Source organism: Myxocyprinus asiaticus, chromosome 4, assembly GCF_019703515.2.
Source record: "Myxocyprinus asiaticus isolate MX2 ecotype Aquarium Trade chromosome 4, UBuf_Myxa_2, whole genome shotgun sequence".
In the NCBI taxonomy this organism is placed as follows: domain Eukaryota; kingdom Metazoa; phylum Chordata; class Actinopteri; order Cypriniformes; family Catostomidae; genus Myxocyprinus; species Myxocyprinus asiaticus.
The window spans coordinates 13,738,644-13,810,732 of record NC_059347.1 but is presented as its reverse complement, the minus strand read 5'-3'; positions in this window follow the sequence as shown (position 1 = coordinate 13,810,732).

Below are 72,089 nucleotides of genomic sequence, written 5' to 3'. Positions count from 1 at the left end.
TCCTCAACGTGAAATGAAACTTCCCTAATTCAGCACCAGGGGATGGAGGAGTCGCTGCCGGCTGCCGGCTGCCGGCTGCCGGCTGCTGGCCGCCGGGAATTGGAGGAACCGCTGCCGTCCACCAGGAAGGGGAGGAGCTGTTCCTGTCCACCAGGGGATGGAGGACTCGCTGCCGTCTGCCAGGGGAGGAGTGGCTGTCGTCCGCCAGAGGGCGGAGGAGTGGCTGAGGACCAGGCGACGGTATGTCTGGGGACCGGCGAGTGAGTTTTTCTCTCTCTCTCCTCTCTCTCTCTTTCTGTCTCTCCCCTTCGCTCTTTCCTTCTCCCCTCTCCCTCCCCTCGTCTCTCCCAGGGCTCCAGAGAGGCGAGGAAGAACTGCCGGCAGAAGGACGGCCGGAAGGGCAACACCTCCCCTCCAGTGGAGGGGAGTACGTCAAGCCAGAGGTTTTCCCAGTGGAGGAGTGTGATGAGGAGGAGGGTGTGGCCAGGCCATGAGAATGCACGACCGATGCTGAATTGTCCTAATCAGCCGGGAGTGGTATAAAGACGAGCCGGAGGCGCCAGTTAGAGAGAGAGGCACACGCAGCCGCTGTGTGTGTGTCTGTGTGTTTATGTTTGTTTAAGTTCAGTTATGTCATTAAAATTATGTTGACTGTTCTGCCAGTTCCCGCCTCCTCCTTGCCTGTCCTGTGAATCCCATTACAAACATTTTGCAAATCGAAGATTTGGATGTTTTGTTCAAACTTTTGAGAATGAAGTGGGAACAGCACTCTACTAAAACCAAAAGACATTGCAACTAAAACCAGCGCTGCTTTGAGACTTAACATCAACTCACAGATATTTATTCTTACAAGGAATTTTTCTGGTTTAATAAAAGTTAAACTCTATGTGGCATAATGTTGATTACCACAGAAAATACTTTCGACTCATCCCTCTTTTTCTAAAGAAAAAGAAAATGCAGAAAATAACATACAATAAAAGTAAACAGGCCCAATACACAAAATATAAAATACACACTATTTCAAAAGTATAGTCACAATCCTTAAACATAATACATATTCACATGACTCCAGTATGATAAAATCTCTTACTAAACTTGTCTGTGTAAAGTTATTCAGTTTTCAACCTTGTTGTCTTGACGACAGAATGCCGGTAGACCCTGTTGGCCTAAATTTAGGTAACTTTCGCACAATGTAAAGAATATCAAAAGGAGAGTTGAAATTGAATTTGAGTTGTCAGTTTTCAACAATGTCCTCTGTTTTTAAACTCCGTTGTGCTATCCTGTCCTTAATCAGATGTACGGAAAATATGTGCAGCTAAACAAACAGCTGCTTTGTTGTTTGGAGTGCGAGGAGCAGACCTGCAGCCAACAAACATGCTTGCTCCGGTTCAGACATGATGGAAGTCAGATTCGCAATAAAGAACTGGTTCATAAAAGTCCTTCACTCGGGAACTGCATTACTTTGATAGTGCTGTATGTTTCAGATTCAAGATATCCTGCTTAGTAGAGTCATTAGTCTGGGAAATGAACTACTCTGGACGCTTGTGTGTTTCATGCTGTAGATTCAGTAGAGGGGCAGTGCTGCCACTGAATGGCACTACAGGAAGCACTGTCTGAGTTTTTTAGTGTGGTGTTCCATTAGCATTGGTGATTTTTTTTTCAAGAACTGTTAACAAAACCTAAAAAGTCATGAAAATCATGCAGTTCTGGTATTATTTTAACCAGTTGCAGATAAGATCTTGCTCTTAGTTCCCAACCCTATCAATGATAAAATGTATAATTTGATCAGAGTCATATTTCTTTTGGCACAAAAACAATGAGGATTTTGAAAGGATTTACAATAAATGGACAGATAAATGTACACTAAATACAGCTAAGTAAAACAAAACAAAACTTGAATACACCGTAATTTGAAAAGTATCAAACAGCAACATTTATATAAATGTTTTGCTATAAAATGACTTTTTTACCTGAAACACAAATGAAGACAACCTGATCTCATGAGAAGTAGTCCGAATTTCTACAAAATGGTTAATTCGTATGAAATCGTACTAGTTTGTTCTGTTGTGTGTTTATGCCTTTACCCAAAGCCCATATCTAAACCTAACCATAGATTAGAGTCCCGAAGCATGATTTGAAGTGGACAAAGTATGTTATGCATGACGGAAGAAAGTATTTGTCATGTTATAGAAGGAGAGGAGGGAGAGTCACCTTGGCTGTTGTAAACTCATGCAATTTCATACGATTTAGCCCACTCCTACAAATCCAAACGATTTCTCCATGGGAATGTTTTGAATTGGAGATATTATGTTAGCCTCAGTCACCATTCATTTTCTTGCATCTTTTTCAATACAATGAAAGTTAATGGGGACTGAGGCTATCATTCTTTTGTGTTCCACTGAAGAAAGTATGCAATTTCAGGTTTGGAACAACATAAGATTGAGTAAATAACAACAGAATTTTCATTATTAACTGAACAGTTAGTAGTGTCGCTACTTTTAGTTTGTTACTCCTCGACACTGTGTGCCGCAGATATTGTGCTTCCTACACACCATCTCTGTCTGACTAGTGACAATGTGTGGTGCAGATATTGTGCTTCCTACACACCATCTCTGTCTGACTAGTGACAATGTGTGGCGCAGATATTGTGCTTCCTACACACCATCTCTGTCTGACTAGTGACACTGTGTGGCGCAGACATTGTGCTTCCTATACACTATCTTTGTCTGACTAGTGCCCTTGAAGAGGCTGCTCTTAGGTGCACTTAATGCAAAGTGCTGCTCTCGCACACCCGCCCCTGGAATCCAGACGTGCCACACTGTCTGAGGTGAGGGGCGACGGAGGGGCTGTCAGACCAAGGGTCCATTAAGCGCAGACAGGCCTTCGGTATGCTGCCGGAGGGGGGTTATCCCACTGGACATGTCACTTCTCTAAGGGTCTGTGATGGGAGAAAGGCTTAGAGAAGAGAGAACATTGATCTGATAGGTGGGATGGTGGGACAGTGGGCAACCCTCAGCAGGTGTGAGGTGCCACATGAGTGTTTCCGGGCACAGTGAAAGTGACACTGAGGTAGTGGCAAGCGATAAACAGAGTGTTGATGGGAGAAAAAGAGACAGATCTGTAGAGAGAATGTGTGAGAGAGAAGCAAAAATAATAACCTGATAACCACTGCAAATTAGTATCGTCATAATTGATTACAATGCAATAACATTTCTGTGCATAATCCCAACAGTGTTTATGTTTCCAAATGATAAAACCTTAAAGGCGAAGTTTGTAATTTCTGCACAACTAATGGGACCAAATGGAATCAACAAATAGAATTTCCAGTTGTTACAATCAAATTTTAGCTGGCCTCAAATCCATCATTAATTTTAAGAAAAGAACATCAGTGAACAAATTTGGTTACTCAATCCATATTTATTTATGCCAATAACCTGTAATACGCTTCCCTGGACTTGTTTCAAACTCATTGTTTTCTTTCTGCCATGAGATACAAAACTTATTTTCCTATTAAATCATAGTTAGGTTTAGGGTTTAGGTAAGGGGTTACATTTTATGGTGGGGTTAGATTTATAGGGTAGGGATTAAACATAAGAATTTTTTTATAACATTGTTTGTTGGTTTGTTTATTTTTCTCTATTTGAGTTAAAGTCGTAAATTTTGTTCAAGCCAACTCATACGCTTTCTTATGATTTTGTTATCTCGTACTATTATTACGACTTCTCATACGCCCGGGTTGAAAAAATTGCATCAACTATATTATTGGGATAATTTGAAGGTAAAGTGAGTAGTTTCTAACCCACTAGTGGCACCAAACGGAACTGCACATTCCAAACAAGTTACTCAAACACGCCTACCATCTGTCTTGCCCTCCGTCTTCCATTGTTTTGATGAACAGCTGGTCCTGCCTAAGACATAGGCCATTAAGCCAGTCACATAAAACCGCTCAAACACACTGAGCAATTTTTAAAGCAGTGCCACAGTTTTGCAACGTACGAATGGCTTCTTTATAGTTGTCTTTGCACATTAAAGGGGGATACGAGAAAGTATTTTAACTAGAGCTGCCAAAATTAACGCATTAACGCATGCCATTAGTTTAAAATGTTTAACGCATTCATTTTTCTCAATTAACGCATTTACCAATTTGTGGAGGATTAAAGTTTAACAGATTTAATGCGCATTGCAATGAATAAGGAACCTATGGGGACTAGTTCTATCAGTATATCAACATCCCACTTAGAATTTGGGAAATGTTTAATGTTACTTGAATTTAGTTTAGTGCATTTCTAACTTAATACTGTGGAAGGCTTTGTTTAAAAATGTGTTAATAAAGCATTAATGTTATATATTGTTTTGTTTTCTTTCATAAGAAGGAAATACATTTTGACAGAAAAATAAGTATATAGAGTAAAATATCAGCACTTTCAAAATCTGCTATTAATCATGACAAAAATTACACATTTCTCTCATTCTATGCTTTTTTTTTTTAGACAGCATACATTTGCCATATTATCCCAGTACAAACATGTCTTATCTCTGTCACCATAGCTATGGCGCAACAGATCCTGATTCCTGACCCCTGGCTGCATCTCTCTGATGATTGCTTTGATTCATACAACCGCTGGTTTCTGTTTCGCTCATCCACTTCCTTTTGCAGAAAGAGAGAGAGAGAGAGGGAGAGAGGCAGTGGACAATGCTGTATTATGTCCTCAAAGCTGCTTTATTAGAGAGACTGCTGAAAGCTTCTGCCTCTGTGCACAGTCTATTTGGAGACACTTAATAAGGAACATAATTCAAGCCCTGTATGGAAAACTGGAGTCAGTGCAAAAGAAACTGATTTAATTCTTGTACCCGGAACATTGAACACAGGTGAATGTGACAAACAGAGCTAGTGTTTATGAAAGATAACAACAGTGTTTATACTGTTTAAATTTGCATTATACCTAGAAATCCAGTCGACTGCTTTGAAGTTACATTCAAGTGGAAAAAAAGAAAAGAAAAAAAGAAGATGATAAAGAGGATCAGTCACATTGGAAAAAATAAAAGGTTTTACATGTCATAGTTTACAGGGTTATGGTGTAGTGAAATAAACAGGTTTGTTATCTCAGGGGGGCACTGTTGTTCTACCTTTCAACCTTAAATCCTTTGCCATACCACAATAAGTTACATGCTTCATTCGGTATGCATAAACCAATGCATATAATGTATACTGTACAGATCACTACACTGAAGAATAGGATTTGTCGGCTCAACAACCATAACATATGAAAATAAATAGCCTCTTCTTAGAAATGTACATATTTATAAATTTTTTAGCTTTACTTAATTTTCATTAATGCACAATACAAAATATAAAATTTTAGATGAACTACAGTGCATCCGGAAAGTATTCACAGCGCTTCAGTTTTTCCACATTTTGTTATGTTACAGCCTTATTCCAAAATGGATTAAATTCATTATTTTCCTCAAAATTCTACAAACAATACCCCGTAATGACAACGTGAAAGAAGTTTGTTTGAAATCTTTGCAAATTTATTAAAAATAAAAAAACGAAGAAAATCACATGTACACAAGTATTCACAGCCTTTGCCATGACACTCAAAATTGAGCTCAGGTGCATCCTGTTTTCACTGATCATCCTTGAGATGTTTCTACAACTTGACTGGAGTCCACCTGTGGTAAATTCAGTTGACTGGACATGATTTGGAAAGGCACACACCTGTCTATATAAGGTCCCACAGTTAACAGTGCATGTCAGAGCACAAACCAAGCCATGAAGTCCAAGGAATTGTCTGTAGACCTCCGAGACAGGATTGTATCGAGGCACAGATCTGGGGAAGGGAACAGAAACATTTCTGCAGCATTGAGGGTCCCAATGAGCACAGTGGCCTCCATCATCCGTAAATGGAAGAAGTTTGGAACCACCATGACTCTTCCTAGAGCTGGCCGCCCGGCCAAACTGAGCGATCGGGGGAGAAGGGCCTTAGTCAGGGAGGTGACCAAGAACCCGATGGTCACTCTGACAGAGCTCCAGCGTTCCTCTGTGGAGAGAGGAGAACCTTCCAGAAGAACAACCATCTCTGCAGCACTCCACCGATCAGGCCTGTATGGTAGAGTGGCTAGACGGAAGCCACTCCTCAGTAAAAGGCACATGACAGCCTGCCTGGAGTTTGCCAAAAGGCACCTGAAGGACTCTCAGACCATGAGAAACAAAGACTGAACTCTTTGGCCTGAATGGCAAGCGTCATGCCTGGAGGAAACCAGGCACCGCTCATCACCTGGCCAATACCATCCCTACAGTGAAGCATGGTGGTGGCAGCATCATGCTGTGGGGATGTTTTTCAGCGGCAGGAACTGGGAGACTAGTCAGGATCGAGGGAAAGATGAATGCAGCAATGTACAGAGACATCCTTGATGAAAACCTGCTCCAGAGCGCTCTGGACCTCAGACTGGGGCGAAGGTTCATCTTCCAACAGGACAACGATCCTAAGTACACAGCCAAGACAACAAAGGAGTGGCTCTGGGACAACTCTGTGAATGTCCTTGAGTGGCCCAGCCAGAGCCCAGACTTGAACTCGATTGAACATCTCTGGAGAGATCTGAAAATGGTTGTGCACCGATGCTCCCCATCCAACCTGATGGAGCTTGAGAGGTCCTGCAAAGAAGAATGAGAGAAACTGCCCAAAAATAGGTGTACCAAGCTTGTAGCATCATACTCAAAAAGACTTGAGGCTGTAATTGGTGCCAAAGGTGCTTCAACAAAGTATTGAGCAAAGGCTGTGAATACTTATGTACATGTGATTTTTTTTTTCCTGTTTTTTATTTTTAATAAATTTGTAAAGATTTCAAACAAACTACTTTCACGTTGTCATTATGGGGTATTGTTTGTAGAATTTTGAGGAAAATAATGAATTTAATCCATTTTGGAATAAGGCTGTAACATAACAAAATGTGGAAAAAGTGAAGCGCTGTGAATACTTTCCGGATGCACTGTAAGATTGCTACATAAATTAAACAAATGATTGTGAATTCCTTGAACTTCTTTGGCTTAAATATCCATAAAATGAAGTGTATAATTGCTACTAGCTCAAGCGATCAAGTTGTGGTTTGAGGTTGTGATTATCAGTCTCCCTTGTGATTGATTGCAGCAGTGGCCAATCACGTTTGGCTAAAGCAGCACATGGACAGTGAATCTACATCCAACAGGAATGGAGCGCCAAGGGTTCTGAAGAAGTGGCACTTGTGAAACTTCTCTTTGTAAATAAAATGACATGGTATATGTACCGGTCACTGAATGAGAGGGGCATATTCTTCATTCACTTCGTCATCAGCATGTGAGTCTACATTGTTCATCAAGGGGAGAAAAGGGCGGAAGAGCTTTTAATGCATAAAAGTGACTGATGTTTATACACATTGATGTGTTTTCACATGACTCACGCCAGCTCTGCCAAATACAGGCCTTAGCTCACCAAAGGCGACGTGATTACGAGAGGCGAATCGCCAACGAATGGCCCTTGCACATAGAAAGTGACGCGAACGACCGGCGTTAGCACATTCACGCCTTTACAATAGGCGCACTAATTGACAAGCAATTTTACTTCAGGATGGTAGGTGGCCCAACGCACCATTTAGTAGTTTGATCAGTGAGTTTTTTTTAAGGGGATGCAAGGCAGTGATGCACCATTATCATTTACATGTTGAGAGAATCCATATGAGAAAAAAAAGTTATAGTTTTTAAAGTGTTTGATGCAACATATCCTCACTGCTGGTTCAGGATTTCTTCGAGTTCCCTCAGTGTTTAATGTCGGTGGTCAAAACAGCTTTTTGTGCTTTAGTGCCACCTGTTGCGCTGGTTTTGGTAACTGCAGCAGCTCCTGACACGTGATCCAAAGCTCATTTTAGGCCCTTTCCCACTGGTGGTACTAAAGCCTGTTTTAGGTACTTTTCCCTGGGACTAGTACTATAGATCCTCGAAGCCATTTTAGAGGACATTTTTAGCTCCTACTTCGTGGTAGGTACTTCTGGGCCGTATAGGGACTGTGGAACTGTGGGAGATGCTGCAGCCTGTGTTTGGTCAAAAATATATGACGCACAAAGCATTGAGAAAGGAGAATAGTCCACAGCCGCCATAAGTAAACAAAATAGCTGATAGCCTACTACTCAGAGGATTGTGCTAATTTTACAATTCCCTTGAATGAAATAGTAAATAACGAACAAAGTATCCAAAGAGAATCACCTGTTTCACTTATGTGTGTGTGACTTCATCAGATGCTTTGAGTTTTCATCGCATCTGTACTGTTTGTAGTGTGTGACTAAGCAAAAAATTAAGTGATTTCTGGACTACTACATCGAATTTTCCCTGGGATGATGGATATAAATAATGAGATGTTTATCGAGAGTGGGTAATTGAACTTTATTATACACTAAACCGCCATTAAATCTAGTTTACATGAGGGAAATATTGTGTGCCTGTTACTGCATGGTTAACTTGCATCAAGATGTCTTTTTTAAGTCACTGAGTGTGTATTTCAGTACAGTAATTTATGTTGAGTCATAAAAGCCTTTATTGTGTTGAAAAATAGGTTTATAGTTCATTTTCTACCTTGACAACCTTGACAAAGGCTCATTGCCAAAACGTTGGTCATTAAATAAGCTTGCATTGAGAGTGTGCAGTTGTATATATATATATTTTTTATAGTGCATTTTCAACATGTTGTCCACTGAGTTCAGTGTGTGCAGCGTGGTTAAAGAGTACTTTTCGCCGCCTCGTCTCATCTTTCACTCCGGCTGAAGTACGGAGCACCACATGCACGGCTCATGCGCCCTGTTTAAACTGTAACCTGAAGTGACAATCTGTGCCCGAAAACTGGAAAATGCTGCCTTCGGAGGCTGTATAAGGATGGATGAAGGTAGTATGAAATAAGGTGCTTTTTGAACTGTTCAGAGAGTTCCATTCATCCAAAACCACTGTTGTTTAAACCATTAACAGATTAGGCAGCTGCCTGTATCTTCTGATGCAGCCAAAGTTAGTATAAAACAGCCATAACAAAAGTGTAGCTCCGATCACGGCATCCTCCGTCCCTGTTGTTGATTTTGTTGTTGTTGTTGCAATTGCACGTGCAAATAACGTCACAAGAAAAATGGTTGATACTATGTGAAATCGCTACGGGGGTTACTATGGTGAGTGCAAATGCAAGAGGGGTAAGGTGTCCTCGGGTGTCCCCTTCCTCTTAAGAGTTCTCATCTAGAAAGTTACTAAGGGAAAAGTACCAGGGGCCGGTTGCACCAGCTATATGTTAAGTTACAACTTAGCCTAGTTGTAGCGTAAATGGGCACTAAGTCACACTTATACTACTAAATATGTGAGCGTTGCACCATTAAACTTAGGTAGAACGTAAACCTACGTATAAACTAAATATTTACGGAAGCCTCAGGCAAGGAGTAACGGATGGAATTAAAAAGCAGACTCATTTAATGGCATCAATGAGCTCATGTTTTGGTTGACAGGTTTCAGTCCTTTCGACATATATGATAATAATGGCAATGACACTCGTTTACATTTACGGGAGAAAACATTATGTAAAAAACTTACTTCTTCAGCAGAAAACCGATCTAACGGTGCACTTTCCTGTGTACGCCGCCCGGTGTCAAGTTTCAACATTTACGAAATATATAATGAATAAATGTCTATTTTTTCCAGCCTGTTGTATTAGTATGTATTTATTTATTGCCCCTTATTCATTTTAGATACAGTTAATGAATATTGTTATTTACATAAGCTAAATATACCATTAATGAAATCTTGTTTTATTACGTATCACATTTCAATGGGGATATAATTTATTACAGCTGACAGTTTCGTGAACAAACAAGGTTTGAACATCAACTGTAATGAGATCTAACTGAAATTCACGGCTTTTTAACACTTCTGTGTACAAATTTGAAGGCTGCTTATTGGATCAATACAAGAAAACGTCATATTATGCGACTACACATTACTTTACGGAGAGATTACGACCTACTAGTTAAATCTTGCCTTAAGAACAGGCGGTGCATCCAAATTAAACACTGACTTAGTTACAAACTAACTAGTAGTTACTAAGCCCTTAGTGTGAACTTTATGTCTCAACTTAAGTGAGACCTTACGGACAGCTGGTGCAACCCTACCCAGGTGAGAATGGCTCATTAGTAATCCAAAATGATTCAAATGATTCAGTGTTCATAGCAGCAAGAAATTGCGGCGAAGATTCACGTTTGGTCTGCATTGCAGTCTAAGTAACGCGTCAGCGCAACCTCAGCTCCAATTTTTGACCAAAATGTTTTTCACACATATTTGTGTCTAAAAAATGATGTCTTTGAGAGTAAAAAGCAGCAAGAAATATTTCTAAACTTTCCAGATTTATGAAGAGATACTGAATGTCTCATAATTTCTTTTAATTAAATATTACCTTATCGTTTTCGAGCATCCACAGACCCCAGTTTTTGAACTACAGTTATTACATTCACCAAGAAAATGGCAAGACTTTAACATAAACTTTACTTGACTTTCTGCAATCAAAGCAATTGCCATTTTTTCTCTTCCAAATACATGTTTTCAATATTTATTTTGCACTCCTCCCGCTTTCTTGCTTGGCAAGTAAGATAAATCAGCCAGAGAAGAAAACTACTAACCTTTTGGCTAAAATAACCTTTATTGAAGTTAATTTGCCCAAATTGTTCAGTTATATGATCTACATTTTACTTATTATAATCACTTAAAAGGGGTACTTTAAGCTTAAAGGGATAGTTCACCCAGAAATTAATATTGAAGAATATTTCAGCTCTGTAGGTCCATAAAAAGCATGTGAATGGTGCTCAGACATTTGTAGCTCCAAAAATCACATAAAGGAAACATAAAAGTAATCCATGTGACTCCAGTGTTTAAATCCATGTCTTCAGAAGCGATATGATAGGTGTGGGTGATAAACAGAACAATATTAATATAAGTCCTGGTTTACCCTAAATCTCCACTTTAACTTTCACTTTCAGATGTGAAAGTGAAACTAAACAGGCACCACATGTACCATATAACCTTTTAGATGTAAGTAAATTCAACACTTTGTTTTCTTCAGCGCAAGGAAAATGCTTTTATTTTACATTATTTTCATTTCAATTAATTAATTGTTTTGAGTTTCAAGATGTCTTTGTAATTAGTATGTTCTCCCTTTTGCTTTAATGATGATTTAAGCATGTACTCGAGCTGGCATGGACAAGAGAGTTAAAATGGTTAGTGTCACAAATTTGCTTTCATTTCATTAGTGCCCAAGAAACAGTACAGAATCTAAAACATTTTCTTTGTTAAAAACTGTACAGAATCCTGTGTATGTTACACTGTTAAGTCTCTGTTGTAAATATGTAGCTTACATCAAAGTTCATCTCTTTTCATTTATTAAACCGGTCTCACTGTTGACACCTGATGTTTTGCACGAGACAGAATTCAGTTGTTGTTACTGAAAGTTTCCAAAAATTTCTCCTGACCCTTGGCTAAGTATTAATCTGTCTAAGTGGCCCAGCACCGACCGGTGAGCTGAGAGGACCTGAGTGCCGCCAGTCCAGATGCCCCATGGTGAGAGGTCTGCAGGCAGCTTGTTTTAGATAACAGCAGGGGCACCGCCTACTTCAAACGTTTCTAACCTCTGCTGTCAGGTCTGATCAGAAATAATGAGACGTGTCTGTTATCACCCCAGTTGCTTCTGAGAAATCCTATAAAGAACTTTTCCAATGAGCCTTATTTGTTTTGATCTGTGAAATTAAATATCTAAAACAAAACAATGGTGGGTGAGTTGCTTGATGAGTCATTCGAGTCTACAGTAAGTAATTGTAAAACACAATGAAATCTTGAGCAATGCTGATAGCGCTATAGTACCACAGTGTTCACACTTTTCAGGGAAATCAACCTAACAGTGGCTTACCTATAGTTGTCTCTGCACATTAAATTGGGATTGGAAAAAGTATTTAACATAAAATAAATAAATAAATAAAAAATACACACTGCATCTTTATGTAGAGAGTTTGGTGACTATGAAATGTCTTATCTGCTTGTATGAACAGAGGAGAGTATTTTGTCTGTGGCTGCATCCTTGACGGCAGCTTGTCTTAACTTGGCAGCAGATTTGCTAATTGTTGCTTTGTTGCTCATGGTTTTCATCCTTTAACCCAGCCAAAATGTCTCTTGTTTATTTGAGATGTTGCACACCAGCCTGCATGTAAACAAAACACCTCAAGAATGGCACAAACACAAGTTCATTCTCTTGAAATGCTAACGCTGCTTTGAGATCATATAGATCAAAGGTTTAAATATAATTATTCTTTGATAAATGTAAAAGGCATATACTGTAGATTGACACTGACAGATTAGAAGTGGAAAATTCCAATATCATCATATTTTTATAATAAATCTTTGAAAAACTAGTGACATATCACTACACTGGCATACAATAAAGCAAGAAATATCAGGTCGGGGAAAGTCACCTGTTTTTATTGATTAATTACAATTTAAGTTAGCCAAAACAGTAAGAAAAATTCACTGGAGTGAAAAATTTGATAACTAGCCAGTGTTTTTGTGCATTTTCTCAAAATTAAATTGAGTTGCCTCTTTCATTTCATATAATCAGTGCTTCATGCTGACATTAAGTACTTGTTTGTGAGGTACTGTTGTGTAGACCTCCCATTCTGTCTTGAGTTTCTTATGAGCTCTGTTGAATGGGAAATATTTCACTGTGCCTCTCTCTTTGTTTAAATGTTCGCATGGCCACCCGGCACTGCGCTGTTTACTGTAGCACTGCATTTCAACAGTAATTGGAAATAGGCATTCACAAAATGCCATTTCATCCCCCTTGTATCTGTGCGTTTATTCTAATGCCGTCAAGCTACAAGACTCACGTACACATATAAAATACTGTATGGTTAGAATAGGCTTCTCTCTCATATCGACAGAACACATTGTTGTTTAATAGCTCTCTCATAGACTGACAATGTCATTTTCCATGGGGGGAAGACACAAAATGGCTATTTGCGCAATAATTCAGTTGCGAGAGTCATAAATTAAGCTGTGTCGTATAGCGAATGCTGAAATTCTTTACAGCTGTGGGTTTTGATGCAGTAGTGCAGGGCAATAAACCAAGCCCTAATAGTCCAAAACAAACAGTATTTCTGCTACAATTAGCATGATGAATAGGAAATGTTGATAAATGGTTAAGTGATGTACCCTCATAGACACACTCAGTTCTCCTTGTAAAGTGAGTGACAATCTTTTTTTCTTTTAAATGCCAGGCACTTTTACCTGTCCAGACAGAGGCAGTTAATTCAAGTTGAAAGTATATTTAGTTCCTTTCTAATGCTCATCTCTGGTCAGGACTGGGCGATATGGCTACATAATTATATCTCGATATTTCTCAGCCTTTTAATGATATTCAATATATCTCAATATTGTTGAGTAGATTATTTGAAGTAGATTCAAAATGTTTAATGTAACTAAAAACCTTGTTATAAAAGATCAAGACATGTTTTCCACAGTATTTCACTAAATGAACACGATAGAGAATGATATTTAATAATATTTTATCATCTCATTTATACAGTGTAACAATACCTAATAATAAACAGCGATATTTACCTATATATATATATATATATATATATATATATATATATATATATATATATATATATATATATACTGAACTTCAAAATATGAAACAAAAATTCACACAAGGACTTCTGTGATGATGCAAACTGTTCACTAAAACAAACAGTTGGAACCGATTTAAGTCCTTTTTTACCATAAAATTTCCTTCCTGCCCAGTAGGTGGTGATATGCAAGAAGTATGTGAATTGTCAAAAACAAAAGAAGAAGAATGTTAAAGTGAAAGTGGAGAGTGATAGAAAAAAGGACTTTAATATGAATCTGTTTCTCACCCACACTTATATCCCTTCTGAAGACATGGATTTAGCCACTGGAGTCTTGTGGATTACTTTTATGCTGCCTTTATGTGCTTTTTGGAGCTTCAAAGTTTTGGTACCCTTTCGCTTTCAATGTGAGGACCTGCAGAGCTGAAATATTCTTCTAAAAATCTTCATTTGTGTTCTGCAAAAGAAAGAAAGTCATACACATCTGGGGTGTCATAAGGGTGAGTAAATTATGAATTTTAATTTTTAGGTGAACTATCCATTTAAAATCATTGCAGTTTTCACGATTCTAATCAATTTTAAATCAGCAGAAAGATCATCACGAATATATTGAAAATATCCGATATGTCACTCAGCCCAAGTTCATGTTATACTACTATAAGCATTATCCAGCAATCTTTCATATTCTCAGCCTGACGAAGCTCAAGACAGTTTTTGCTCCCCCAATAACCTGAGGCGCCGTGGCTTTAAGACAAAGATTCCTTCCGAGATAATGGGAGAGTGATAACAAGACAGCGAACTCTGAGGTCAGAGGTCAGTCTACTGTGTGTCTGAATTCTTGAGCCTAGGGATATTGAAAGGCTTTCCTACTGTCTGTATATCTATTCATTAACACATGCATGTACAAGCACACCTGAACAATGATGCTAGGGCACAGACGGATAATGACTCTCAACAAAGAAAATCAAATCACTTTCAGATCCACTTTCTTGGTCTTTGCTCAGCCAGACATCACTATTTCTAGTGCTCATATGCAGTGGTAGGGATTTGACCTTAACCTAAGTATTAAACTTGTGCTATGGATGTGAATGAAAATATGTGGGTTGTTGAGTGTGCTACTACTTTTCTTAGTGATAAGATTTTCTCCCGGTTGATGATAAATGATGAAAAGAGTGCATATACTAAATAAGGGTAGTGAGCCGTACTGTAGGGACCAGAATATCATAGAGACTTGGAGTGAGCTCTATTGACTTGGGCCAGAACCACATAGCAACCACCTAGAAATGTCCTAGCGACAACTCAGAACACCCTAGCAACTGCGTGGCAGCACACCTTAGCAAGCACATAGTAATGCCCTGTCAACCACCCATTTGCACAAAAAAAATAAAAAAAATAATAATAATTCCAAAAATATTTCAAAAATTGAGCTTGTTTTCATTTTATCCATTTTAATGATGAAAATAGGGAACTTTCCCCCATCCCAGGTCAAGATAAATCTCAGTTTCAGTACTCAGTTTCAGTCTCCAGACTGTGATATTTATCTGTTTATATCAGATTGTTTACATTCAGGGGAAATATGAGTCCTTTCTCTTTAGGAAGCTGCAATGATAAACAGACAGCTGTTTGCATTGTATGTGGAAGAACTGACACTTTCAACGGGGAGGGGGTTGCCCTAGAGACTCCTCTGAGGTAATGTGAAATCATTAGTCTCATTATTCAGCTCTTATCTCATAATGAAGTGAATGTCAGAGAGATGCCTTTGATTAGTTTCAGCACTAATAGCTATTTATTTAGTGATAAAATGACTACGAAATGACTAAGACAATTTTAAGTAACCACTTTCTAAGCAAGTAAAAGTTGTGAAATAATTAGAGCATACTTTATGGAATTACCCATCTTCTGAGACATGTCTACATCATACCTCCATACTAGACAGAGTATTAATAAATAAGCACATTTTTACATTCTACATGTTCCATTGCTGAGCATGCCTGCTGCTCCTTTTCATCAGTCACTTCATTTCAAACATTTTCAAATCAGGAGGAGGTACACCTCATGTGGCACGTCCCTGCAACAGCTATGATTTGTTCACAGCAGTGCGCAGCTCTTTTCTGAGCACACGTGAGAGTCATGATAAAGTGGTTTCGGAGCAGTTCTGTGCTCGCTTCACGAATTTTATCTCGTGCTTACAAATACAGATGTGCTGCTTTAGATTTGGTTTGGGAATGTGCGCTTAGTGTGTTATATTTACAGCACTCCAAATGCACTTTAATTGGCCGCTACAAGTTACACGATTCTGAAATAACTGACGCATGCCTACTACAGCTGCTTTGTGATACTGTTTAGTACAGTCAATGGCAGCCGCATGTGCAGACAAAGCGCATACATGCGAACTGTCCGCGAGTCTAGAAAAACTTGACTGCACACACATAGTCTGCAAGTACTGTGCTGATGACAAAATATTCATGCTGAATTTGTAGTGGCATGCTGAAAACATGTTATTAGCATCTCTCACATGAGCGCTGCATTTTTAGATGGCGTGTCAAGTTAAAAAGAACTTCAGCTTTTAAAAACGTGTCTCGAGACACCTGTGTTCTGCTCTATTCGTTGAGCTGCGCCTTGCTTTTTTAGCACGATAACTTGTTTGTTCTGACCGGAAATGCTTTAGTCAGTAGTTCCATGAATGCTACACACCTGAGAGAAAAAAAAATGCTTCTCTCAAAGTCACCATAACTGAATGGTTTGGGGTTGTTTAAAAAAAAAAAAAAAAAACATTCTCACCAGGGAGAATGCCTCAGTACCCCCTAGATACAAGGGCATACAGTACATTGGTATGGATTTCTGTGCGTACTCCCAGAAGAAATTCTGCTGGCGCCCATGTCCAAAGTATACTTTGGCCCTTTAGTGTGGACTATTGCAGAGTAGAGCAGAGTAAAATAGAATATACTACAGAAGTGTGGAGTGGATTAGAGGAGTGCAATGTCAAGCAAACCAGAGCACAGGACAGAACAGTACACAAGTGAAGCAGAGTAAATCAGTGTAGAGTAGAGTAGAGTCATCTGTAGCAGTGAAGAGTAAACTTTGGGTTGGTGGGTGGGCCTGCCTCCCTGCTGCTGTTGCTTCACCCCAGCATGCTCACACCTCCACCGGTCACAGCCTCTTTACGAGCCTCCTGCCGTTTACAACCTACTGAAGTGTTGGCTGTCATTACCAAGGAGTAATTACTGTGTGGAACACCTCAGGGCAAAATAAAAGAGCTGGATGGGCTGGGAAGCAGCTCCAGCAGAGTGCAGTAGAAGGGAGGGGGGCATCTCTGACCAGATGAGTCCCTGCTTAATTCGTCAGTAACAAACATGACCAGCCTGCTCACGTGTCAGCCTTTGATGTGGCTCAGTAAACACTAGAGAAGGAGAGCAGCAAGCATCCAAAGTGTGCCATTATCTATCCCAGAGTGCACTGGAGACCTGATAAGGACGTCTGTGGGGCGCCTTGCATCCATGGCTTATCTACGTGGCCGCCTGACTCTGCTTGTTCTTTTGCATTGACAGCTCTGGCAGCTCTGACCTCAGCTCATGTAGGTAAATAAAAGTGGCCTGGCACACGCTGTGTACCTAAACATTGCTTTAATGTTGCACCTCGGGCTAAGAGGGTCAGCTTCTGCTTTGAAATCCAGTTATTATTTGGGGGTGCGTCTGAGTCAGCTGACCCAAAACAGAACTGGTGAAGGCCACTTGTGGATCAGTTAGCACAAACCTAATACACATTACAACCCTACTTACCAGTTGTCTGTTGTTGTTCATTGAGTTGTTCAGCCAGTTTGCCTTAATGGCAAAGTGTGTAAATGTTTCAATGTGAACACACTTTCTGCTATTTCAGTTTAATTTTCAAAGACAACAAGTAAAGGCACGTCACAACTTCCTTTGCACGGCAAAATTCTGTAATGAATGATAGTGAGACAAACAGACCCAAGAGCAGAGGAACAGTTCAAAGGATTTATTAACAGTAATAATGAGCAGTCACTGGTTTGAGGAATGTAGAAAATCCTGACACTGTCTCCAGCAGCGGGAAGTGATCTCCAATGGCGTGCGCGTTGTAGATGCGCAAGGGGCAATCCGTGATGAGTGTGTTCAGAGGATGAGTGTGTGTGTTGTAGAAGTCAGGAACAGATTCGTAGAATCCTCTGTTGAAGCTTTGTGAGATGCGGAACAACGGCCAGCAGAGATGAGCAAACTTAACTTCCAACACATGGGCAGAGACGAGGTATCCTCCGTGGAAGACCAGCTGACACGCAGCAATACTGGCAGGCAACCACACACCTGGCACGCGGGCAACCAACAGATGCACGAGACAGGACCAACTGGGCAGAGAGAGTGAGGTTAGTACTCAACATCAAACAGCTATCTATAATGTAAAAACATTACAAACTACAACAAACTACATTTAACATTAAACAATCCAGCGAAAGACATGGCACATGAGGGGATTAAAATAGGCATGAACAAACAAGGAACTGGTGCTGCTCGCCAGATGAAAGTTGGCATGATCAGCGTTCCCATGGAAACAATCAGGGTTCCCATGGAAATGCTGATTCCACGTGCCAGCAGCACCTGAAACATGAGGAAGAAAATGTCAGCATGCTTGCAACATTACAAACAGAGCACGGTGAATGCCATGGTCCTTGTTGGACAAAAACCCAACCTGACAAGGTGACAGGACCGTGACATCACCGGAGAGTACACGGTGGTAACTCGCACATGGCGGTAACCAACAACCGGACCCAAGCGCTCACACAAAGAATGTACACGAAACATGAGACAGACAGTGGACGATGATGCCATGGTCCTCGTCAGACAAAACCTGACAAGGTGACAGGACCGTGACATCACTGGAGAGCACATGGCGGTAAATCGTGCATGGTGGTCACTAACAAATGGACCCAAATGCTCACACAAAGAATGTACACGAAACATGAGACAGACAGGGGATGATAATGCCACGATCCCGCCAGACAGATCCCAATGCAGCCTCAGGGCAGAGGGGACAGTGAACTGGGCAGCAGCCGCTGGACAAGGTTCAGGAGGGAGCGGCTCAGGCGGCGGAGCCGTGGACGGGTCAGGCGTGGGTGCTGGTCGTGGCTGGTGAATGGCCTCCGTGGCTGTGGATGCCAGCTACAACTGAAGAGTGGCCTCCATGGCCGTGGGCACTGACAGAGTGTGGAGAATGGCCTCTGTGGCCTTGGGCACAGGTAGTGACAAGGAAACAACTTCCGTGGCTGTGAGCACTGACAGTGACAGGGGAACAGCCTCCGTTGCTGTGAAGACCGATATGGACTGGGGAACAGCCTCCATGGCTGTGAGGACAGGCAGTGACAGGGAAGCAGCCTTCATGGCTGTGAGAACAGGCAGGGACTGGGGAACAGCTCCCTTGGCTGTGAGCACTGGCAGTGACAGGAGAAAAGCCTCTGTGGCTGTGAGCACAGGCAGTGACAGGGGAACAGCCTCCGTGGCTGTGAAGACCGACATGGACTGAGGAACAGTCTCCGTGGCTGTGAGGGCAGGCAGCAGCCAGGGAACAGCCTCCATGGCCGTGGACGCTGGCAGCGGCATGGGAACAGCTTCCATGGCTGTGGACGCTGGCAGCAGTAAGGAAATGGCCTCCATGACCGAGGACACTGGCAGCAGCAGGGGAATAGCTTCCGTGGTTGTAGACGCTGGCAGCAGCAGGAGAATGGCCTCCGTGGCCGTGGATGCTGTTAGCGACTGAGAAGCAGGCGCCTGGCTCTTCCTCCACCTCATCCGGGCGGTGATAGGTTCACCACACTGCAGCAGGGCTGGATCGAATACTCAGCAGAGCTCCATGGTGAATGCTAAGAACGACGCGCAACAAGAACGTCCATTGTCCCACATGGCGGTTTCCCTATCAGCAGTCCTTCCGGGAGGCGCAGGATGACGTAAGCCACCTTCATTCTCTCCGACGGGAAAGCAGAGGGCTGTGACGTGAAGAACAAGGAACATTGCGAAAGGAATGTGCTACAGGATTCAGCCTCACCTGCATACGGTGCTGGAGGGGGAATGCAGGCTTCAAAGTGTTCAGGAACCAGAGGAAGCACCGAAGCTGGTAAGGATGCCTCTTGAGAGGGGCCAGCATCAGGAGATAGGCGGAGCTGTTGAACAAAGGAGGTGAGCTCGGCGAGCTGCGAAGCCATCATCTCCAAAGCCCGGTTCGAGGCAGCGTTTGATCCTGCTGACGTCACAGCAAGACTCCCTACTGAGAGAGGGCAGAGCGAAGAGTGGATTCCTCTGCTGGGTCCATACTTGGCTGGGTGGTTCTGTAACGAACGATAGCGAGACAAACAGGCCCAAGAGCAGAGGAACAGTTCAAAGGATTTATTAACGGTAATAATGAGCAGTCATTGGGTTGAGGAATGTAGAAAATCCTGAAACTGGCTGGAGCAGCGAAAAGAAATAGCGTGCGCGTCGTAGTCGCACAAGGGGCAATCCATGAAGAGTGTGTTCGTAGGATGAGTGTGTGTGTTGTGGAAGTCAGGAACAGATTCATAGAATCCTCCACTGAAGTTTAGTGAGATGTGGAACAACACCCAGCAGAGATGAGCGAACTTAACTCCGGACACGTGGGCAGATACGAGGTATCCTCCGTGGAAGACCAGCTGACACGCAGCAATACTGGAAGGCAACCACACACCCGACACACGGGCAACCAACAGGTGCACGAGGCAGGACCAACTAGGCAGAGAGAGTGAGGTTAGTACTCAACATCAAACAGCTATCTATAATGTAATTACAAACTACAACAAACTACATTCAACATTAAACAATTCAGCGAAGGACTTGACACACTAGGGGATTAAAATAGGTATGAACAAACAAGGAACAGGTGCTGCTCGCCAGCTGAAAGTTGGCATGATCAGCGTTCCCATGGAAACAATCAGGGTTCCCATGGAAATTCTGATTCCACATGCCAGCGGCACCTGAAACACATGAGCAAGAAAACGTCAACATGCTTGGAACAAAACAAACAGAGCACGATGATGCTACAGTCCTCGTCAGACAAAGGTGACAGGACTGTGACAACACCGGAGAGCACACTGCGGTAACTCGTGCACGGCAGTAACTAATAACCTGATCTGTGCGCTCACACATAGAATGTACACGAAACACGAGACAGGGGACGATAATGCCACGGTCCCGCCAGACAGAAACCCTACCTTACAAGGTGACAGGACCGTGACAAATTCTGCAGGTGACGAAGGCAGGGTGTGGATGTTAACCATGCTCAAGACAGATAACCATGTTGGCGGCTCAGTCAGTGACAGGGGTCATTACATTCTAATCCTGATTTCGCAGCAGTACAGTGGAAAAAGAAACTGTAACTGTGCTGACAAGCCTGGATCGGTATGGAACAACACGGTTCTGCAATAAAAACCTATCAACCTGATGGTAGAAAAGCAGCTAAGGTTTCAATGAAAAGCTTATCATAGTCAAAATGTAACTCTTTTAAAAAAAAATATGATGGCTTTGTTTGCCATTTATGTATAACACAGTCAAGAACAGAAAGAAAGTTGATAGATACATAACAACATCATGACACTGGCTGGACTCGAATCTCCATCCTCAATGAGCCAGTAGTCGGTCTAAACCCAGCCATGTGCATATTAGTGTAATCTGTCCTGGGAAAATTACCGTACCTCATTAAGATTGGAACATTGTGGGAACCCTTGGGCATTAGTGATGATCCATTGTTTGAAGTGAACCTTATTTAAACTTTGTCAGGAGTGCTTTATTGTCCACATGCAGTGCATACCTGGAGCGTTAATCAGAGCAATCCAAGGTAATAACTTTCCAAAAATGGCACAATACAGAGGAATGCAGCAGTTAATAACCATTACCTGCAACTATAGCCTGAACAATTATCCCTTTACTCTTAGAGACAGGCCTAGATGAAAAGTTGCCATTAGGACTCAGACTTCAGTCTCCTGTTGACTGTGCCATCACCACTGAAGTGACCTGAGCTGAAAAAGCACTGCAAAAAGTGACAAGAGACGGCTCTATTTTATGGCGGGCTGTCTGAAGACCGGAACGATAATGAGAGCCCCCCTCATGTCCCTCTTCTTTGTCTGAGCTGCATGTCTGGAATATTTGGGGAGATTTTATCAGATGCGTTATATTCCTGGAGTAGGCTGTTCCGTCTCAGGGACAGTCTGAATGGAGCGTTGAGTTGTGGCTTCAGCCGCCGTGGCAGATGAGTGATTTAGCCAGCGTACTAGGCTGTCAGCACCCTCACCTTTCTGCCTCCCATCTTTGTTGAATGGACACTCAGTCTGGGTCAAGAAATAGGACTAATTACACATGCAAGTTTGGATGATATTAGATCCAGTCTGAGCATGACCCATTGTGGGGACTATATACTGTGTGTGTGTATATATATATATATATATATATATATATATATATATATATATATATATATATATATATATATATATATACATTTTTTTTTTTTTTAATTTAATATAGCGTAACAGTGCCCACCCATTTTTTTCAGCCATCTTGGTTCTGGAAGTATTTTCCCCATTAATTTTCTCCAAAGGAATTTCATAAAATCCTTCAAAAGAGTTCTAAGCCATGAAACAAACCAACCAGCAACAAGGTGAATCACAACATTATGAACCTTAATTTGAAGCAAAAAGTGTTTGAAAATCTGGCAAAAAGACAAAGGTACAAGACTGTGTACTTGACGTCTTTCATGAGGAAATGAACTGCAATCCCATGAAGCATTGCAAATGACGTATTCAATTAAAAATGATGAAAAATATAAACCTATTGATTTAAAGTTGTTTATTATACTGTAAGTATATATATATATATATATATATATATATATATATATATATATATATATTTTAAATATATATATATGTAATATTCATATATTTACAAATATGTAAGTAGTTTGAGAGTGTAGGGAGACCAACTTGATTGCATCATTCACAGTGCACCGTGGCAGTGGGCGGTCGCTGCAGAGCTCTTTTGACGCCCTTTATTGGCCACGATTCTCTGATTTGTGGATCTTTCTTTGCTGGATCATGAGTAGTGTAGTTCTTCACCAAAATTTATGCTATTAAATATTATTATTTTTAAATGAAGTTGAAATAACGCAAAATGATTGCTTATAAGTTATCGTTAAAAATCTATTTATCTTTGGAAAAAATGAATAGGATTGTTACTTCCAGAACCAGACTGTTGCACTCTATTAAAAATTTAGTTATTTACCCAACATTTGTGTATGTCTTGTATTTTTATGCTTATTTGACTATCGCAGCATTAGCTTAGCAACATAATAATGTCAAAATTTATTGAAATAACTACTGATAACTATTTAAATCAATAGTGGGTCAACCTTCACTTTTTGTCCACTTATGTTCATGGCATATATGCAACATATGGCCCGTCTGTGTGGCATTACTAAGACATCAGAAATTAAACTACTAAACCATCACTGTCATGCTAGCAACTGTTGGGCCTAATTGCCGGTTCCATAGTTTTCCCCAGTGTGTACTCTCATTCCTTAAGACTGTATTAATTACTAATGTGAGCTGGTGATATCAGAGGGCTGGAACGCTCTGTCCCATAGCCATGGTTGTGTTGTAAATCAGACCGGCTGTTCAAAGGGAAGCCGCAGGGTCCACCTGTCAGTGCGGGCAAACTTGCACTCAGTCTCTGCTTATCACTCCCCACTACAGATTACTACTCTAAATGATATACACTAAACTAGTAAGAGTACAAGGCAAGCTGTTATGCTACTGCCTTTGAGATTTTTCTAATATTATCATCGTATGGCTCATTTAGGTTGGAAATATTGTGAAATTTTCAATTTTGTGAAATGTTTTCTCTGCTTTTTTTGCTCGTGTTGCTCGTGTAATGATTTCAAATCTGTACAATGCACTGGACAGAACAAAATATGTGAAATACAGTTTTTAGAATTGGAATACAAAACTGTCTGTTGCATTTTTAGCCTTAAAAATAAACACTCCAGATGTTTAATGTGTATTTTTTAATTTTTTTTTTATATATTTGGTAACTCCTACGTCGATGAAAAGTTTGTTCCATTCAGAAACTTTACTATTAACTATTATTTAAACCAAATGTTTCACAGAAAGGCTGCTTCCTATATGTATTTAACAAAACTACATTGTTCTGTGCGAGTAATTAAGTTTTCACATCCATTAAACTTGTAATGTAAGACTATAGACTGGAGGGCAGTACATACTTACACTGAATGCCCTCAAATCTAATGAAAAGCCTCATCTCACATCCTCTGGACTGTTGGAGTGGATGCGATGGTGAAGTAATTTAAACACTATGCATCCTTGTTTGTTTTGGCATTACTTTTTAAAATAAAGCTTGACATTTGTTCTAACCCACTGCCAGAAAGGGCTGTTTGCAAGTGCTGAGTTATATAAAAATTAAAGATCGAGTTTCAGAAAGCCCTAAAACATCTGTTTTCATGCCCTGCCGTATAATTCATTAAACATGCTAAACATTTTGGCATGTCACAATCAAACACCAAGACAATGGAAAAAGTGCTACATTTAGGCTATAATGTACACGACTGTACCAGATGGGCAATATAACACTGCCTCACCAAAACAGTTTAAAATTATTATTATTTTTTTTTTTAAATGTGCAACAACAAATGAATACAAAACAACATTATGCTCTTTTATCAAACTAAAATAATAAGCTTTTTTATGTTTTTGTATTATGTTTTGTCATTTTCAGTCCACTGAGATTTTTGTGAATCATGTCATAGTTTATATTTTTATAGTTTGGTGCTTTAAAAAAAGGTTTTTTTTTTTCTTTTTCTTTTTTTTACGAGAATATTGTTTTGCTTAAAATCCCTGCTAAAGTATGAACCTAGAGAATTTTTTGTGCTGCGTTATTTCTGGCCTATACATACTTTTTAATTTTATTTTATTCAATATAATTTAATTTATAAACTAATATTTTATTTTTATATAGTTGTTGAAAAGCTTGAGCTAAATCATTTGATTTAGGAGATCCTAACATCCAGTTTGAACAGCAGTATACTGTATGCATAAGGTAGACAGAGAGAGGCGAAGTGAGAATAATCTTTTACCTGCATTGACCAAAGAGGGGTGCTGAAGCTTCATTCAACCATGAAAACACCACAGGGCTTTCTGAACTGCATTGCTTCCCTTTCTATGGCTCACAACATCGTGTGCGGCATTATGGATAAATGGAAATTTTCATTAAAGATTTCCGTATCTTCAGAACTTTTATATTTGATTTATACTACATATTTAATAATTGGATGCACATAATAACAAATTGATTCAAAACAGGTTTTTAGGTAACATCTTAAACTAATATTAGCTCAGTCCATTTGTACGCAATTCAATATACACATTCCCTACAAATCCTTATTGTGGTAAATCTCACAGCCAAATTTCACTCCTTTAAAATGTGATAAGAATGAATGCTCCACCCTTCCAGAAATAAAATAAAAGCTAATATTTGTAATCTTTCTCTGAATCCTTAACAAGAAGGTCACTTTTCCTCTGTGAACACAGTGCTTAGGCACAGAGGGAAGTGATTTCCTGGGATAAGTTGGATAAACGTAAAGATTTTCGGGAGCATATGGTTTTACAATGATCACAATTTACAAATGTAAACTTGAGCGGTCTGATATCTGACAGTGGGGCAGTTGCTGCTGAGTGGAACAGATCTAGCCATCCACAAACTCACTGGATGGAAATGGAAGGGTTCGAATTTTATTGCTCGGCATTAATGGACTCCATGTCTTTGCAGTGGGGAGACTTTCAAGCCGTGAGTTATGTAAATATAAGAAGCTCACTCGTGCCTTTTGAGGTCCTGCTTTGTATAAATTGAGCCAATTTCTTTATCTTGGAAATGTTTAAACAGCTGTTAGTCTTAGTAAGAGATGTTGCCGAGATTGTCCACTCTTCGGTCTCGCAACTTCCTCTCCGCTTTCTGCTTCTTTTCTTTCTTTTTTCCTCTCCAGGAACCATTAAAGCAGATTACAGATGCCTGTGTGACCTTCACTCCATAACTCTGTTTGTACATTTGCTAAACTTCAATGAGATACTTTGATCTTCTCCTATTTAGAATGCCATAAAATATGTTGTTTTAGAAGCTTTTTGTCACTTTCTGTTGGAGAAAAAACCTGCATGTAGGCTGATGTTTAGCTATGTCCCTTTTTGGCTATTCTTGGAGCTTGGATTCAATGTTTTGTTTATATATGCTTACGATGAGATTATTGTATTATTGATTGAAATTTCTGTCACTCGTCACCGAGCTCCCCACCTCCAGACCTCCCTCACCAAAGCTTCAGGCAAAAATCATCTGCCTATCCATAACAGACAGAAAGACAGAGCTGTCATACAATATTCCAGCTTGTGCCTTGGACCAATTCTTGTCAAATTGATTGAAAACGAGTTATAATTAGAAATATTTGTTCTTTTTTTTTTTTTTTTGGCTTACATCGGTACTCAAGAGACTTTATTGCTTCAAAATTAAGATTTTATGATGTAAAATGAATAATAAATATCCAAAATTCTGCACTATTTCTATATCATTAATGAAATAAGCAGATTTATAAAATTACACAGATTTCTTTACTTCCAATAAAACTTTCATTAAAACAAGAGAGACATACCAAACTCTAAGAAATTATCTCTCTATTTTTAAGTCAAATTTTAATTAAATGAATGTTTCCGGGTTCAATACAAGTTCAGCTCAATCGACAGCATTTGTGGCATAATATTGATATCCACACACACAGAATTTTTTTTTTATTTCGAATTGTTCCTTCTTTTCTTTAAAAAAAGCAAAAATCGAGGTTACAGTGAGGCACTTACAATGGAAGTGAATGGGGGCCAATTTTTTAATGTTAAAATACTCACTTTTTCAAAAGTACAGTCACAAGACATAAAGGATATGAATGTAAACATGATTTTAGTGTGGAAAAAATCACTTACTAACAGTTATAGCCAATTTTACAACTTCGTTACCATGACGGTGTAATGTCAACAAACCCTAAAACCCTAAAACGACTGTAAAAATAACAATATAAGCAACTTTACAGCAGTTTTAACAGAGTTTTAACTGAAGAATTAATGCAAGTGCTTTTATACAATTATAAGCTTCACATTTCTGTTTAAATCCTCCAAAAATTGGCCCCCACTCACTTCCATTGTAAGTGCCTCACTGTAACCTCCATTTTTTTTTTAAAGAAAAGGAAGGATGAGTCGAAATTGATTTTTGTGGTAATAAACATTATGCCACAAATGCTGTCAATTTAGCTAATCTTGTACTGAACCCAGAACATTACTTTTTACTAAAATTGTCATGCTGACAATTTAATTTGTAATAAAAACAAAGAAAAAAGCAAAAGAGAAGCCTATAAAGGAAAGTGTGTATCTTAGTGTTGCTAATTTTTTTTTAACCATTTTTAATTATTTTTGCCTTCATTTCATCATTTTAAATGGCCCTGTGATAAAGGAATTTTTCAAGTACAGATATTCCATATAGTCTTTCATTATTATAAAAGGCCATAAAAGCTGCATAATTAAAAAATAACGAGCAAAATGTTGTTTAAAATAGTTTTAGATGGAGTACAGCATGTCACACCGCATGACATGTCAGCATCTCAAAAGCATTTCATGTCAAAAACCTATAATCATTGAGGTCTTTTTCCATGCTTAGCAAGGATTTTGTTTCTCATGGTGAGGGTTGCATGGTACATATTTGTTTTAAACCTTAAATGCCCTTTCAATGAAATCCACATTCTAGCCTTGGATTACAGTATATACTGTATACTATAGGCTAATGTCCAATTAATGGGGATTTTAGAAACAGGCAAGCAGCTTAAAAATGAGTGCATGCAGATCAAACAATGTCGTACTGAACTGCAATCCAACACTGGGTGACCTTGGGCTGCAGTCTCCATCTTAATGAGTGAACTGTTGCTTTATTAAATTTCACATGTGGCGAAATGTACTTTAGATGTACTTGCTTTTGCTCCATCCTTTTGGATGCTGAGCTTCTTCATGACTTTAATAATCAGTGTGGTTACCACATTTGCTTTAGTTAGTTGACATTATCAGATTATGCCCTCTTGATCAGAGCCACATGCTGAGGCGCATTGATTATATCTCGGCCTGTATTTGCCATTTACTCATTCACTGAATGGGGCTTTAACTGCATTTCCTGTTTGGCTTAGTGCGTGGAGACACTGTACAAACACATCAGTGGAAAAATGCTTTCGTTTTGGACTATCCTGGTAGTAATAAAGTTAACAATAGAAGCAAAGAGAATGGGGGGCCTGGATAGCTCAGCAAGTAAAGATACTGACTACCACACCTGGAGTCACAAGTTCGAATCCAGGGTGTGCTGAGTGACTCTAGTCAGTCTTCCTTAGCAACCAACTGGCCCGGTTGTTAGGGTGGGTAGAGCCACATTGGGTTAACCTCCTTGTGGTTGCTATAATGTGGTTCTCGCTCTCTGTGGGGTGCGTGGTGAGTTGTGCGTGGATGCCGTACAGAATAGCGTGAAGCCTGCACACGTGCTAGGTCTCTGCAGTAACATGCTCAACAAGCCACGTGATAAGATGCGTGGATTGACGGTTTCAGACACGGAGGCAACTGAGATTCATCCTCCACCACCCGGATTGAGGCGAGTCACTATGCCACCACGAGGACTTACAGTGCATTGGGAATTGGGCATTCTAAATTGGGGAGAAAAGGGGAGAAAAAAGCAAAGAGGATGAGTGCCACTACTGAAAACTCAGAATCTCAGCAAATTCTGTAAAATGTACTTCAAAAGTGATATTTTTAATCTGTTTGTTAAATTGTTCTCAAATTAGAAGCATTTTAATACTTACATTTTGTCAGGAATTACTTGCTTCAAACACACAAATATGATTTATGACTGGCTCCCCCAGCTGAGCCTGGTTTTTCCCAAGGTTTTTTTTTTTTCTCCACTAACTGAGATCTTATGAAGTTTTGGGTTCCTTGCCACAGTCACCTTTGGCTTGCTCTCTGGCCTAAAGACAAATTATTTTTATGGCATGATTTTCAATGATGTTATTCAATCAAATTGCTCAGTGAAGACTTTAGGACATTTAAGAAATTACAGACATCACAGCATAATTTTCTTTAGAGCTGCTATGAAATGATGTGTATTGTGAAAAGCGCTATACAAATAAAAATTACTTCACTTGACTTGACTCTTACATTTTAGAATGATTTTGTTTTACCATACTAATCTCACAATATCTGTTATAACGAAATCTGTGTATCTTTTTAATACTTGTACTAAAAAAATCTGTGTATTTTGTCTTATTCCATTGGCAGAGTTCTTCACTTGTTTTTTTTTTAAAAAAAGAAACCTCACAAAATTAATGTTTTTTTTTTTTTTTTTTTTTTTTTTCTCATTTCCAACAGTCATTGTTTGCAATGTAGAACTTTAAATCTGTATTGTGTGTTTTGTCTCTTAGTCTTTTACATTTTTAAGGTTTCCTGGTGGCATCTTTAGGATAACCGGGACTGTGCTGCTTTTACACAGGCCAACCTGACCCCATACCGAGTCTGAACACAGATCTGGTAAGCAAACACTAGACTTAAAAGACCATAGCTGACTACTGAAGAAACAACACAGATTTTGTAAGGGACTGTTTTTCCCAAAAGCATCTGTAGTTTACAATGGGCAGTTTAATTTGTTTTCATTGCATCTGCTGGGAAAGCTTTTCTTCCACTGTCGCTTTACATGTTTCTTTTTTAATCTGGATGTAAGTAATTTAGTAATGGTAGTTTGGGGAATAAGAATTGCTGTTTTTCCCAGTGGAGAATTAGAGTTTCTGTTGAGGCAGTGGCTGAGAATTGGAACTTCTATGCTACCCAAAATGGAAACACCATGATAATATTGTAATACATACACCGATCAGCCACAACAATAAAACCACCTGCCTAATATTGTGTAGCTCCCCCTCATGCCATCAACAAGGCGTTTCCGCCCACAGAACTGCCGCTTACTGGATGTTATTTGTTTTTGGCACCATTCGGAGTAAATTCTAGAGACTGTTGTGCTTGAAAATCCCAGGAGATCAGCAGTTACAGAAATACTCAAACCAGCCCGTCTGTCATCAACAATCATGCCACGGTCCAAATCACTGAGATCACATTTTTTCCCCATTCTGATGGTTGATGTGAACATTAACTGAAGCTCCTGACCCGTATCTGAATGATTTTATGCACTGCACTACTGCCACACGATTGGCTGATTAGATAATCACATGGATGATTGTTGGTGCCAGACAGGCTGGTTTGAGTATTTCTGTAACTGCTGATCCCATGTGATTTTCACACACAACAGTTTCAAGTATTTACTCAGAATGGTGCCAAAAACAAAAACATCCAGTGAGCGGCAGTTTTGCGGATGGAAACACCTTGTTGATGAGAAAGGTCAACAGAGAGTGGCCAGACTGGTTCGAACTGACAAAGTCTACGGTAACTCTAATAACCGCTCTGTACAATTGTGGTGAGAAGAATAGCATCTCAGAATGCTATTCTGAGATTCGGGTTGGCGCTGTTTTGGCGGCACGAGAGGGACGTACCCAATATTAGGCAGGTGGTTTTAATGTTGTGACTGATTGGTGAATACATTGGCACCAAAAAGCATTTGAACAGGTAGACCACCACACTCAAAATGACTGAAGACTGAAGGCTCCATGGGGTAAAAGGCTGCATTGATTTTATTTTCTCCCAAAACACTAAATAGCAAGAAAAACTACCACAGGACTTTCCTAAACACCTGTTTGACACTATTTCCCCACAAATTTTCCTGTTCCATGAGATCTTTGCATGTAATGTCTAAAGGTTGATTTTGAGGTAATTTGATCTAATTTTTTAATATATATTTTTTTAAATGTTGCAAATTTATGTAGCTAATGAAAATCCCTGAAATTAACACATTTCTTTTGAGACAGAATACTTATTTATCTTTATCATTTTCAGTTTTGTTTAGGGACATTAAATCAAACATTTTTCAATAACTGTCCATTGAGTAAAAGGATAGTATTTGTGGTAAAAAAGCCCCCCTGTTATTGGGGGTAAAGGCCCCTATTAAACATACACACACATATATATATATATATATATATATATATATATATATATATATATATATATATATATTATTTTTTATTTTTTATAATAGATTTGTTATGAAAAATGTTCAAAGTGGGCTCACATTGACTCATCAAATAATAATAGAAATATGTTTGTTTATAGAATGCTTGAGATGTAATGAAATGCCAAATGTGTTTAAAACTTTTTTCTGAAGTGGTTATTTTGAGTATTTATCATCTTAATTTGTTGCTCAAAAAAGCATCTCACTGTTTCAACATTATTTGCATTAGTTGACAAATTTTGCACTAAACTATTGCCCCTATATCTACACAATATCACTTTAAACCCCCTAGGGGCCTTTTACCCCAAATGTGGCACCCAAGTGTGGGGTAAAAGGCTCCCTCGCCAACTTAAAAAAAAAACAACGTAATTTTATTCAAAACAACCTTCCGTTATTATTTATTTTCAAACAAATTATATTGCTCCATCAATATTCAATAAAAATAATATTCTTTTTCAACCTTGATACATTTTATGACCAGAAAAAAGCAAAATTTGCTTAAGGGGTGCCTTTAGCCCCATTGCACCCTACTTCACAGGTATACAAATAAAAATATTTGAAACTAAGTGGCACAAACTAGACATTTTCTCAGAGCTAAATTTCTTTTCTTGTAATTGCCATTTTGCAATTACTTTTAACTACAGTAGTCTTAGGTCTTTAGTGGATACACAAAGTCAGTTCCCCTCAAGTTCACACAGGTACCAATAGCACAGTGTCCACAGGTGTAGTCCATCACATTGAAGGTGAAGTGTGCCATTTCTGCGCCACTAGTGTCAACAAACGGAATTTGGTGATGATAGATTTACCAAACACTCCCCTTATCTCCCATTGGTTGGACAAGCAGAAAGTCCCACCCAAAACTCACACCACTGGTTGAGCCAATGTTGCTTTGTCAGGCTGTTTGGGATGTTAGTGCCACAGAGCCACAGTGTTTACTTTGTTCGGAGGAATCAACCAATATTTTCACTTTTAAAATAAATGCCAAATTTGTTATCTAATGCAATGAAATTCATACTGTGAAAGGGTTTGTTGGGTGGGAAAGGATGAAATGGGAAACTTGTGACTTTAACTCAAAAGGTAGGTCTTTAAGTAGACAAACTCAAATAGCTTTTCAGCATTCAATAATCACGCTTTTCAGCATACACATCTTCACAGTCTCTGCTGTATGTGGTAACTCTCTCTCTATCTCTGTTGCTGGCGTGGTTCCTCCTTATATCGGTCTCCCCGGTGCTTACTTCAATCAGAAACAGGTGTTAGACATTATATCGCTCACATATCCCCACCGCCCAACTCAGGCCGGGGAGTCATCCGGTCTGCCCACCACTCCCCCCCCCCCCATTTTTGGCAAGGAAGTCTGCGACAGCCACCTGCACCCCCGGTCTGTGGACCACCTCGAACCTAAACGGCTGAAGAGCCAGGTACCAGCGGGTGGTCCACGCTTTGGCATCTTTCATGCGGTGGAGCCATTGGAGTGGGGCGTGATCTGAAAAGCACACCCCAACAGGCAGTACCGGAGAGTGAGGACGGCTCACTTGATGGCAAGACACTCTTTTTCAATGGTGCTGTACTTAGTCTCCTTCAGTGAGAGCTTGCGGCCAATGTACAGCACCAGGCATTCCTCCCCCTCCACCACCTGCGAGAGCACCACCCCCAACCCTCTGTCTGAAGTGTCCATCTGTAAAATTAAAGGGAGAGATAAATCGGGTGAATGTAAAAGCGGTCCACCTCAAAGTGCAGCTTTCACTTGAGTAAACGCCTGTTGACACTGCTCCGTCAACTGGACCTGGTCTGGAGCTCCCTTTGAGATCAGTCAGTGGGCTGGTGACGTCTGAATAATTAGGCACAAACCTTCTATAATAGCCAGCCAGCCCCAGGAATTGTCACACCTCCTTTTTGGTCTTGGGTCTTGGGCAGGTCGCAATCGCCACAGTCTTATCAATTTGAGGATGCACCTGCCCGTGACCCAAGTGGAACCCCAGATACCATACCTACACCCGGCCAACTGCGTACTTCCTGAGGTTTGCCATGAGTCCCGACCATCGCAGCAACCTCAGAACTGCCCTCAGATGCTGCATATGCCACTGCCAATCATTACTGTATATAATGATCTCATCCAAACAGGCAGCAGTATACGCAGCGTGTTGTCTGAGGACTCAGTCCATAAGGTGCTGGAACATAGCTGGGGCCCTGAACAAACCGAACGAAAGTGTCACAAATTGGTTTAAGCCAAACGGTGCGGAGAAGGCTGTTTTTTCGCTGGACATTGGTGTTAAGGGGATCTCTGAATAACTCTTTATCAAATCCGGTGTCAAGTAAAGGTGAGCTGTGCCCAACCAATCGAGCAACTCATCAATATGAGGCACTGGGTATGCAAGAAATTTAGACACCGCATTGACTTTCCAATAGTCCACACAGAACCGTACAGACAAGTTGATCTTAGGAACTAGAACATCCGGGCTGGACCGATCGCTGTGGGATTCTTCTATTACTCCCATATTGAGCATTGCATCTAATTCTTCCTGAACTATTTTTTTTCTGTGCTCAGGCAGTTGGTAGGGATGGCTACGTACCCCTACCCCGAGCGCCATCTTGATGTGGTGCTGAATGAGGTTTGTACGACCAGGCAGATGGGAGAACTTGTCTGCAAATTCTTTCTGCAACTTGGCAACCTCCATGACTTGAGATGGTGAGAGGTGGTCTCCGTAAGTGACTGGGGTGACATGATTGGCTTTTACATTCACCTCCGTCCCGAGCTCTGCCGTCTCCGGAACTACCATTGCCAATGTCACAGGGACCGCCTCCCTCCATAATTTCAGGAGGTTGAGATGGTATATTTGACGTGTGTCACCTCTATCTGTTCATTTTACCTCATAATCGAGGTCGTGTGACCTCAAAGGGCCCTTGCCACTTGGCGAGTAATTTGGAGCTTGATGTCGGGAGTAATACGAGCAAATTGTCTCCCAGTGCAAATTCCCATAGTCAAGTGCCCCTGTCATACAGTCGGCTTTGTCGTTCTTGAGCTTGGAGCAAATTCTCCTGTGTTAGTTGACCCAAAGTGTGGAGTTTTGCTCTAAGATCAAGAACGTACTGAATTTCATTTTTCTGTTTGAAGGTCCCTCCTCCCAGGCTTCCCGTATGACATCAAGCACGCCGCGAGGCTGCCGCCCATACAGCAGCTCGAATGGGGAAAACCCTGTGGAGGCTTGTGGGACATCTTGAACTGCAAACAACAGGAGTTCGAGCCATTTATCAACAAATTTCTAGCATCCTCGTGTACGAACTTACAAATCATATTTTTCAGGGTTTTATTAAATTGTTCCACCAACCCATTTGTTTGTGGGTGGTAAACACTACCACATGGTGTGGTTCCTCCTTATATTGCTCTCCCCAGTGCTTACTGCAATCAGTAGCAGGTGTTAGACATTATAGCGCTCAGGTGTGTGCACCCTTACCGTTTTCTCTCTCTCTGGACGAACGCTCGACCACACTCCCACCTCCACACATACATTTTCCCATCGCTAAAGTGTCCAAATTACTTCAAAGAATAATATGGTATTATCATCAAGGTAGTGTTAAAAAAAATTACAATCCCTTCCATTTCTTTTAACTTGTACTGGTGCCTTCCTACCAACATTACCATCAGCTGAGTGACCAAAATATTGGGTTAAGCCTCTTTCTGGGCAAGTAGGATGCTAGATTCATTAAGATTTTTCCTTCCTCATCTCCTCCTTCAATCCATCTGAAGTACCATTATGGCTTTTCAGGCTGCTTCCTGTGGATTCCGTCCTCTCCACTCCCTTAGCCTTATAAAAGGTGCCTTCACCAATGGAAAGGTTGGGCGGGGAGTGTTTCTGACATGAAGGGTCCTCAGAAGCTGGGCTTTAGGGTTTTGTGAGTGTGTATGTGTGTGTGTACTCCTGTGATTAGAGGCAGAAATCTCAAATGGGTGCTGTGTGATTAACTACAAGGCTAGCATTGTGCAGTAATAATAAAAACCAGCGCAGTAGACTAATGATCTAAACCTTCGAAACTTCCTCTTTCTCTTGCTTTCTCTCTTTCCTTCACAAACTTATAAAACACTGCTTTCTCTCTCTCTCTCTCTCTCTCTCTCTCTCTCTCTCTCTGGGCTTTTCTTTTGTTTGTCAACCTTAACTAATTATTTTTAGTCTTCTGCTCATTCTGTTGACCTTATTAGTTTGCAGCCTGTTCAAATATTTTCTTTCTTACTGTACTATTCAAGTGCGTTGCATTTGTTTACACTGACAACTCTGCATGTTTCTTCACATGGAATAACAACTGACTTAAACAAGAAATGTTCCATCATGGTAAATAGTAGAAAATGTAGAGTAGTTCTATTTTTGTATTTGTGCTTGGTAAGGCAAACATCACTATTACTATTTCGCTTAGGTTTACGGATTTGAACAACTCCCTAACCCTAAGTATTAAACTTTGGTATTTAACCTGTCCTTCAGCACTTGTGCAATGGACAATGATACCTCAAATTGTGTGGTTTGTAGTGGATAGGTGTGTTCTACTTCTACTGTAAGTGTACTAAGAGATCGCACTTCCAATTTTCACCTGGCGGACAGTAAAATGGACAAAAATATCCCATAGACTTGCAAGCCCAATTCTGAAAAAGTTGGGACAGTATAGTAAATGCTAATAAAAACAAAAAGGAGTGATTTGTTAGTTCTATTCACCCTGTGCTATATTGAAAGCACTACAACAATTGTTTTTAATGTTTTACCTTGTGAACAGCGGGACATCATCAAACCACATACTGCCCAGATTACAAGTGCATGGCAGCGAAGGCACAGAGTGCGGGTGCTAGATTGGCCTGCCTGCAGTCCTGACCTGTCTACAATTGGGAATGTGTGGTTCATTATGTAGCACAGAATACGGCAACGAAGGCCCCGTACAAATGCACATGCTGAAGATCTTAATTAATGTATAGGGGAAGATTTTGCTTGCTAAACTTAACATACTTGTGTCTTCAGTGCCCAAACGCTTAATAAGTGTTATCAGATGAAATGGTGATGTAGCACAGTGGTAAAAACCCAACTGTCCCAAATTTGTTGGAGCGTGTTGCAATCATCTGATCTGAAATGAGTGTATATTTTTAAAGAAACAATTAAATTCACAAGGTAAAACATCAAATAATGTGTTGTTGTAGTGCTTTCAGTACAGCACAGGTTGAAAGGAAGAATTTGCAAATCACTCCTTTTTGTTTTTAAAAGCATTTTCCATACTGTCCCATCTTTTTCGGAATTGGGGTTGTACATTCAAGGATGGACCTTAACTGTATCTAGAAACATTTGTGGGGTTTTTTTGTGTGAACAATCAGCTGACAACCACCCCAAACACCCTAGCAACTGCATAGCAACCACATAGCAATATGCTACAAACCTCTTAGAGCACCATAGCAACTGTAGAGCAATGCCTTGGCAATAGCATTGTGGCGATGATTTTTGCACATGGGCAAGCACCACTTATTTTCCTAACTTCTCTTTTTACAAAATATAAAAATTCTAGTATTAGTCATCAAATACTAAAGTTTTGCTGCTATAATGATATTGATTGCATCCAATGTCCTGCATTTGCTTCCTCAGCTTCTTTATTCTGTATTCATCATGAAGTGCATGCATATCAAAATGATACATAAAACAGTTCTCCCTCCCCTGCAGCCCCAAGATTTTAAATCTTCTAAAGTTTTTCTTGAGAAAACAGTATAATTGGTTGTGACAGCCCCTTCCCTGATAATTATTCTAATGCTTTAAGTAAAATCACAATAATGAAGTGGAGTAGACAGAGGGTCTTTTGTCAGGGCCGGGCTGGATCATGTGTTATGATGCTGTTATCTCCAGCTCCTCTCACATGCATTCTCTATATGCTCATTTCACTTCAATCATGCCAATTAAGAGCTGTTAGAACGCCAGGTCCAGAAGCGTCCAGGTGTCCACACAAAACCGCAACTGTGTATGTAAAAGCCAATCATGTTTGGACTTTGATGATGTTATTTTCTGATCTGCAGATGGATTTGCAATTGTTTTGGTATGAAATAGATATCCAAAAGCATCACGAAAAGCACCCGTTTGGCTATGTACATGATTTTTATAAGCAAAAAAAGTGTTTATCTAAAATGTTTTGACAAAAATAACTAATTCACATGTCTAAAGTTGGTCTGTCCAATTGAGCTGCACCTTTAGCAAATCTTTTGTCATCATCAACCACCTATTTGACGCTCGAAACTTGTTTGAACTTTTTGAACACAAAAGGAGTTATCAAATTCAAAGCTGCTCTGTCTGCCAAGCTCAATTGCAATTTGCTTGATTTATTTCAATAAAATGTGATTAACCCATGCTTAACCCTAGCATTGAGACCCAAGCATTGATATTGATGAAAAAAAAAATATATATGTATAGCTATTCTCCTCCTATGTTTTAAGGGAGCCACTGATTATAAAAATGACTTCTATGGATATTTTGTTTTGGGAAGAATTTAGAAAAAAAAACAGCAATAATGGTAAATTCATGAACAGTTAAGAAATTTGACCATTTAAAACTAATAAGGACTATTGATGTTGAGTATATATTTGCTGGTATAATCAAAATATAAAAATACCCATTTCTATGTAAGGCAACATATTATTATACCTTGAATACCATAAAACAAAGATTTTTACAACACAGTAAACAGCTAAAAATAATTTGTGATAGTTTATTTACTGAATAGGCTCCATTGTGTAAATATAGAAAAAGATAGACCACAGCACTGCATTTTTGCTATGCTTTGAAAAATTGCCTCAAATTTATGAAAGTTTTTTTTTTTTTTTTTTTCAGGGAATTTAAACATCAGTACATCAGCAAACATGTTGGGGAATTAAGACAAAAAAATATTAAAGATCAGATACTGACAAAAGTTCTAACAAATGTGTTAACAATTGTGCCAGCTAGGCTTTTTCCTTTTTGTCTGATAGTTAATAAGCCAAAACGGCTGTTGTGATACAGTTCAGAGTGTCACCTATTATTTAATGAAAATTATATATTATTTAACAGCTTTAAGCAAACATTGCAATTTTGCTATGCTGGGTCTCTAAGGGTTAAGGAATTTCTGTATGACTAACATGTCTTACCTTAATCTAAGGAAGAAGTTATTAATATGTGTTCTTTTTCCCTTTGGTCATGTCTGAAGTCACCTATAGTACACCAAGTAAGCCAGGACTGCCCCCTCAAAAAATGGAGCATGACGCCCCTGGATAAATGATGTTGTATGGTTTAAAAGGGTGACTATTTGAGTGATGACTCCTTTTTATATATTCTTTTAATATTATTCTGCTAAAAAGGGGCCACACTATCTCTGTTCCTCATCCCCTCCTTTTTAAACCCCTGTTGTATGGTTGGCAATGTGTAGGAATGAATCTTTGAGAGAAAGCAATGTGCCAACTCTCAGGCTCCTTTCAGCTCATTGACTCTGGGAGAAAATGTTAATTGCTCAGAAATGGTTCTTTCAAAGTTCAGGAGACTGAAAAGTTTTTTCAGTTATGTTTCATTTTGATTTGAACTTTGTCTAAGATGATTCTCCTAAATTCCTTTTGAGAAATAAAAATGAACACTTGGGGCAATTGTTGACATAGTAAGAGTATAGAGCTATAAAATGAATAAGGATAGCTAAGCCCAGATAGTTTAGCTCACGTACAGGATAAGAGTTATAAAATGAATGTTGATAGTATAGCTTAGATAATTTGGGATTGGAAGAATTTGATGAGAAATGTTTGCGTTCATGTTGAAATCTCTGACTTTTTATTGTAGACCGAGAAAAGTTTGTGACATTGTTGAGATCTCTTCTGAAACTCTATTGGAGACATACTGTGTGTGAAATTACTCTTTTTCTCAGAGTAAAAATCTGAGAAGCAGGAGACTTAAGCAAAAGTCTCTATTTAATCTCATTGAAGTCCAGGAAAAACAATTAAGATGTTAAGAGAATAAAGATACATTTTTTTTTTTTTTTTCCCCTTTGGAGAGAGAGTTTATGCTTTTGTGGATGTGTGTGTTTTCTCTATCTCGTCCAGACAGTCATGGCAGTGATAACTGTGTTCTGGCTGATCTCTGCCGGTCGGATGTTTAATAATCAGAGCTCTGACATGCTTACTTCCTGCTCACACATCAGGGTCTGTGTAACATTTCCAGGAGCGATCCCCAGGCAGCAATGGAACATGCTGGAATGTGTGCACCCCGCCACCCCCAGCCTCGCCTGAGGTTACAGCGAGACCCATCAGGGCCCGGGGTCAGCACATCTGGAAGTGTACTCCAGCAGCCCTGATCACTGTCACCCCCTCCCATGTGCTCATCTCCACTGAGTTTACTTGAGCACCAAAAAAAAAAAAAAAAAAAAGCTCTAAAAATGACGAAACCCTTCTCTCTCTTCATGGTGCTGCACTCCGAAAAAGGATTTTTGCTGCTTTTTCAACTAAAGTAAATTTACTAAAGCATCACAATTTTGTCACAACTTGATTTCATTGCATTCTATCCATTTAAATTGGTAAAATGGAAGTTTACTTAATCCATTTGAGTTGGGACTACATGAATACTTATTGTGGTGCTTATGCAGTGTTGATGAAACTGGCCAGGGGATTTCCGTTTCCCAGTATGATTTGCATGAGACTAGATGGGGAGAACAAGTGTTGAAATTAAGTGTTATTTTATGTATTTTTGAACAAGATGAGAATAGGAAGAGATTTGTTAATGTTTAATGTTCTGTTGTAATGGTTTTTATAAAGAGAGTCTGTTATGCTGGAGTTTTGGGGGTTACCATTGAGGTGAACAATGGCACATGTGTTTAGGATGAGGATGGACTTTAACCTTCAAGTGTAATTTGATCTGAGAGCTGCTTATTGGAGCTCTTTAAACAGTTGCTATTAAACTGACAGTGCAGCAGTTCCACTGTCCTTGCAATTTAGTGATGGTGATTTTGATTCATTTCAGTGACTCGATTATTTTGATTATTTTTGATTGAGCAAAAAGGCTTGTTAAGATTCGTTCATTGATTCATTCATTGACCCTTCTTCAAGTTATGCCTTTGCACCTGTAGATGGTGCCAAATGACCATCATTTAAGAAATTGCATTGAACCAAATGCAGTCATTCACGACCAGAAGTCTAATTATCCTTAATTAAAATTTGCATGTCTACAATTCTACTAAGAGACTTCAGCACTGCAGTGTTTAAGCATTATAAGTGTTTAAAAGTCACATGTGAGCAAGCTGTCCCCTTATTGGTCACTATGTTTGTTCGCTGTTCCAGGATTAAGCTCATTCCATTAAAATGATATGACTGTAAAAAATGTGTCAACCATTACAAATTTCAGAGAATTTACGAGCGTCGCCAGTTAGAGGTTGTGCTCCAAATACAAATTATCTATCACTCAGATGGATATGAGGTGTAAAGATTCCGTCATGGTTATTTTTATCCGTCATTAGTTGCTTTTGCATTATTTCTCCATTGAAACCATGCCTGTTCTCACAGATCTCTTTCGCACGTACACACACGCACACACACACAAACAGCAGAGTACAGCTGCATAAAAAAATTTTTTATTTGTCAAAAAGTTGCTAACACCGTCCTACCCGTGTTCTGCCGCTATCCAAGGGAGAGAAATGATCGTACTAAAATTACCTCAGGAATTATAAAACAGCTCCTATTTTAAACGTGCAATTATATCTATTATAGTTGCCAAAAGGCTATATCCATGTTTTGATGATGAATTACAGAGAAGTGCTGATCTACAGATGTCTTCTCCAAAGATCCCTCAGTTATGTTCATAGTTTTATAGGGATATTGTTTGGCCCGTTGGGTCGGTTTGCATTCTCACCACAAGTGAACCGCTCCAGAGTTCGTTTGCAATCGGTCGGAGACCACTTCGTTCAGGCGGTCTCGGATCGATTGTTTTGGTGTGGATCCGAGTGCGATTGCCGTGTTCATGCATGCTTAAACGAACTGAGCCAAGGTAGAAAATGTGTCAGGTTCCGAAACAAACTCTCCAAATGAGCCAGGTGTGAAAACGCCCTTACACTGTGAATCAAAGCACAACATTTCCATCTGTAATTCATATTATTTTTACTGTACGTCTTCAGTCAATTTTACACATTCATAAATCGGGGATTATGTTTTGTACATACCAGTAAACTTGTCTTTGTGCATTTCACCCCTTTCTCTCCTTATTGAACGCGACTGACTCACATGCTGAATTGTATGAATGAAGCAGATCCAAATTCACGAACAAGATGACTGAGTGAGACGTTCATTTCATTTGCGAACGAGTTTAGTGGTACATTCAGTTTGTTCATGAACGACAACTCTCATCTCATTCAGACTCAAATGACAGACTAGTTCAGTGATGGGGCGTATTCATTCAGAGGGTCGAACCAATGATATGCTCCTTCACAGCCCACACTCGAATGCTATTGGCTCATGCTATAGTCAGTCTTTACAGGCATGAAAAGCACCTAGCAGTCTCGCGCTTCAAACTACAGCTCATTGGCTTCGAAAGGGAGTGTTTGGAGGTGAACAAGAACGATTCATTCACTTGAAAGATTACATTTGCTCACCTGGCATATACAAATTATTAATAAAATAAATTAAGTTGGACTAACATAAGAAAATGTATTAAATAAAACTTTGTAAATGAACTTTGATGAACCTAATGAAGTTGAGTTAAAACTGCTTGCGTACATTCATTTGACTAAATAATGTAACTCAATTATGTTGGCTCAATGAAACTGACCTATTCAGAAAGAAAGACATTCATTTATGTGTAAAACTTTATATAATTAAGTGAGTAAGGGTAATGACTTCATTTTATGAGTGTGTCAGTGTTCTTATCTGTGGCCATATGAATAATCTCTCTTTGATCCAACCAGGACCATACAGTGCATCCGGAAAGTATTCACAGCGCTTCACTTTTTCCACATTTTGTTACGTTACAGACTTATTCCAAAATGGATTAAATTCATTATTTTCCTCAAAATTCTACAAACAATACCCCATAATGACAACATGAAAGAAGTTTGTTTGAAATCTTTGCAAATTTATTAAAAATAAAAAACGAAAAAATCACATGTACATAAGTATTCACAGCCTTTGGCATGACACTCAAAATTGAGCTCAGGTGCATCCTGTTTCCACTGATCATCCTTGAGATGTTTCTACAACTTGATTGGAGTCCACCTGTGGTAAATTCAGTTGATTGGACATGATTTGGAAAGGCACACACCTGTTTATATAAGGTCCCACAGTTAACAGTGCATGTCAGAGCACAAACCAAGCCATGAAGTCCAAGGAATTGTCTGTAGACCTCCGAGACAGGATTGTATTGAGGCACAGATCTGGGGAAGGGTACAGAAAAATTTCTGCAGCATTGAAGGTCCCAATGAGCACAGTGGCCTCCATCATCCGTAAATGGAAGAAGTTTGGAACCACCAGGACTCTTCCTAGAGCTGGCCGCCTGGCCAAATTGTGCGATCAGGGGAGAAGGGCCTTAGTCAGGGAGGTGACCAAGAACCCGATGGTCACTCTGACAGAGCTCCAGCGTTCCTCTGTGGAGAGAGGAGAACCTTCCAGAAGAACAACCATCTCTGCAGCACTCCACCAATCAGGCCTATATGGAGTGGCCAGACGGAAGCCACTCCTCAGTAAAAGGCACATGACAGCCTGCCTGGAGTTTGCCAAAAGGCACCTGAAGGACTCTCAGACCATGAGAAACAAAGATTGAACTCTTTGGCCTGAATGGCAAGCGTCATGTCTGGAGGAAACCAGGCACCACTCATCACCTGGCCAATACCATCCCTACAGTGAAGCATGGTGGTGGCAGCATCATGCTGTGGGGATGTTTTTCAGCAGCTGGAACTGGGAGACTAGTCAGGATCGAGGGAAAGATGAATGCAGCAATGTACAGAGACATCCTTGATGAAAACCTGCTCCAGAGCGCTCTGGACCTCAGACTGGGGTGAAGGTTCATCTTCCAACAGGACAACGACCCTAAGCACAGAGCCAAGATTACAAAGGAGTGGCTACGGGACAACTCTGTGAATGTCCCTGAGTGGCCCAGCCAGAGCTCAGACTTGAACCCGATTGAACATCTCTGGAGAGATCTGAAAATTGTTGTGCACCGACACTCCCCATCCAACCTGATGGAGCTTGAGAGGTCCTGCAAAGAAGAATGGGAGAAACTGCCCAAAAATAGGTGTGCCAAGCTTGTAGCATCATACTCAAAAAGACTTGAGGCTATAATTGGTGCCAAAGGTGCTTCAACAAAGTATTGAGCAAAGGCTGTGAATAATTATGTACATGTGTTTTTTTTTTAATTTTTTTATAAATTTGCAAAGATTTCAAACAAACTTCTTTCATGTTGTCATTATGGGGTATTGTTTGTAGAATTTTGAGGAAAATGATGAATTTAATCCATTTTGGAATAAGGCTGTAACATAACAAAATATGGAAAAACTGAAGTGCTGTGAATACTTTCCGGATGCACTGTATATACATACATACAGCATATTCACGCATATATTCAAAATCAAGATCTTATATGGTTAAAGATTCAAATGTATATTTTTGGACTTGTTCATGTTGATTTGTCATGTAGGGTTACAAGAACTTTTCCATATGACATATATGTAAATCCATGGCTAGTCATTTGTGGAAATCCCCCTCGCCCAGTTATATAATTTTTTTATTTTGTAAGGTAACGGTAACAATTTACAGTAACGTTCTATTTGTTACCATTAAATTAGGTATCACAAGCTAACAATGAACAATATTTTATTACATTTATTAATCTGTATTTGTTAATTTATGAAAATACAATTGTTAATTGTTAGTTAGTTCATAATGCATTAATGTTAACATGTAACATGTTTGACCATTTTCATTGAAAACATTTTTACCATTATGTTAACATTAACCAAAATGAATACTGTATGTGCTCTAAAAGTATTGTTCATTGTTAGTTCACATTAACTAATGTAGTTAAATAATGTTAATTAATACAACCTTATCTTATTAAGATATTATACAATTTTTTTAAATTGTATTTCTATCCATATTAAGTTTTAATATTACTGCAGTCTATAATGAATACAGTCAAACTGCAGGAGAATTTCCACATTTTATTTAAAAAAAAATAAAAAAAATAATGAAGATCATTTGCATGGATTTTGTTTTTATTTTATCACATAAATAGAATGGAGAAAAGAAAAATTCAATGATATCTTAATATAACTTAATTTTATGTTTATAGACAAAATCTATCTATCCAGACAAATGATGACGTGCCAAAATGCAGTTTAAATAAAAGAGCACAAATACAATTTTCAAGCAAGTTTATTAGGTTTTAAATGATAACACAAGAGACATGTTATTTAAAATTAAGTGAAGTCTTTCTAGCAAGTCAGTCCACTGTTGGCCATATCTGGAATGCTCTCGGGAAGCTATTTCCAGTCATAACAGTGCAGCTCATATTATGCTAAAAAACACAATTTTCCCGGCTTGTATAGCTAATGGGCATGCACGCTCTTGAGTTGATTGACAGGAAATCTGTATCTAAAAGGTGACTGGCTCTTCTAGCTGTAAGGCGGGACTTCCTTTTTACATCCGTTGACAGTTGGGCGCTAAGAGCTCCTTGGTTTGGCGTTCCAGTTTCACTTATTCATTTTAATAGGAGTGGCCCATCTCTTCTAAAGAATCTCTGAATGAAGTCAGAAAGTTTTTGGACACTTTCTGGTCATCAGACATTGGTGGAACCTGACCATAGTTAATGTGATGAACTTCACCTGAGGTCATTCTTCCTTGAAGGGAAATTACATTTCAAAACTGTCTCAAGTTAGATCTGAGAAATGGTCTAGCATTATATTGTTTGCAGATACCTCTTGGTTTGATATTTTTTATCTAATGCAATGGCCTCAATTTTGCCCATCACCAGAGACATTGTCTGTGCACCATGTAACATAACAGCAGCGAGTAATGGCAGGAAGCCACAAGGCACAGCTAAGTACTTCTGCCTGCTGCTGTTTATTTATTCTATCACATGTAAAGCACAGAATGCAACAGTCTGTGCAGGCACGAAGCCCCACCTGAGCATATGAGTATGTGTGTGGCCTTGTGCGTATGTGTATAGGCCAGTGTTGACGATCAGATGAGCCCCTGTGAACATACAGATATTCTTACCAGATCTTTGATTTACATTGAGCTAATGTGTGTGTGTATTGGATTTATTCATGCACATAAAACTATAATTGACAAAATGCTTACATATCAGCTCAAGGATAAGCAATAGGTTGCCGTATGATAGAGACATATGAAGTAAATAAATTGTTTTCAGAGAGGCATTATGATGAGAGAGAGAGAGTGGACTAGGAGTGCTAAAAGACTGTGTTTATACTGGCAATACTTGTTTATTAGTCTATACATCTGCATCTGTAAATACATGTTGAAATAGTGAGGACACAATGCTTGTGGAAGAGGTCTGTTTATGAGTGATGTTTTGCACAGGAAAAGCTCACCCACTATTCTTCTGAAGAGGACAAGAGAGGCAAACCATAAACAGTTTACAACTCTATCACTATCTCTGACGCTCCAGGATAAATACAGGAAAAAGTAGTCACAGGGCATTTCCTCACGAGGACACATTCTCCTTCTCTTTCTTTCTCAGTGTCTCCTTCTGCCAGTCTAATGTAGACCATTTGATGGTGATTCGTCGGTTTAAGGAAGTGACATCTTTGTTCCATGAAAATTTCCTACTAGTTATTGAACTCATACAAAACAACAGCTGGAGGCGCTTCATTCATAGTGACTTTAACATGATTAACGTTACTAATGTTAACACGATTGTCATAAAATGCCATTATTAAAATGTGGACCATGTTGTTCGTTAGCTGGATGCTCCTTGGATGGCTGGAACTAATGGAAATTAAATTGTTTAGATCTCCGAAAAAGCTATGACAAATGGACGCATGAACCCCATCAGTTAAGCGAGATGGCTGGATACGTGCAGTACTAACAACTGTAGCTCTCATCTTATCTCTGGTAGGTGAACAACATTTATGCCAGCTAATTGTAAGTTAAGAGTTTAGCTGGCTAGTAAAGTCAGAGTATTTCTTTACAGGCTCTAAATGCGACTATAGTTCGCTCCCATTATAATGAATGAAGCTACGCAAGTCATTTACTATTACATTTAATCATTTAGCAGACACTTTTATCCAAATCGACTTACACAAAACGACTTACACATTAGGAACACAAAAAAAGAAATCCTTACCTTGTCCACAGGTCATGCAGACAGCTTCATTGAACAGCTTCAATATTCTCGATCTCTCCGCTGAGGAAATACTGTAATTGTGAGCATCTAAACTATGACACAATTGCATCGTCTCTCTAGCATAGATGTGCTCAGTATCAACAATGTCTGGATAAGTCACTTCAGGTAAACAACTGTTTCTTTGAGATAATACGTTAACTCATTATTTAAAGTATCAGGTAATGATACCAGAAATGCATGAGGGTCAGTAGCGTTCTAATTCCTTTGTTATTGTTTACATCCTTGAAATAGTCTATAGTCTTTTATAGCCCTCACACCAAGCAACATTTGAGGGAATTGTGGGCCGAGAAATAGATGTTTGTTTTGTTTGTTTGCTTTTTTCTAAACTTTTACAATGTCCCGCCCCAAACTCGCTCCATTGGTTGAGCCTATGTTGCTACCAACCTAAATCAAGCTAAAATGGCTTGCTTAGAGTTGACTTGAGAAAGTATTTCAACTTTAGAAAAATTAGACACTTCAGCTACTATAACCAAACTGGGAGAGTGTACTACATGTGAATGACTAAACCAAACCTGTGTATGGAAATAGTTGTTGGTTGTTTCGGACTGTTGTGAATGAGAAAGAGAGTATTAGTTCAAGGATTATGTCACTGTGGGGCCTGGGTATCTCAGAGAGCAAAGACGCAGACTGACACCCCCTGGAGTCTTAAGTTTGAATCCAGGGCATGCTGAGTGACTCCAGCCAGGTCTCCTAAGCAACCAAATTGGCCCGGTTGCTAGGGAGGATAGAGTCACATGGGGTAACCTCCTCGTGGTCGCTATAATGTGTGGATGCCGCAGAGAATAGCGTGAAGCCTCCACATGTGCTACATCTCCACGGTAATGCGCTCAACAAGCCACATGATAAGATGTGCGGATTCAGATGGGGAGGCAACTGAGATTTGTCCTCCGCCACCCAGATTGAGGCGAATCACTACGCCACCACGAGGACTTAGAGTGCATTAGGAATTGGGCATTCCAAATTTGGGAGTAAAGGGGAGAAAAAAAAAAAGGATTATGTCACTGCATACTTGACGGAAACCAAAATAACTTGGGTCAGCTGTGATTTGTCTTTTATTTTTTTGTTTATTTTTATTTTTCATTTCTGTTTCCCCCCCCTCAACAGTCTTTTAGTAGTCTCTTTAATGCTGTAAATATTTCAACACAGTCAATTTGACATTGGACAATATACTGTAGACTTCATATATAAAATAGAACATTTAAATAAGATTATTACTAGATTAATTTCATAAGCTCTGTGGTCCAAAACCAACACAGAACATATAAGAAAAACCTCTTTGACACCAGTCGGATTACCGCCGGTGCTTTTGCTGCTGTAAATAGTTTTTCACCCCTTCTGACCTGCTCTTGTATCATATTTTTCTCCCTTTGTTTATTGAAAACAGACACAGGTATTTGCAGGGAAGCATTATAGAGCTAAGTTCTATCAGTAATTTATGGATTAAATGAACTCCCTATGAACCCCTCCCCAAAAAAATAAAAGCACTGGCAATCTCACTTGGTTTCCGAAAAAGCCTCGGTCAAGCTCCAGGCGAAAAGCAGTTTTATAGCATCTCCCTGAATCTTAAGACACTTTCCTTTCTTTTTTTGGTCCTCAGCAGTCTAGCAGGGGAGTTTATTATTTAAAGATTGTTCTCCTCCACATCAGGGATACTCCAGCTCTCCTATCTGCCCTATATCTATTCCGCTTTGATTTGGGAATGTAATTTTAGGAAATTGGGGGAGAAAAAGAAGCAGCATGCTGCACTTTGTGCACCCCAAACTTCCCATGCCGAACTTTGTGTGCTTGATTAGTATCTCCAGCTGGTGTGGATAATGCTAGTGCTAATGCTTAGGCCTGTTTCACACTGCACACTGTAAAAATTAAAAAGGATCAACTTCTATTTTTAGAAACTCTATTTATAAAAGTAGTTTGAACTATCTGATTGAAATATGTAGAAAAAGTTGAGAACACAAAAAAGGTCAACTTTTAGGCCATTATTGCTGCATTCCATTCAACTCAGAAAATCGGAATTTCTAGGTTCCTACATGACAAAGTGCAATAGAATGCCACTTGAAGCCGTGGTGCGTGCACATTGTGTCGTAAATACTGTAATTACAAGATGATTATTTATATAAACTGCAGCAGCTCATTGCATCATTTCATAAACAATCTATCAGTGTATGAATCAAACTCACTCAACATTTTTTCTATGCATAATTTTTTATTATATTCATGTATGTTGTATTATATTTTTATTAGACCCATGTATGTGATATAGATTTATATAGAACAGTGAAATTGCTCACTGAAACCTTTTCTCCTCATCTTGCCAAGTGTGCAGTATCTCACAGGAGATGGATGCCATGAGATCCACTGACACAGTCTTCACTCCCATTGGTAGTTGCTACCGAAAGTCACTCCTCATTGGCATAAAGTTAACCTTTTCTCAACATTCTGAAGTCTCTAGACACGGCCACATCTAGTCACCAATGGTCATTGTCACTCGTGTCACCAGCTCTCATTGAAAATGAATGAGATCATGTTGTTTTGTTGCTGCAAGTCGTTGCACATGTGAGCGTAGCTTTAGTGATGAACATTTACTTTTATGCAAATAAAATACATCTCTGAGTCACAGTTCCTACATTATAGGGTAATAAAACCTGTTTAGCAAACGTGTGCAAAGACAGGTGTGTGCAACACAGTAAATGATCCTCTCTGTTGATAAGCATACACCTGCAGATCAAATGGCACTGGATGTTGTTTACCCTCCACAGTTTGGTAGCTAGGAGGCTTCTTTGTTGGCAATTGAAGACCTGCAAAGCTAATGGCATCGGCATATGTTTTTAGTGGATAATGTGATGTTTATTATATTACATTTGTAAAAACGTCCAAATTTAAAAACATGTGGCTCCATATTGCCGATAGAGAGTTGCCATGATCATATTTTACTCCAACTAACACTTAAATTGATTGTCATTTCAGTGAACCTGAAAACAGTCCAGCGAAAATCCGAATCTACATGGCAGCACCAAATGGTTGGTCAGGAAAACTTACCAACTAGATACAACATCTTTAGAGCATCAGGCAATGGAACTTTATAGTCAGAAATCAGATATATCATGTAGGAATATCCCACGACCCGTGTATCATTCGTTCTTTCCATATTCAATTAAGAATCCAAAATCGAAAAAAAAAAACACTTACAAACTTATTTCAAAACCAATATTGAAAAATAAATAACGATTTGTTTTTTGTATTTTCGATTTTATTCTCAAGTTAAAAATAGGAAATTGGAAAAATGGCTACGGGAACTGTTCATTTTGATCATTTGATTTTCCATCTAAAAAAAACTGTTTGACCCTGAAACGCCCCTTTCGTCTGATTGGTCAACCTGCAGCGTCGTCTGTTCCTCCTCAAGACCGTGAGACAAAATAACAGTTCACTGCTGTTATACTGTTCAGATGTATTTGTCTCAACTAATATAAAATTCTTTATTATATATTCTCCAAAATATGCCATGTTTACTGCAACTGTGCTATCTCTCTCAGCACAAAGAACACAAAGCTAACAGTAAGATGTTCACTGAATTCAGCCACTGATGAAGGGGCTTCACCTTCGTGCCAGCGTGCTCAAACATGGGACTCAGAATTGGGACAATCTTTGGCACGTGAAGCGAGTGATAATAGCGAGAGAGATTAATAAATATGCTCTACTGTATATAGGTCTATATATAAATGTTATATATTTTTATGTTTATAAATGAGTCCCTCGCTCTGTATGCCAAAGGCTTATATTCCAAATGTCTTCTTATAGTGTGGCACAACAACTGTTCTATACATTAAGGCTATAAGTGGTACCATGCAGCGCAGGTGATCAGTTCTGGGCACTGCTGGCTAGTCCATACCGCACTGGAGAATTGGCTGCAGTTGGGTATGGCCTTCGCAGTTAGGGTGGTCAGACGTCCCGGTAAAACCGCGACAGTCCTGATTTTACAAGCTGTGTACCACTTCCCGATGGACTTCCCTACTGAAGTCAGGGCACCGTTTGTCCCGATAATTAGTCTTAACTAGTTTGATTGCTTTAAATAAGCATTTTAAATTGGCATTGCCATTTCCTGCTTTTTCTTAAATAAAAAACCAGTAGAGAGTAATGAAAGAATAGCTCATTTCATTGGGATAGGCTAATTTTCTCTGATCTGCTAACGGCACTAAACTCGCCTGCGCCACCCCCACATCTGTTGCTGTCTGTCTGCCCAAGAAAAAAAATCCATTACCTGGTAGAAGCCAAAATCGAGGAGGAAATTGATCTAATGCTAATTAGTGCATAATGATATAAATAAATGTTATGTTATGCAAGTATGTGTCAGAGTTTACTGCATGATGAAGCACACAAAGTATAAGAACAAAAAAAGTATTAAAGTATAAGAACAAAAAGAACGCGCGAAAAACGTCGGGGCACCGTTTCTGCTAATTATATCCTCCCTGGCTACACTTGCATTTAATCTAAATGCAATTACGATAATTCTCAGTTATTTTAGTATAATAGCTGTTAACTGAGCTGCTTCAGTCTGGTTTATTGTCATTTTACCTATTGCAGTGAGATGAACAAAACTAAATTTGGTTCAGGAAATATCCAGTCTAACGCCCACATCCAAGCAGACAGATGAAAATTAAAGGCTGCATTCATGGCAGTGAATTATTACAGCTACAGCAGTATATTACAAATAATACACTGGTAGATGTTCATACATTTAATATAAGACTGTAAGTATTTACATAACAGTGGATAAGACTAATTTTAACTTTAGAGCAAAGCTCAGATCTTTCTGACCATCCCCTTATTTTGTAATGGGAATATGGGTAGCATATTAAAGGTAGAATAGTACTATGCAGCAGTATTGTATGCCTTATTATCAGACAAACCTGTAGGCTATGTGTAAATACTGATTTTAAATTCACTGGTCGAGCTTTTGAGATATGAGCATTCATGAACTTCAAATGATGAGCAAGTTGCTCACACCCAAGCGCCCTTGAGTGCTCAAATGTAAACTATTTCTTTACAGTGTCTATGCTTCTATAGTCTTGTGGATTTATGGTTATTTTCGTTATTTTGGTAGGCTAATATTAACTGAGACAAATTCTTCTGAACAGTTTAACAGCAGTGAACTGTTATTTTGTTTCACGGCACTGAGGAAGAACAGATGACGGCAGAGGTTGACCAATCTGACGAAAGGGGCATTTCAGGGCCACCCACATGTGCAAATAAGTTTTTCAGCACTTTAGTTTATTTTTAGAAGGAAAATCAAATGATCAAAATGAACAGTGTCCAATTTTCCATTCTAAACTTGAGCATAAAATCTAAAATATGAAAAACAAGTTATTTGTTTTTTAATATTGGTTTTGTAAATGATTAATGAAATTAGTCGTTTTTTGTTTTTCCAATTTTGGATTCTTAATTGAATATGGAAAGAATGAATGATAAACAGATTTCCCACATCTGACTTTGAATGCAGCATTAGAATGAGCTACTCAAAATTTTAAACATCGAGTTTGCTGGTTAAAAAAATCAACTCGACGGGCTGTTGAGAATTCATGTATCTTCCGTTAATTTCATATCTGTTTTGAAATAAAAAAAAAATTAAAAAACGGAAAACGATAAAACAACTTGTCTTTTTATTTAGCAATTATTTGCTTTGGTAAATTCTTAACTAAAACAGGTTTTTTTCCCCTTTATAAAAAATGCATTATGCATTCGGAAAATTAAGTTTGAGAAAAATTACCTTAATACCGATTTTGTAAATGAGATTTTCCAATTATCTGTAACTCATCTGTAGACTGTTATTTCCCGAAATGTCCATGAAAGTTCGTGTAAAGGCTAACGAAGATTGACACTTTTAACCTACTTTATTGTAATGTTGGGGCAAGGCAGGACAGGCTGAACACAGGAACAGATAAGGACGATGATGATGTGAGAACCCAAGTACAGTTAAGTGCTGGTATACAAACACGTGAATCCAAAGAAAACAAACCAGAATATAAACCAGAATGTTGACTTGACAAAGGCATGAAGACTGACACGACATAACACCAACACAATACTTGACAAAGGACAATGGCAAACTTATGGGCTTAAATACATGGAAATGGGTAACCACATGACAAGACTAAACTAATGAAAATGATAACAAGACTAATACACAGGAACTAATAATAAAACAGAACTGATAATAAGATAACAAGACACATGAAATCAGTTGCTCACATGACAGGAACAAATGAGGGGAACATGAAATCACATGACAAGGACACATGACCAAAAACAGGGACAGGAAGTAAACTAATTTCAAAGTAAAAAGGCATGAAAAAAAAACATGAACAAAAACACATTTAAATGTGACAAATCCAGTTCAATAGGGAACTGGGGTGGTGGGGTCCTTGAGGCATGGTTTGGCGAGACAGGGCATGGAGCATGGCCTGGCGAGACAGGACCAGGGCGGTGCCGGTGGTGGGTTTGGTGGTGGCTCCAGGAAGGGAGTGGTGTCCCGTGGTTTGGGGGTGACCACAGGACAGGGACAGGGTCAGGAGGCCTGGGAGGTGGCCACAGGGCAGGGACAGGGTCAAGAGGCGGCCACGGGGCAGAGGGGACAGAGTTCTGGGCTGCGGCCGCTGGACAGGTTTCAGGAGGGAGCAGCTCAGAGGGCAGAGCCATGGAAGTCTCAGGGATTGGCCGTGACAGTTGAACAGTCTTAGAGGCTGTGAGCACAGGCAGTGACAAGGGAATGACCTCCATGGTTATGGACACTGACATTGATGGGGGAACAGCCTTTGTGGCTGTGAGTACAGGAAGGGACAGGGGAACGATCTCTGTGGTTGTGGACATGGGCAGTGACTGGGGAACGACCTTCATGGTTGTGAACACGGGCAGTGACAGGGGAATGATCTCCATGGTCATGAACACTGCTGTGGCAGGCTCAGGGGATGGAGCCGTGGCAGGCTCAGGGGATGGAGCCAAGGCAGGCTCAGGGGTCATGGCGATATGTCATGACGGAATAGGCGTGCCTACTTGACACTGGTTCGTGGACCATGAACGTTGGTTCGTGGACCGTGGCAGATGATGTGACAGCCTTTGTGGGAGTGCTGAGTCCCTCATCAGCCACACCTACAGTGAAAGCTGAACCGCTCAGCACCAAGGCATAGTCCATGAAATGAGCCAGAGTCCATTGAATTTTGCCTCCAAGCATCATGGAGCATAGAGGCTCATTTAAGCCAGCACGAAAACAGTCCTTGAAAGCGACATCATTGAAAGCCACATGCTTGCATAGTCCTACATAGTCTTCAATAGGACGACTCCCTTGATGTAAATGCAGAAGTTTAACTGCTGGGTTCAATTTATCAGTCAAGTATTCTGTAACGTTTTTGGCAAGGCAGGACAGGCTGAACACAGGAACAGACGAGGATGATGATGTGAGAACCCAAGTGCAGTTTTATTTACAAAGTGCTGGTATCTAAACATGTGAATCCAAAGAAAACAAAACAGAACATAAACCAAAATGTTGACATGACTTGACTTGACAACAGCATGAAGACTGACACAACATTACACCAACACAATACTTGACAAAGGACAATGGCAAACATGAGGGCTTAAATACATGGACATGGGTAACCACATGACGAGACTAAACTAATGAACACGATAACAAGACTAATAAACAGGAACCAATAATAAAACAGAACTGATAATAAGATAACAAGACTCATGAATCCAGATGCTCACATGACAGGAACAGGAAATCACATGACAAGGACACATGACCAGAAACAGGGACAGGAATTAAACTAATTTCAAAGTAAAAAGGCATGAAAACACATTTAAACGTGACATTAATATTCTGCTGTTCCTGTGAGGATCATAGGTGCTGGAACTTTATATGGGGACGTGGGAAAAGGTAATAATTACCAGAGTTTCTCCCTGATTTTTATTCCGTGTGAATTGGTCATGCCAGTAATTTTTGCGGACTGCACGATCATGCGCCAATAAAGATTATCCTGTAGACTATTTTATCTTCTATAAAATGCCTGGTAAAAATAACCCCTGGTTATAATCCCTTGCAAACTGACATGCTGGTGAAAAGCCAGTGAATCTGCGCTGTCCAACATGTGAACCCTTTAACTTTCTTTGTTTCTCAAGTTATTCAAGTGTCTGAAGTGGATGTTGGTTAAGAGAAGACACCAGAAATTGTTAAATGCGCTTCACTTCAGATGAACTGCAGATAATGCTGGCTGTTGCGTTTGGACTGATGCATGTTTTCCTCAAGCATTTTATGCTGTCGAGTGTTTATTTAGCCATGATATATATATATATATATATATATATATATATATATATATATATATAAAATGAAAGAGAAAAGTAGCTACACAAGCACGTAAAATTTCTATTTATCATCTGAATAGTCACATCCTCTCACCCCACGTAAAATATATATTAGGTCGCCTATCTTTACTCCGCCTACTGGTGGCTTTTGTAAGTGTAGATTTGAGAAGGGAGAATGAGAAACAAAAATAGAAAAGGCTAGTATTCTACTTTTTAAAAAATGAATACATTTGTGTACGTTTGTTTTTCACTTGTGCAGAAAAATGAAAAAAGAAAACACCTGTTTTTTCATTATCCGTTTTTTTTATTTCAAAACGGAAATGGAATGAACAGAAGATACACGGATTGTTGAGCATGCTCAGTTTGATCACTGATTCTCAGTCCTAAGTAAACCATTTGTGGCAGAATAATTTCCACCCTGCTAATAACTGCCACTAGTAGCGATATCTCACATCATTATATCTCACTGTCTGTAGTGTTTGAGTGTAACTGCAACAGCAAGCTTGTTTTGTGCTTTCACACTTACAGCATTTCTGTTGCAGAACAGAGTTGCGGCTCATTACAGAGGTCGACTGATAGTGGAATTTGCAGATACGATAACTAAGGTGGTGGAAAAGGCCGATAACCGATTCATCGGTTCATAAAAAAAATATAAAATAAAAAAAAGATTTTAATAAACATGCCCGAAATACACGTACTTATTTTGAAATGATGGAGATGGAGGATTTTATAGCCTACATTTACTAGATTAAAACTATTGGCATAGTTTTTGCCAATAACCACTAGTTCCAAAAAGCAAGTATCAGCACTGATTACTTGGTAAAACCGATATATCGTCTACCTCTACAAACAATAATGTTTTTTTTATTTTTTGTTTTATTTTCTCCCCTTTTCTCCCCAATTTGGAATGCCCAATTCCCAATGCACTTTAAGTCCTTGTGGTGGCATAGTGACTCTCCTCAATCCAGGTGGCGGAGGGCGAATCTCAGTTGCCTCCGCTTCTGAGACCGTCAATCCGCGCATCTTATCACATGGCTTGTTGTTACCGTGGAAACATAGCGCATGTGGAGGCTTCGCACAACTCAACACGTGCCCACTGAGAGCGAGAACCACATTATAGTGACCACAAGGAGGTTACCCCATGTGATTCTACCTCCCTAGCAACCGGGCCAATTTGGTTGCTAAGGAGACCTGGCTGGAGTCACTCAGAATGCCCTGGAATAGAACTTGTGACTTCAGGGGTGATAGTCAGCATCTTTACTCGCTGAGCTACGCTGGCCCCCTACAAACAATAAAGTAATTTCGGTGTTACTACATTGAAAATGTTCTTTAATAAAGACTGTGAAATCTAATTTACATGAGAATCATATCCAGAACCCAAACATCAATGTGTAGCTATAAACTGCTTATATAGCTAACTTGTAACATGTAAAACAGGCCCAGTGTAACACTGAACTGGATTGATTTTTTTCTTGCAAATATTTCCTTTAACATGTGCCTTGGCCTGACATGATCTATAGTCCTAACTTTGACCCTAACAAAGATGGTGTTTATTATCCAAACATTCAGCGGAGAAGTCTGTTTAGATCCTCTTCCTCACAGACGTCTCCCTCTGTCCGCACCTCCACCACCGCAGGCACACATGTCCAAACTTCCCTTGTGCTCCATCCAATACCAATAAACAATAGCATGTCGCAGTAGACCCTTGCTCTTCCTCAGCAGAGGCCGGGTTATGCTGGGAGGGCTGGGGTGGTTAGCACGTGGTCAGCTAATTTGCAGCTTGCTGACAGTTTAAAAGGACATTGAAAGTTGTGAGGTTTTTATCCAGTGACAGGATAATTATCCGCTCAAGACAGCTTTCAGTTGAGGCCAGCCGACCAGTTGTCCATATCATTTGAGTTTTTTGGCTTTGATGCAGACATCCATCAAAATGCTGTTTTTGTGTGTAACGAGCCCATGAAATCAAAATTGAAGTTCTGTTGCTTGTTGTCCATGTCTGTTAGCTATGAGGCTATCTATATGCTAGTGTACTCCTAAAAGTTTTAGCATAAATATTAGGGCTGTCAGTCGATTAAAATGTTTATCTAATGCTGATTAATTAATGTAATCAATCACAATTAATAACATATATAAATTTTTCCTAGAAAGCCCCCCAAATAACAATAATTCAAAATGTGATGATTAAATACTTATATTTAAATAATTATAAATATAATATATAGTGTATATAATTTAGTTAATTAAAATGCATTACATTATTGTGGAAGACGAGTAAAGCATTGATAAGACAATACAAAAAGTGGCTTTAGAAGTGAATATATTACTTATATAAGCCTATCATTGGTCTACAGTCCACAGCAATCCATTTTGCACTCGGTCCAGCTGTGTTTGAATGCAATAACGCGTTCTCATCTTGTGCTGTTGCTAGTGTCAAGCAAGCCTGAGTGTGAGTTGTTGTCTGTATAGCTGTGCATTGCATATACAGTTGGAGTTTCACTTACTGCCCCCTGCTGACAACAGGTGGTACTTCAGAATCAGAATCAGAATGAGCTTTATTGCCAAGTCTGCTTACACATACAAGGAATTTGTCTTGGTGACAGGAGCTTCCAGTGTACAACCATACAAAAACAATACAAAAATAGCAGCAAGACATAGATAATAATAAAAAATAAAAAATAATTATACACATACGTACAGACACACACATACATACATACACACATACACATGGGTAGTGCAAATCTAATACAATCTGTTATGTACAGTGCAAATATTTTTGTTTTGTTTTTCCAGAGGAATGAAATGGCAGAGGAGGTTGGATGTGTTGGATAAATATAAGAAAGACTAAACTGTGTATTGCACATAGTTTTTGCTCAATGGGGCAATTTAACTGTTCATGAGATGGATAGCCTGAGGAAAAAACTGTTCCTGTGCCTGACGGTTCTGGTGCTCAGTGCTCTGAAGGCAACAGTTCAAAAAGGTAGTGGGCAGGGTGAGTGGGGTCCAGAGTGAGTTTTCCAGCCTTTTTCCTCACTCTGGAAGTGTATAGTTCTTGAAGGGGGGCAGGGGGCAACCAATAATCCTCTCATCAGTCCGAACTGTCCTTTGTAGTCTTCTGATATCTTATTTCGTAGCTGAACCAAACCAGACAGTTATTGAAGTGCAGAGGACAGACTCAATGACTGCTGAGTAGAACTGTATCAGCAGCGCCTGTGGCAGGTTGAATTTCCTCAGCTGGCAAAGGAAGTACAACCTCTGCTGGGCCTTTTTCATAGTGGAGTCAATGTGTGTCTCCCACTTCAGGTCCTGTGAGATGGTAGTGCCCAGGAACCTGAATGGCTCCACTGCTGCCACAGTGCTGTTTAGAATGGTGAGGGGGATCAGTGTTGGGGTGTTCCTCCTAAAGTCCACAATCATCTCCACCGTTTTGAGTGTGTTCAGCACAAGGTTGTTTTGACTGCACCAGACAGCCAGCTGTTCAACCTCCCTTTTGTATGCAGACTCATCGTTATCTCAGATGAGGCCGATGACAGTAGTGTCAAACTTCAGGAGCTTGACAGAGGGGTCCTCGACGATGTAGTCATTGGTGTAGAGGGAGAAGAGTACTGGGGAGAGCACACATCCCTGGGGGGCACCAGTGCTGATTGTACAGGTGCTGGAAGTGAATTTCCCCTGTCTCACAAGCTGCTGCTTGTCCGTCAGAAAGCTGGTAATCCACTGACAGATAGACAAGGGAACAGAGAGTTGGTGTAATTTATTCTGGAGTATAGCTGGGATGATGGTGTTGAAAGCCGAACTGAAGTCCACAAAAAGGATTCTTGCATATGTCCCTGGTCTGTCCAGATGTTGCAGGATATGATGCAATCCCATGTTGACTGCATCATCCACAGACCTGTTTGCTCAATAAGCAAATTGAAGGGGATCTAGAAAGGGTCCAGTGATGTTCTTCAGGTGGGCCAACACCAGTCTCTCAAATGATTTCATGACCACAGACATCAGGGCGACAGGTCTGTAGTCATTAAGTCCTGTGATTTTTGGTTTCTTTGGGATGGGGATGATAGTGGAACGTTTGAAGCAGCATGGGACTTCACACTGCTCCAGTGATCTATTGAAGATCTGTGTGAAGATGGGGGCCAGCTGGTTAGCACAGTATCTAAGACATGCAGGTGAAACGCCATCTGGGCCCTGTGCTTTCCTTATCCTTTGTAGTCGAAAGATGCGGCTCACATCATCTTCACAGATCTTAAATGCAGGTTGAGTAGCAGGAGGAGGGAGGAGGTGGGTTGCAGGAGGTGTTGGTGTTTGTGTGATGTGAAGGTCAGAGTGGGTGTGGGGTGTGAGATTGGGCCTTTCAAATCTACAGTAGAACACATTCAGGTTGTCAGCCAGTTGTTGGTCCACCACAGGGTTGGGGCAGGAGTCCTGTAATTCGTAAGTTGTTTCATGCCACTCCACACTGATGTAGGGTTGTTAGCTGAAAACTTGTTTTTCAGCTTCTCAGAGTATCTTTTTTTAGCCACTCTGATTCCCTTATTCAGTGTGTTCCTGGCCTGATTGTACAAGACTTTAACCCCAACTCTGTAAGCATCCTCTTTGGCCTGACGAAGCTGCCTGAGCTCTGCTGTAAACCACGGTTTGTCGTTGTTAAATGTTAAATAAGTCCTAGTAGGGATGCACATATCCTCACAAAAACTGATATATGATGTAACAGTATCTGTGAGCTCATCCAGATTGGTGTCTGCAGCCTCAAAAACACTCCAATCAGTGCAGTCAAAGCAGGCTTGTAGTTCCAGCTCTGCTTCGTTGGTCCATCTCTTTACAGTCCTTAATACAGGCTTAGCAGATTTTAATTTCTGTCTGTAGGTTGGAAAAGATGAACCAGAGAGTGATCAGATAGTCCCAAAGCTGCTTTAGTTACAGAACGATATGCATCCTTTATTGTTGTGTAGCGGTGATCCAGTATATTTCTGTCTCTGGTTGGGCATGTGATGTGCTGTTTGTATTTTGGCAGTTCATGTGTGAGGTTTGCAGTGCTGTGTTCAAACACACGTTTGGCGTGATATACACACTCACCAGAATAAACGAGGAAAACTCCCGCGGCGAGTAGAAAGGCTTACAGTTAAGAAAGAGCGCTTCCAAATTAGGACAGCACATCCTCTTTAACATTGTTACATCTGTACACCAACTTCCATTGATGTAAAAGCATGTTCCACCGCCTCTCGTTTTCCCCGTTAACTCCGCGATGCGATCTGCTCTGAACAGCTGAAAGCCTGGCAGATGTAACGCGCTGTCCGGAATGGATTCACTCAGCCAGGTTTCTGTGAAGCACAAGGCAGCAGAGTTTGAAAAGTCCTTGTTTGTGTGGGTGAGGAGATGTAGTTCGTCCGTTTTGTTAGGGAGAGAGCGGAGATTTGCTAGATAAATGCTCGGCAGCGTTGTTCGAAAGCCGCGCCGACGGAGCCTGACCAGCACGCCTGCTCATCTCCCTCGCCTGTGTCTCATAGCGCATTTAAACAACACAGCCGCACCTTTGACTAGAATGCCAAACAAAACGTCCGAATATTCAAAATCCGGGAAAATATTGACTGGTGTATGCTGTCGAATGTTCAGCAGTTCGTCTCTGGTAAAACTGACTGAAAAAAGATTACTAAACACAGGACAAACAAACAAAAATAACAAAACAGTAGAAGCGCTCCACACCGAGGCGGCCATCCGCGGCGCCATCATGATGTATTTATTACTTCAAGCATGAATTGCTCCGATGATATGAATATTCCTTTTTATTGTCTGGGGACATGATTAATTGCATCATTTTTTTTTTTTTTTTATATAAATATGAATGAATGTGTTAAATTAACAGCCCTAATAAATATGTGTTTAAAACGTACAGTGGCAAATTCATTTAACACTTTTGTATGTTGCATTTCAATGCAAAAACCTGTGTCTTATTCACTAACTACCCACAATTTAGTTAAAGCAAGCACTATCAGTGCTGAATTTATTGTCATTCCTTCCCAGGCAATCACACCTCTTTTCTACAGTATATAAATCAAGATCATTATAGATTGAGCTTTAAATCGCAAAACTCTGTGCTCTTTGCAGTGTGTAATTAACATCACGCTATTACCATCTCAAAGCTAGCGGTAAACTGATTGTTTTTCAAAACAGATGTTTGAGTACATTTTCTATCCATTGGAGCAGTAGTAATTTATTAAATAATGATCAAATGATGGAGAACAATGTTATAACCTGGCATATAACCAGATGCGCAGTGTAGTCAAGCACACTTGCGGCTTGTTAAAGAGAGGATTCAAGTGTCTAAATCACAGTAGTGGAGTGATGCTGTACAGTCCTAGAAAACTGTGCAAGTTCCAGCTCGCAAGATCAGAATTGCGGCATGCAAATTCAGAACACTCAGATTTTGTGGGCATGTATGCACTGTTGCTTGATCTGCATAATTGCTTTAGTGAATCGGGTGCTAAATCTGTGCCACGGCACATGGAAATAAACAGCGCTTTTACTGGTCGCAGTTCTTTGTTAGTGAATTCCACCCACAGTTTTTCTCTTTCAGTGTTGTGCCAAATCCTACCCTTTGTCAAAATCCTGTCTCCCTTGGAACCCAATGTTGTCAAATTCAAAGTCAAAAAAAGTCTTCAGGAAGTTTTCACATTTTCAGGAATGTTATAGGCCTACTAACCTTTAAATTATGCTCTACTGACAATAAGAAAACTGGAAATTTTCATGTTCCCACATCCACACTGCAACGTTTAGAAAATGTTTTAAGAACATACATTTGTTAGCTGGGTCTATTCAGTGGCTGATTATAAAACGTACATTATCACTTGTTAATAGGGTACAATGGGGCTAAAGGCTCATCTGGGGTAAAAGGCTCCATTGATTTTATTTTCTCCCAAAACACTAAATAGCAACAATAACTACCATAGGACTTTCCTAAACAACTGTTTGACACTATGCACCACAAAATATTCCTGTTCCATGAGATCTTTGCGTGTAATGTCTAAAGTTTGATTTTTAATATTTTTAAAAAGTTGCACATTTATGTAGCTAATGAAAATCCCTGAAAAACACATTTCTTTTGAGACAAAATACTTATTTATCATTTTCAGTTTTGTTTAAGGCCTTTAACCCCAAGTGAGGGAGCCTTTTACCCCAAGTGTGACACCCAAGTGTGAGGTAAAAGGCTCCCTCACCACCTTTTTTTAAAAACTGAATTTTAATCAAAACAACCATCCGTTATTATTTATTTTCACATAAATTATGTTGCTCCATCAATATTAAATCATAAAAAAAAAAATATAGATATATATAATAAATATTTTCGACCTTGATACATTTTGTGACCATGAAAAAAGCTAAATTTCCTTGAGGGGTGCCTTTAGCCCCACTGTACCCTATACTGTATATGTCATCTTAAACATCTAAATATTTCAGTTAATGTCTTTTCATTTATAAATCACATAGCCTGATAGCTTAGCATATTACTAAATGATTAGTCTGCAGATCTATCAAACTCTATGCAATTCATATATGGAAGTTATTACATGTTATACCTTTGAAGATGGCTTTCTAAATCAGGCATTACAAATGGCTATCACTAAAGTTAGGGTCCAAGTGTGGTAGGATTCTGATGGGGATAGGATTTAAAGTGACTCATCTTGCGCTTAGGGCCATATCCAAATTTTTGTCCAATCAAAAACTTTTTAGAATAAAGGTGCCCCTCTCTCTAATACTACCTGATTCTGACTAGCAATAGCAAGTATCAAATCATGGTTTGCAGCTGTCATTTAAACTAAAAGCTATTGGCTATTTAAGAAATAAAAAAGACTAGCTCTTCAAGATGTCCTGCTTCGACTTCTTGTTTAAAATAAAACGTCAAACCATTTCCCTTCCTCTATAGTTACCAGATTTTGTGCTTGTTATTATATATATATATATATATATATATATATATATATATATATATATATATATATATATACACACATTTAAATATTTCCACATAATGTATCATTCTAGGAACACTGTCTGAGAAAATTCTTGTGTATGTTCCATTATGCAGCAGGTTAGATGGAGTATTGTGCTTCCATGAAAGAGTCATTGAGTTCCAGGGAAAATACAGCTACCTCTCCAGAGAGTATCTTGAAATAGTGCATCCAAATTCACTCTCATGGCTGAAATATGAAAGCCATTTTTCCTTTTCTCCTATCATGCTGCATATAGACCGAACAATGCTACTGTTCAGAGATCTGTTCCATATGGCGGCGTATCATGTAGCTCAGTCTTTGCAGGTCAGGTTTCACAAGGACCAATGTTAGCATGCACAGTCAGCCAATATCTTTTCATTTACTTGAATTCATTTGACGGCTGCAGAGAGAAGAGATAGGACCTTTCAGTAAGAATTTAAAGGCACACATTTATCAAAATTTGAGGTAATGTAACGCAGATGCAAGGCTCTCATTTACTTAAACGTGCATTATGAAAAGCATTTAGTGTCATTGTAGTAGTACTGTACATAACCATAACACAGCCTATAAAGAGATTGTTGACCATGTGCAATACTTTTATGATTCTTTTGGGTGCTTTTTAAGATTTGAAGTGAGCCACTATGAACTGCCATTTCATTGATTACTGTAAATTTGTGGTGCGTACTCTGATCAGTGTGGCTGCACAAGTGCACTTGAAAATGTTCAGTATGGGTTAACTCTATCAAGTCAACGTACCAAATTGCATCTTGAAATGAAAAAAGTTAACCATAACAAAGCCCTCCTCTTATAAGGGGTTGTGGGCATGATTAACCAAAAAAGCATGCACAAACACACTTTGCATATCCAAGTATATCTTTTAGCTTAATATTTTTTATGTACTCTGATTTGGGACACACTAATTCTAATCTTGCATATTATTGTGATTTGTGATGCAGCTTGTATCTGCAGAATTCCACAGAAAGCTTCACAGATTTCCACTGGAAAGGATGGCAAATGACAATTATTCACAATGTTCTACACACCTTCCATGCATGCATCTTCATTTATTAAATACTTTGGTTAATATGATAATACATTCAGCTTCCAATAAGAGCATAGTAATCTCAGCTCCATTTAACTTATTTCACTATGTTAAAATCCATTTATATTCACAGAATTCCGCAGATATCCTCTCACAATAAGTGTGTAAAAAAAGTGCTCAAATAGTGTGTGAGCCTAGAAGTCTGGATAGGTTGAAATCTCTGCTCTTGCATCATATCCCTGCATGGTACACATTATGTTCTTACAGTTGAATATTTTTTCCTGTTTGATTTTCTGGCATAAGTCATTTTTATTTGTATAGAGCTTTTCACAACACACATCGTTTCAAAGCAGCTTTACAGGAAATCATGCATTAACAAAAAAATAAAATAAAAAGAAATGAAACTGTAATATCTACAGTGCCTTACAGTGATCAGTGTGTAATTTGATTAAATATGCTTGTAAATTGTGTATAAAAATTAAATAATTGTATTTAGAACCCCAGTGAGCAAGCTGAAGGTGACTGTGACAAGGAACACAAAACTCCATAAGATGTTGTTTAATGGAGAAAAATAACCTTGGGAGAAACCAGGCTCACTGTGGGGGCCAGTTCCCCTCTGGCTAAACAACATCAATATAATGCCAATATTAATTATTTGTGTGCAGTGCAAGTCATGGTTTTAAATTTGCAAATTAAGCGATAAGGTCCAGTGTTTAAAAAAAAAAAAAAAAAAAAAAAGATTTTTTATGAACTTTAAGATTAATGACTAATGTCTTTGAAGTCTATCCTGGATTAACTGCAGAAGTTCACATAAATGGATTGTCCTTTGTTAGTTGGCTGTTGAAGGCTTTTGTTGGCAATTAAATGATAGTCTATGTATTCCATTTCAAGAGTGTAGTCCATCAGTAGACAAAGCTGATGCAGGCAGAGATAAATGATGAGATGCATTGCAGTTCAACCTGCAGGTCATTTCGGTGAGGTTCGGTGGGGTCCATCCTAAATCCAAGGAAACAAATAGAATAATATTAGCGTAAATGCCATTCAATTTTATGCAGAGTTATAGATCATGATGGATGTTTCTGGTTCCAGCAGACCTACAGTAACTAAAGCAGCCTAATTGTGAGTTGAAGGATAAATTAGGTGTATGCCTGGCTAAATAGATGAGTCTTTAGTCTAGACTTAAACTGAGTGAGTATGTCTGCATCTCGAACAATGTTAGGGAGACTATTCCATAGTTTAGGAGCCAAGTTTGAAAAGGATCTACCTCCTTTTGTGGATTTTGATATTCTAGGAACTATTAACAGGCCAGTATTTTGTGATCGTAATGAACGTGATGGAATATAGCATGTCAGAAGGTCACTTAAGTACTGTGGAGCTAGACCATTCAAAGCAATGTATGTAGTTAACAGAATTTTAAATTAATAAAGAATTTAACAGGTAGCCAGTGTAACGATGATAAAATTGGTCTAATATGATCATATTTCTTGGATTTATTTATTTATTTATTTATTTATTTATTTTACCTTTTTAATATATTGGGTTGAATGCATTGATTAGCAATGTTATGAGCAGCAAGGTTGTTGGATATACAGTATATGGAATGACATTGTGTGTGTGTGTGTGTGCGCACGTGTGTGTGTGTTTGTGATGTGATTTACAAGCACTGTGATTTTTTTACAGAAATTAACACTGTCCGACATGCTTACATGACATTTCTGCAAGTTAAATTTTTAAATTCTATTATTATTATTACTGCAGTATGATGATGGTGTTTGATTATTTATTTAATATGTATATGTATATATGTGTGTTTTTTTTTTATACTTTTAATTTTAAGTTTTATTTATGTTTTTTTTTTTTATTGTTTTTCCTGAAATGTAAGAAGGTGAAAGAAAATTATTTTTTGAATACACTGTACCATAAAGGGATACAGTATGATGGTAAACTTAAAATTTGCAAATAATGTGCAGCCTAGCTGCAGGATAAATCAAAGCCTTTTCTACTTTTTCCACCATAACCGCCTCAACAGGTCAGAGATTTCCCTGAATAAATAGTAATTGGTCTTTATGTGTCAGGTCTGTGAAGTCTTTTCATATGACAAATGGCAGCTGTGTGCACAGTGTAAACAAGCTAACGGGAAAATGTGCATTTAGGCAACATTTGAAACCAATTAGGACAGAAAAGCATAATTATACTGCCTAATATCCCTTAATGGTATAGAAACCACCAGAAACAAACAATTATGGGGAGAATGAAATGGCTGAATGAATGTGTGGGAAGGACTTATTTGAGAATATCAGCAGCCATATCACCCTGTAGCTCTCACCTGGTTGCCCACTGAAGCTAAACAGGACTGAGCCTGGTCAGTACATGGATGGGAGACCTCTTGGGGAAAACTAAGGTTGTTGCTGGAGGAGGTGTTTGTGAGGCCAACAGGGGGTGCTTACCCTGCAGTCTGTTTGGGTCCTAACGCCCCAGTATAGTGACGGGGCACTATAATGTAAAAAAGGCACCATCTTTCAGATAAGACGTTAAACTGAGGTCCTGACTCTTCTCGTAAAGAGTAGGGGTGTCATTGGCCCTTATCGATCATAGCTGCCTAAAAATCCCCATCCATTAATTGGCTCTATCACTCCACTCTCTCCTCTCTATCAATAGCTGGTGTGTGGTGAGCGTTCTGGTGCACTATGGCTTCCGTCGCATCATCCAGGTGGATGCTGCACACTGGTGATGGTTGAGGAGAGTCCCCAGTTCACCATGTAAAGCACTTTTAGTGTAGTGTTAGAAAAGCACTATATAAGTGTAACGTTCTTTCATTTATTCAATATCCCACCTTTTAGATCATAATAATTATGATTTTTTAATCTTACACTGTGATTATAATAATGTTATAATAGAGTTATTACATAGTAGTAAAACTGAGTCTTTCCCTTTTTGAGCAGAATCCCTGGACCTCACTGGACCATCAAGTAAAGCATCAATTGTGAAACAGGTGAGTGAGCGGAACAATGAACAATGAAATCTGATCTACACAGATACATCAGCAGCTTTAGTGCTGCTCAAGTGAGAAGTGATTATTATGACAGTTAATGATAGAGTGAAATGCTGTGGACTCAGTGAGCTTTGATAAGCAAAGAGGGCAGAGTTTCCTCTCACATGAGAAATCAAAGCTGCTGCTTTTACCTGAGATGATAAAGTCTTTACTTGTTGGGCTGGCAGTAATAAAGCAAATAAGGATCCACAATAGGGGACACAAAAAAGTAACCAGCAGTGAAAAGTCCCATATTTTATTCCACCAATAAGACAAGAAAATCCCAAATGAGATCTCTTTAATATTTCAGTTATTTCTTCCAGAAAGCATTGAGATGAACTGCAAAACAGATTTAGACTTTTGCTTAGATCTGATGCGTCTCAGATGGAATTTTACTGATATATTGTATTGAACAATGTTATGGATGTGTGAGGTTTGTAAACTTGGCCTATACCTTAACTAAACCAGCAGTGTAGTCCAACAGAAAAATGGTCTTCTAGTAAACTGCCCGCAATACAAGTAGTGTTAGCGTGGCCTTGTGCATTCAGTTATCTTTTAAATGGGTTTTGTTTATTGCATTAGTCTTTTTCAGATATTTTCAGAAAAAAGCATACTCTGGTTACACAGCACACAATAGTTTGCACAAAACTATGTTTTCAGTTCCCAAGATGATGAGTTTCCAGCTGATGTTTCCTTTTAATGGTTTTCAGCTTGGATAACATCAAGCAACCAGTCTGTATTATGAGAACTTTCTTTATTTGAACTGTTACCAATGTACATGGTGTACAAGTCTTTGCATTTCTGCATATTTAAACTTGGAAAGTAAGACATGTGAGAACGAATGCCATTTGGCATCACTGACATTAGGGCTGTCATAATTTTGATATTTTGGCAATTCATTTTCATACAAATTGTCATACTTCTAAAGGTGTATGTGTACTAAGCTACACTGTAAGCATAATAATTATTTATAAATAAATATAAATGTCTGCCTTATACTTATTACCCAAGCTTAATTCGCCACACACCTTAAGAAGCAATTTATTCATATTTAAAATTGAATCATATCATATAATAAAATAAGGATTTATGATTTCTTTAAAGGCTTTAAAAACGTATTTTTTTTTCTCATTAAAAAAGTTTTACTCCTTATGAAATCAGTTGTACTTTTGAGATGAAGACTCCAGCCAGATCAGTAACTTTATAAAAGCTGTTTTATTCCACATGGAGAGGGACCCCTCATGGGGGCTACCATGTTATTATCACATGAGCTGAATACTACTCGCTTAATCACAATAACCACCCTGTTTTTGGACATTTTCACTCATAATTTAAATTAATAATGACAAACTGTGAATTGTGAATCTCTACAATGGCACTGGTAACTGAAAACTATTGAGTTTAATTAATGCTGGATCCAAACCATCGGTGTCAAGTCCAAGATGATATGAACTAAAATGACAAAAAATGTATTATTATTATATACTAATTATTAAAAATTTCTAAATCATTAGTATTATACAATATTCAGAGTATGAACTTTTTAGCCCACCAGCCACTGGGGCTGAATGCCTAATTGCGTGCACACGCGCATGTGTGAAAAATCAAAGTAGGCATTCACCAGCCACTGTGGCTGGTGGGCAAAAAAGTTAATTTCATTCCCTGAATATTATATAATATAATTTTCAGGTCAGCTGGGTTCCAAGAACAACAGAGTGAATGTAAGACTAACAGTAGACCATAAAGACTAAATTCTATTATATAAAATAATAAATATTATAAAATACATATTGTAAGAATTTAGAAATATTTTAATAATTAGCAATAAAAAAAAATAGTCATTTTTTTTGTTTGATGTAATCTTGGACTCACACTGACACCTATGGTTTGGATGCAGCATCAATCAAACTATAAATATATAAAATATAAGTATATATAAGTGGCTATATATATATATATATATATATATATATATATATATATATATATATATATATATATATATATATATATATATATATATATATATATATACACACACACACACACACACAATTTTTATATCCTTTTATTTTGTAATATAACATATAATACCATATTATTATTATTATTATTATTATTATTATTTTTATTATCAAAATGATAACTTTGCTACATACAAATGGAGACTAAAAATTAGACAAGCACAGAAGCTTCCCACAAGTGGGGCGAATATTTGTTCTGAAAAAAATTTCAAAGTGGACTCACGTAGATTGATCCAATCACAATGGAGATTAATTTTTTTTAGAACACTTGAAATGTTATAAAATGCCAAATGTGATTTAAATTAATAGGAAATGGCGCAATCTTTTCTGAAGTAGTTATTTTGAATAAGCATTATTTTAATTTGTAACACGAAAAAGCTTCTTGTTGTCTCAAAAGTATTTGCATTAGTTGACAAATTTTGCACTACAACTATAACCCCTTGTGCGGGGTGAGCAAGAGACAGACACAGTTGAGAGGCATTTATTTTAAATAATAACAACAGAAAAGGGGAAATAAAAGTGTCCATAGGGTAAGTGTCCAAAATAAAGGGGAATCTGGTGTCCTAGCGGTGCATGGGGCACTGTGAAGGAAGGGTAGTGCAGAGAGGGTAAGGTCCAGGTGATAGTGGGCAGGGCCCGTTGGATGCAACGCATGCTCCAATCCCTGGCGTCATATCTAATTTGCACTGTGGTGTGGGTCCGGTGACACATTTAATTCACACTGAACCCTCCCCACTCCATTTGTGGACCTACGAAGATGCCAGTGGGCAGAGACCGGAATCCTGAGGAGAGGCATGCTCGGTTTTTAAAGGCAGCAAGTTCAGATGCAACCTATCCAGGGGCGGCGCCAGAGAATTTTGATCGCTGGTGCTAAGGGGATGCTAGATCACTGACAGGGGGAGCTGGGCCATTACTTATGATGGCCACTTGGCCACTCGATTTTAATATTTTATTACACAATTATTTTATTACACACAATTTACTCACAATTTTTCATTTTATGAAATTAAACAAGCACATAGCTTACTCAAATCTTTCCAAAAAGATTTTGCATATAGACATTCATAGATCAAATATTTCAGATTTTCAGTCAAGGGCAATGTGACCTCAAAAAGCACCCATAGCATTGGGGATATATTCACCAGTCACTTACTATTAAAAATTTCAAAGCAGGACAATGCGGTGGTTGATGTGGTTGACGGAAAATGCATCAATGATGCATTGAACATCCAGAGCCTTCGCTCTCCAGGTATTGATGGCCAAAAGTGCCAAACTGCTGTTTCGGGCATCCCCACTGTTGCTTCTCAGATATGTCTACAAGCGTCGGAGACAGGAAAAAGATCTCTCACATGACACAGATTTCACAGGAAGTGTCAGGGATATGCAGAGGAGTTTGTAGAAGTCCATAAATGCATCTTTGTTTGGTTCCATGAACAACAGCAATTCCAAAGTGCTTTTAATAGTGGAGTGTCCTTGTTTTGATTTTCTTTTAAGCAAACGCCGGACTTGGTGCAACTCTGTGTTTAAATTTTCATCAGTGATGCCATAGAACTGTGCCATGGGCAACAGGCACTACTTATCTAAGAATGATTTGTGTTGTAGACTGAGGGCTGAGACCCCCATCTCCACATTGCCGGCATCTTTGGAGAAGCGTCTTGTCAATTCACTGACCAGCCTGTCAGTTAACTGATAAAAGCACTGTGTGTGCAGATTATCACCAGAGTAGTGAACACGGTGTATAGGGACCTCAACGATAAAGTCCTGTAGTCACTGGCATTGTTGTAAGCTCTCCGGTGCTAGGCCAGCCTTGGCACACAGTTTCTTTGCACGGTTTTGTATGTTGCTCCAAGAATCCTCAGAACGTTTTTTTGGATAGTGCTGTGATGACAGATTGGATCAAATCATTTGCTGATGAGATGTCCAGGTTAGGTGACTGCAGCATGGTCTGAAGCGAATTTGGTGACCTGGAAACGTCCTCAAATAAAATGAGGTGCAAAACAAATTGTTGGTCGATAAGCTCCTGCATTGCCCTGGCATCTATTTTTCGCCTTGCATTCATCTGCCCTTTAATATCTTGCAAAGTGACCAGAATGGCTGGGAGTGATTTTTTAAATTGCCCTCAATGCAGAGTGCTGACATGCCCAATGTGTTTCACTGAGTTTCTTTAACTCAACTGGCTGTTCAGAGGGTTCAAGCTCCTGTTATTTTCTTGAAAAGGTCATGGACCACTGAACCAGAAAAAAAATTGTAGAGCATTTACACAATCTCGAAAAACTCAGCAGCAGGCTGAACATTGTTCACACAGTCCACCAGAACAAGGTTAAGTCTGTGTGCACGACAGAGCACATATAAAGCATTCAGCACCTCTTTTTGGAACTTTTCCTGCACCCCGTTATTACACCCTAACATCACCACTGCTCCATCATTGCACTGGCCGATGCAGGCATTGACATCAATGTTGCAATGACTGAGAGATGTTTTAATACTTCGTAAAAGTGAATCCGCATCCAATCCATCAGCTGCCGTAAAGTTTAAAAACTCCTCCATAACATTCTCGACATGTAGGTAGCAGACTACCACCGAAATCTGTTCTTTTTTGCTAATATCTCGTCTACAATTAAGGCAAAATAACCTGCATTCCTTAGTTCCTCAATGATCTGTTTTCTCACCATATCAGCCATAATAGCGATGATCTCATTTTGTACTTTGTGGTGGATATATTTAGCATTTGACGGATTGTCAGCTATCTTTTTAGCAACAGTTTGGTCAAACATGCTGATGACATTGAGGAGCTTGACAAAGTTTCCCTTGTTCGCCGACTGGTCATCATCTCTGTGGCCATGCTGAGCAATGCCCTGACATGCCGTGTAGAGCAAACTCTCCACCACAGCCTTCATATAGTGCCAAATTTCTTCAACCACTTTAGAATATCCCTTATCAAGGATATTCAGTATTTTCGAGACATCATCCATCCTCTGTTCAAATTCACACCATGCCTCCATAGAAAACTTATGTGTAGCACTTGCATTATGGGCTTTGAAACTCAGCTGTGCTTTACGGCAGTTCTGGAATCCAGAAATTGTGAACACTGGCTCTAAATGGAACCCATGGCCACCTGCAGCTGCAAAATGTCTGCATGAAAAGCAAAAACCTGCATCATTATCCACAGAATACTCCAGCCAGTCATATTGCTCAAACCATCCAGATTGGAAGCTTCTTTGCTGGTTTCCAAATGTTTGGTTGGGTATTTGCAGACAAGGTGTCTTGGTCCTTCATCTGTTTTTGGCTTATATCCATAGGCCTGTTAACACTTGACTTTGTATTGTTAATGTGACTGGAACTTGCAGTTTTGCTAGCTGCCGTC